General features: G+C 44.1%; 2 protein-coding genes across 2 annotated transcripts; one reads left to right on the top strand and one right to left on the bottom strand.

Annotated features, from left to right (window-relative positions):
* Window positions 1-11,514: 11,514 nt before the first annotated feature.
* On the bottom strand, window positions 11,515-22,932 carry LOC122924983 (gastrula zinc finger protein XlCGF17.1-like). The gene is made up of 2 exons (XM_044276529.1): window positions 22,875-22,932; window positions 11,515-14,126 (listed from the first exon to the last, which is right to left on the bottom strand). Exon 2 carries the CDS (start codon window positions 14,092-14,094, stop codon window positions 13,069-13,071), a length of 1,026 nt encoding a protein of 341 aa, XP_044132464.1. The 5' UTR covers window positions 14,095-14,126; window positions 22,875-22,932; the 3' UTR covers window positions 11,515-13,068.
* Window positions 22,933-40,881: 17,949 nt separating this feature from the next.
* Window positions 40,882-49,837, top strand: LOC122924969 (zinc finger protein 501-like). The gene is made up of 3 exons (XM_044276516.1): window positions 40,882-40,934; window positions 46,965-47,423; window positions 48,685-49,837. The coding sequence occupies exons 2-3, from the start codon at window positions 46,997-46,999 to the stop codon at window positions 49,653-49,655; spliced, it is 1,398 nt and encodes a 465-aa protein (XP_044132451.1). The 5' UTR covers window positions 40,882-40,934; window positions 46,965-46,996; the 3' UTR covers window positions 49,656-49,837.
* Window positions 49,838-52,986: the final 3,149 nt, after the last annotated feature.

The following is a 52,986-nucleotide window of genomic DNA, read 5'->3' as shown; positions in this document are numbered from 1 at the left end:
TACACCAGTTTGATAAATCTCCCACATAGACTTTTATTATGGGCTAAATGTCAAAGAAAAAAATATCTGAAGAAAAAAACCAAAAAGTATCTCCCAAGATTCAAAACTGGAATGTCTACATGCAAAACATGCTAACACACATTACTGGTGTCTATAATTATATATTGTGCCTATGAATAAAGCAGTAATATGTAGATTCACTTTCTGAGGAGATCTCAGTGTGGTGAAGCTATAGTACATAGTGTATATGATATGTAGATGTAGGACACAGCTCTGCCCTCAGTATGCTGATGTCTAGTCCTGTCAATGAAGGGGAGGGAATATGCAAAGCACAGGGGGTGTTACAAAGCAGTGCTCAAAGGATTCAGCCTGCCTCCTGGTGCTCCAAATTGCTAATTTGCATATGAATAAAAAAAACACACAGTCAGGTCCATAAATATTGGGACACTGACCAAATTCTAACATTTTTGGCTCTATACACCACCACAATGGATTTAAAATGAAACTAACAAGATGTGCTTTACCTGCAGAGTGTCAGCTTTAATTTGAGGGTATTTACATCCAAATCAGGTGAACGGTGCAGGAATTACAACAGTTTGCATCTGTGCCTCCCACTTGTTAAGGGACCAAACGTAATGGGACAATTGGCTTCTCAGCTGTTCCATGGCCGGTGTGTGTTATTCCCTCATTATCCCAATTACAATGAGCAGATAAAAGGTCCAGAGTTCATTCCAAGTGTGCTATTTGTATTTGGAATCTGTTGCTGTCTACTCTCAAGATGAGATCAAAAGAGCTGTCACTATCAGTGAAGCAAGCCATCATTAGGCTGAAAAAAAAAAAAAAAAAAAAACATCAGAGAGATAGCAAAAACATTAGGTGTGGCCAAAACAACTGTTTGGAACATTCTTAATAAGAAGGAACGCACCGGGGAACTCATCAACACCAAAAGACCCGGAAGACCACGGAAAACAACTGTGGTGAATGACCGAATAATTATTTTCCTGGTGAAGAAAACACGCTTCACAACAGTTGGCCAGATCAAGAACACTCTCCAGGAGGTAGGTGTATGTGTGTCAAAGTCAACAATCAAGAGAAGACTTCACCAGAGTGAATACAGAGGGTTCACCACAAGATGTAAACCATTGGTGAGCCTCAAAAACAGGAAGGCCAGATTAGAGTTTGCCAAATGACATCTAAAAAAGCCTTCACAGTTCTGGAACAACATCCTATGGACAGCTGAGACCAAGATCAACTTGTACCAGAGTGATGGGAAGAGAAGAGTATGGAGAAGGAAAGGTAACTGCTCATGATCCTAAGCATACCACCTCATCAGTGAAGCATGGTGGTGGTAGTGTCATGGCGTGGGCATGTATGGCTGCCAATGGAACTGCTTCTCTTGTATTTATTGATGATGTGACTGCTGACAAAAGCAGCAGGATGAATTCTGAAGTGTTTTGGGCAATATTATCTGCTCATATTCAGCCAAGTGCTTCAGAACTCATTGGACGGCGCTTCACAGTGCAGATGGACAATGACTCAAAGCATACTGCAAAAGCAACCAAAGAGTTTTTTAAGGGAAAGAAGTGGAATGTTATGCAATGGCCGAGTCAATCACCGGACCTGAATCCGATTGAGCTGCATTTGACTTGCTGAAGACAAAACTGAAGGGAAAATGCCCCAAGAACAAGCAGGAACTGAAGACAGTTGCAGTAGAGGCCTGGCAGAGCATCACCAGGGATGAAACCCAGCGTCTGGTGATGTCTATGCGTTCCAGACTTCAGGCTGTAATTGACTGCAAAAGGATTTACAACCAAGTATTAAAAAGTGAAAGTTTGATTTATGATTATTATTCTGTCCCATTACTTTTGGTTCCTTAACAAGTGGGAGGCACATATGCAAACTGTTGTAATTCCTGCACCGTTCACCTGATGTAAATACCCTCAAATTGAAGCTGACAGTCTGCAGGTAAAGCACATCTTGTTAGTTTCATTTCAAATCCATTGTGGTGGTGTATAGAGCCAAAAATGTTAGGGTTGTGTCGATGTCCCAATATTTATGGACCTGACTGTATATCTCTGCAGCTGTTTAGCATACAGACAAAATAAAGGTTTCGTTTTAATCAGCATGATGAGCCCTACCAGGCAGTGTGTATGGTTTAATAGGGTTAATCATGCTGACAGAACCTCTTTAACTTTATTTCAACCAGCTAGAAGATGGCATAGGTCAGTCTGAACTGATTTGTTCATCCAGTAGTGGGAGTAGCTGATAAACCAGATAAGGCCCTAATGTCCTGCCTTAGTCGTGTAATTAATGTATTCCAACATCACTAAAATATTCACGCTGAGATATGGCCACTCGTTTTTCTTTACTTAGCTGCTTTTTTCTTGCCATAATACAAATTCTAACAGTCTATTCAGTAGGACTATCAGCTGTGTATCCACCTGACTTCTCCACAACGCAACTGATGGTCCCAACCCCATTTATAAGGCAAGAAATCCCACTTATTAAACCTGACAGGGCACACCTGTGAAGTGAAAACCATTTCAGGTGACTACCTCTTGAAGCTCATCAAGAGAATGCCAAGAGTGTGCAAAGCAGTAATCAAAGCAAAAGGTGGCTACTTTGAAGAACCTAGAATATGACATATTTTCAGTTGTTTCACACTTTTTTGTTATGTATATAATTTCACATGTGTTAATTCATAGTTTTGATGCCTTCAGTGTGAATCTACAAGTTTTTATAGTCATGAAAATAAAGGAAACTCTTTGAATGAGAAGGTGTGTCCAAACTTTTGGTCTGTACTGTACATCCATCAGAGCCCAGTTTATTGAGTTTCGTCTCATCCAAATCACTTCCAAATCTTCGAATGTCCACTGTTTAAACTTTTTTGCAAACTTGAGCCGACACTGCTTATGATGATATTGAAGTTGAGGCTTCTTCACATTATTTCAGACCACCATTCCAGACTTGTATAATGCGCGTCGCATGGTGCTTTCATGGACGTCTGTGATCTCACTATTACGAAGCATACTAGCTGCCTCCACTGCCGTGTTTGTGGAACTGATAGACCTTGTGATGAGATGTCTTATTGACTTCAATATTTTGCCTGAACATCCACCTCTTGGCTTTGGAATGGATGGACAGACTTCATTTCGTATTGTTCCAACTGTCATGGTGCTCACATGATGCAGTTTGGCAATTTCCTTGGCTGAGATACCGCTATCGATGAGCTGGATGATGCTGTCTCTCTTTCTTGGGAAATCATTTTCATGGCTGCTCCTAGATTTTAACTAGTGACCTTTTGCTTGGAAATCAACCTAGTAACACACTGAGCTATTAGGGAATGTGAGAACAGGTTGTAATTTGTAGTATACAAGAAAAAAAAGATTGTTCCACCAGGAGCAAAACAGTAACAATGCAGATACATGAGAAGAATCTGCAGAACTAATCATATGCTAAATAGCTGCAAGTTCATTGTATGTATGAGATAGCCGAGATGATTGTCCATAAAATGATGGGAGTCTCAAGTTCAAAGCTGTAGTGGATGGTGAGATATGGAGCCTGAAAGTCAAAAGTTCAAAATATTGTTACCCTTTTGCTCGTCAGTGTATATACCACCAGTATCTTATTTGCTGTAGCCCTTGCCAATGTTTTTGCCACAGGTCAGGTCTGCACATAGACAAGGACGTATTCACACTGTCCCACCTTTGATAACTGAATTTGCAGTCTCTATGATGGGTAAGATGACTTGGAGATATGCCTTTTTGGAACTCTCATAGTTCTAGAATCTATATTAATGTTAACAGTCTTACCCTCAGCCATCTTACAAACCTCATTGAGTACCCTTAGCTCTAACTCTTGCACTGACATTGCTGGAGGGAGTGGTTCTCAATTGACAACATTAGTTTTGGGTAGAGACAGCACATCCTGTCCAAGATGATCCATCTTTTAAGAACCTGGAACCATCTACAAGAAGCTCAAAGTCTGAGTTATTAATTGGATCTTAGTGTACATATAGTATGTATTTCCATTTCTCTAATGTTCTGTGGAGGCAAATACTCTGACGATCCCTTCAATCAAAATGGGTGATCTTTGTTGGTCCCCCCCATTGGTTTTCAAAATAATCTATCTCTTTAACTAACCTCAGATTTTCTTATTATAGTAGAGTTCAGCATAGGACAACATCTAGCAATCAAACTGGAAAGAATGAGGAGGTAGGTGTCATACTTGGAGAGACTTGATATGCTTACTGTGGGTATGTTTGAGGTCATTAAACTTAAAGAAGGGTTTTTGCTATACTCGAGAAGTCTCAGGGCTTGGTTTAGATACAATAGTTAAGAAGAAGACTGGTTCCTACCTAGAACATCATATATCAGTAGAGAAGAGGTATTGGGAATCACCTTTTCTCCTCCCCATTACATCACTTGTCCACACAAAGTGGCCTGGCGAAATGTAGCCTGGTTTCCTAAATCAGTTCTGCTGTTTAACTATACACTGGTCCTAACCAGATGTCTCAACATACAACATTTAACATGTAACATACAGCATACAACAGTACTAATACAAACATAAAACAGACAAGGGGCCATTTATCTTCACACTTTAAAACATGTCTTGGAGCTCCAAACCATAAAAGGAAAATTCAATTAGCTGACCGAGCTTTTTTCTTCCTTTTTTTATCTTTGCCTTCCAAGAGCTATAACTTTTTTATTTTTCCATCTATATAGCTGTATGAGGGCTTGTTTTTGCAGGAAAAGTTGTAGTTTTTATTGGCGCCATTTTGGGGTACACATAACTTTCTTATTAACTTTTATTAACTCTTTCTTGGAGGGAGATGGAAAAAACAATACTGCCACTGCGTTTTTACATTATAAATTTTATGACTTCATTTTTCGATATAAATAACATAATATCTTTATTCTCTGGGTCAGCACGATTACAGGGATGCCAAATAAATATAGTTTTTTTTACGTTTTACAACTTTTTTTTTTTTGCAATAAAACCCCTTTTTTTTACCTTGTTGTCCTTCAGCAGCAGCACCCACGGGGGATTTCTAATCCTCCTGAAACATAGGACAGGAGATGTCAATTCATCAATTAATCTCAGATCCTTTATTACTCCCTAGCTTACAACCTCCTACTGTGTTTTTTTCTGTCCTTTCTGGATGGTCTCCTTCTATGAAGTAATAATAGAAAGGAAGAAAAACAGGACCTTTTCCCGTCGCTGATGCAGAAGACGTGGGACCAGATTAGTAGTGGTAAAACAGTAACAATTCTTTATTCCAGGTCTATGCATTTCAGGGGCGAACAGCCCCCTTCATCAGGACAATAAAACATTTATGAAGGAGGTGGAGATGTTGGGAAGTATAATTTTTTTTATTCCTAACTTCATGTGCCCTTTTTAGAGCTGTTTTGGGGTGATTGGCTCTCAAGTCAATTAAGACGCTTTTTTCCCAGGAGAGATAGTACCCCGTAAATCTATTTGACAACACAGGTCATGTCACGGCCAATTTATGTTTGACCGTGACGCTGTTGCGTGCAGACTGGTTGCCGGGGGCAACGTGTAGTTTTCTGTTTGCACGTACACTTTCCTTTATTTGGTGCTTTCCCAGTTTTGGTTGTCACGGGGTTAATTTAGGTGTGTCTGCTAGGTGTGGTGGGTGTGACCTCAGGCCTCTTTATATGATGGTGTGTTGGAGCCTGTGGTCAGTCTTATTTTGTTGTCTGCCTGAGTAGGAGCTCTGCTCCCTGGCGGTATGTCTTTGTGTCTGTGTGAGTCACCCTTATTTATTATATTGTTTCCTTGCCCTGGCTGTGTGTCCCCTCCGGTGTGTCTCTGTTTTCCTCCCCCACCTAGTGTATGTTGTATTGGTGTGGTTGGTGTATGGAGGTTTTCTGATGGTGTCTTGGCTCCAAAAGGGGCGTGCTTTCCCGGAGGGGTTTAAGCGAAGACAAGACTGTGGGTTACCCAGCCTGGTGCCGCATTCCATCTTGGCTACGGCAGGTAAGTGAGGATTGCATAGTTATGTTGCTGTGTAACTTACCTGCCGTACTGTTTATCCCATGGTCTTGCTTCCTGTCTGCCACTGGGTCTCTGGAGACACCTTTTCATCCGTGGTGTAGGATGAATGTGTGGTCTCTGCCCTGTCATTAGGCCTAGGGCATTGCAGGGATAGTAGGGTCCTAGGTTCATGAGCATGAGCCCCCTTACCATCTGAGGTGGCTCATGCGCTAGGAGTCCAGGGAGAGCTCAGGGTTACTTTAGGTGGTGACCAGCTCCCTGTGCCCTGCTATCTGGAGTTGCAGCCACTGCCATTGCATGGTGGGGGGTTTTCCCCACTCCCCGCCGTAAGAGCTATGGTCCTCAAAGACATAACAAGGAACAGACACAACATTCAATGTAGAAAAGAGATAAAAACATGATCTGGGGACAGACACAAAGAAACGTTTCCAATACATTAAGGCCTCTTTCACACGAGTGTGTCCGGATGCGTTGCGGCAAACCCGCATGAGTAGGTACCCAATTGCAGTCAGTTTTGACTGCGATTGCAATCAGTTGTTCCGTTTTTATTGCGCGGGTGCAATGCGTTTTGCACGCGCGGGATAAAAAACTGAATGTGGTACCCAGACCCGAACTTTTTCACAGTAGTTCAGGTTTGGGTTCAAGGTTGTGTAGATTGTATTATTTTCCCTTATAACATGGTTATAAGGGAAAATAATAGCATTCTGAATACAGAATGCATAGTACAATAGGGCTGGAGGGGTTAAAAAAAAAAAAAAATAATTTAACTCACCTTAATCCACTTGTTCACGCAACCGGCATCTCTTCTGTCTTGTTCTGTGAGGAATAGGACCTTTGATGACACTGGTCCGTCACATGATCCATCACCATGGTAAAAGATCATGTGATGGACCATAAGGTAAAATAATAAAGATCGGGTCCCCATCCCGATCGTCTCCTAGCAACCGTGCGTGAAAATCGCACCGCATCCGCACTTCTATAGGGCCTGCGTTGCGTGAAAAACAAACAAAATAGAGCTTGCTGCGATTTTCACGCAACGCACAAGTGATGCGTGAAAATCACTGCTCATGTGCACAGCCCCATAGAAATGAATGGGTCCGGATTCAGTGCGGGTGCAATGCGTTCACTTCACGCATTTCACCCGCGCGGAAAACTCGCCCATGTGAAAGCGGCCTAACACACACAAGTTCCTTGAATACATAAAAAAAAAGGTATTCCTGGAGCTCCATACACATTATATAAAAACATACAAAACATACCTAAATATAAACTCTCGCCACACACTCAGTATCTCGCTATCAACCGTTCACATTTTGCTTTGGCTACAAACTTCACACACTCAAACAGTCACTGAAAGATTTATGACTGCAACACTTTAGCTACACACTGCATTCTCCCTTTTCAGGGTCATAAATTCACTCTACTCACAGCTACGGCCCCCGCTGTCTCCATTCATACAAGTATCCAGCTTTCCTGTAACTCAACAATCCATTCACACACACAGATATTCAGAGAGAAAGAGACCTATTAAAAACATAATGTCTGGCTAATAACAGATATTCTTCATATCTTCTTTCCTACAAACAGAAAGTTATAACAGATACAAATCAAATTATTGAAGACAAAACTTAAAAAATGCATATAACAGGATAAACAAAATGAATACAATGCCACGTGGACTTACTGATATATACAGTATATAAGGGGTATCCTAAACTACAGTACAGACCAAAAGTTTGGACACACCTTCTCATTCAAAGAGTTTTCTTTATTTTCATGATTATGAAAATTGTAGATTCCCACTGAAGGCATCAAAACTATGAATTAACACATGTGGAATTATATACATAACAAAAAAGTGTGAAACAACTAAAAATATGTCATATTCTAGGTTCTTCAAAGTAGCCACCTTTTGCTTTGATTACTGCTTTGCACACTCTTGGCATTCTCTTGATGAGCTTCAAGAGGTAGTCACCTGAAATGGTCTTCACTTCACAGGTGTGCCCTGTCAGGTTTAATAAGTGGGATTTCTTGCCTTATAAATGGGGTTGGGACCATCAGTTGCGTTGTGGAGAAGTCAGGTGGATACACAGCTGATAGTCCTACTGAATAGACTGTTAGAATTTGTATTATGGCAAGAAAAAAGCAGCTAAGTAAAGAAAAACGAGTGGCCATCATTACTTTAAGAAATGAAGGTCAGTCAGTCTGAAAAATTGGGAAAACTTTAAAAGTGTCCCCAAGTGCAGTCACAAAAACCATCAAGCGCTACAAAGAAACTGGCTCACATGCGGACCGCCCCAGGAAAGGAAGACCAAGAGTCACCTCTGCTGCGGAGGATAAGTTCATCCGAGTCACGAGCCTCAGAAATCGCAGGTTAACAGCAGCTCAGATTAGAGACCAGGTCAATGCCACCCAGAGTTCTAGCAGCAGACACATCTCTAGAACAACTGCTAAGAGGAGACTGTGTGAATCAGGCCTTCATGGTAGAATATCTGCTAGGAAATCACTGCTAAGGACAGGCAACAAGTAGAAGAGACTTGTTTGGGCTAAAGAACACAAGGAATGGACATTAGACCAGTGGAAATCTGTGCTTTGGTCTGATGAGTCCAAATTTGAGATCTTTGGTTCCAAACACCGTGTCTTTGTGCGACGCAGAGAAGGTGAACGGATGGACTCTACATGCCTGGTTCCCACCGTGAAGCATGGAGGAGGAGGTGTGATTGTGTGGGGGTGCTTTGCTGGTGACACTGTTGGGGATTTATTCAAAATTGAAGGCATACTGAACCAGCATGGCTACCACAGCATCTTGCAGGGGCATGCTATTCCATCCGGTTTGCGTTTAGTTGGACCATCATTTATTTTTCAACAGGACAATAACCCCAAACGCACCTCCAGGCTGTGTAAGGGCTAATTGACCATGAAGGAGAGTGATGGGGTGCTGCGCCAGATGACCTGGCCTCCACAGTCACCGGACCTGAACCCAATCGAGATGGTGTGGGGTGAGCTGGACCGCAGAGTGAAGGCAAAAGGGCCAACAAGTGCTAAGCATCTCTGGGAACTCCTTCAAGACTGTTGGAAGACCATTTCAGGTAACTACCTCTTGAAGCTCATCAAGAGAATGCCAAGAGTGTGCAAAGCAGTAATCAAAGCAAAAGGTGGCTACTTTGAAGAACCTAGAATATGACATATTTTCAGTTGTTTCACACTTTTTTGTTATGTATATAATTCCACATGTGATAATTCATAGTTTTGATGCCTTCAGTGTGAATCTACAATTTTCATAGTCATGAAAATAAAGAAAACTCTTTGAATGAGAAGGTGTGTCCAAACTTTTGGTCTGTACTGTATATACAAACAATCATCATTGAAATTACTTATTAGTTCGGTATACATATAAAAGTAGTTTTCTTTTCTTTCTTTACATGCTGCACATTCCCCTTAAAAAAAAATATATGAAATTGTCTGGGAAAGAAATAATTAATCTCCACACTGATTCTTCTTGTTTACAATCTGTAGTAAACAAAATAAAGACAATTCATGACCATCACTTCAAGCCTTAGTTTAATCACTTCATTACTATATATTCCTCTTTTCTATACTCGACTAACTTACATACTTGGACAAAAGTGAATACACTAACACTAAGTCTACTCCACTCTTTAACTAATGGAGTCTCATTTATTGACCTTCTCTTTCCTACTCTCTCTTAATATTTTGTCTGGCAGTATTCCTCTTTTGATCCCGGTATTACCTCATGTGGTCCCGGTGGTCTGTCTCAGCCCAATCCCAGGATTTGGGTCTGGCTCACAAGACAATTTAACACCCCAAATCTTAAATTACATAATTTGCCGGCTGGGCTTCCCCTAGGTTCTCCTCCCTCGAACTATAATCCTTCTGGTACACCTAGTTAAAATTTACTCTAGGTCCTCCTCCCTCAGACAGTCTTTCTGGTACACCTAGTCTAGGTCCTCCTCCCTCAGACAGTCTTTCTGGTACACCTAGTCTAGGTCCTCCTCCCTCAGACAGTCTTTCTGGTACACCTAGTCTAGGTCCTCCTCCCTCGGAAAACAGTCCTTCTGGTACACCTAGTCTAGGTCCTCCTCCCTCAGACAGTCTTTCTGGTACACCTACTCAGGACTTACTCACAGACCACTTTGTGGACCTACCAGGTCTATAATCACCTCAACACGGGGTGTCCCTTTAAATTTTCCAGCCAGAGAAATAAATTATTAGTACCTACAATACTATAGTGACTATCTCTACTTCCTCTATTACTTCTATCCTTCCCTAGATCTTTTCTATATCTTCCTGGGGATGTTTTACAGTCTTCAGAATGTGGTCTTACAGTTTTTCTCTCTGATTGAGAATCCCTCTCTTTAACTAACAGACACTCAGGCCGCACAACTTTCACTCCTATCCTTTCAAATTGTCCCTGACTGCTATGCTGGATCCCCTGGTTTCATTCACTTACTGTATGCGCTACGTGATGAGTCTATGATGTGTTCGGATTAAGTCTCTTCTGAACCCTTCTTTGTGGAAGGTTCCCTTATCAGTTTCCATAGACTTCACCGCATTCCCAGAGTACTTTTTCACCATGTAAATTTCCTACTGGTTATATTTCTCACACACATCCCTCTCCTTCTGTCTCCTTAAGAGAGACAGACTCATCTTGTCACATACAAGACCTCACAGCTACTGGAATCCCTTATCAATCAGGGACATATTCTTTTGTCCCTCACAGATCATTCACACTCTTACACCTTCTCATTCAGGGATTCTCATAAAACAACATGCAGCCTATATCTATTCAAACGGAGATTACCTGACCATATAGATTTCTTTAGTACTATCACACTGCAATCCACTGACAAGATGAAGAATTCCCTACTTATTACTATGTATAGCCCTAACAGATGTCTTACAAAACTTAAAGTAATGTACAAGGCATACAATTGGGTTGTTTATTTTGTTATGAGGCTACAATGCTCGCTGCACTCCGGGAACGCCCAGAGCCCCTTACAAAAATGTAGCCATGAGACACGCAGACCGGTTACTCAAAAGTAAACCCCGGCGTGCGTAAATTGTCTCATGTCCGGACTTAACAATGTTGGTACATAATTGACTGCACTACTCGTTGCACTTGAGGAATTCCCCAAGCCGCTTACCAAAATGCAGTCATGAGACACAATACCAGTTGCCCGTGACAAACCCTGGTCTGTGGAGACTGTCTCAACTCCACATTGGCAGCATAACATTAAACCAACATCATATGAATATCACAGTTCTTTGGACAGGACAATTATAACATGTAAGACTCACTCAGATCTTAGCAGTCAACACAGGGAGGGGCAGTGGGTCATTTTGTAAGAATAGGTTTTTTTACTGTGCAGCTGTGTAAGCCGTGTACTGGGGTGGACTCCCCAGTATACAGCGAAGTCACGAACGATGAAAGCGACACTGACACCAGATTTTTTTAAAACAGGCTCTTTACTGTAACGGGATATCAAACACACTCCCAAATGCAGTGAACATAAAATCAGATAACATACACTCAGCCCAGAGGCTGAGACCCCTGTGTCGCACAGCACAGCGCCGTCCGATGTTAGCTGGAAAACACTTGCGCAATTTACCTACTGCGAGCAGAGCTAACTCTGCCTCGCCATGCCTAGTATTACCCTGAAGAACAGGAACAATCGTGTGTGTGTGAGAGATACAGGTTAGCCCGCAGCTTACAATCTTACCAGACTATCCAGTAATATCCCCCTCCCTTTCCCCAAACTGAAATGTGACACGTGCCTTATATATCTATCACTCCCGATAAACACGCTGGGGTAACTGGAGATTATGGTGAAGTCCTCTCTGATCTCCGGAGCGAACCAAAACTTTAACTGACAAGTCCTTGTGATAAACAAGTAGCAATTATTGGTAGCCTGCCACTCAGCAACACTAACTATTGGCAGGTTTGATCTCAGTCTCTAGTATTTAGGCGCCAATCCTATATTGAGGTGCGTGCACGAGCTGTCTTACTGACCCACGATAATGTTGCTCCTTTCTAAAGGAAGCAGGGACAACTGCGGTCTACTACTTCTGGCCGGATAGTTGATGCTGCTCCTACTCTGGGTCTTTCGTTTGGAATCCCTCCGTAGACCTGACAATTTTGGGCCTCTCAGATAATATTGTGAGCTACCCTGTGTATTAGTATAGTAATCACATATATGCTGTTTTATTTATAATTTCAACAACCCCCAAAAATAAATTTGATTGGAAATGTGTGGAGACAGAAATAAACAGAAACAGATTTAGGTCTAAATTAATTATCAGTCTCAGATAATTTTGTGCCCTACCCTGTGTATTGGTGTAGTAATCACAAATATACTTAATAACCCCCTTTAAAAAAAATGAACACCCTGTGGAAATAGAAATGAAGGGAAATAGATTTAGGCCTAAATTTATTTAAATTGAACAAGTCCTAAAAAAATGTAATTCAAACTATAGAGATACAATAAACAAAAATGGATGATTGAGGGCCAGGCCTGACCCTTAATATCATGCTGTCACTCACAGGCAAATTGTTATCTCTGCACAGAAGAGTTAGTCTGTAGGAGCAATGAAGGTCACAGCACTAGAAGCAAGTATAATATAAGCCAAGAAGACAATGTCTGTCAGTGACAATGGTGACGCTGTCGTGGAGCAAATAGAAGATTTTATTTTATCAGTAAATACTGTTTGGATAAAGATAAAATATTAATATGTCTACATACATTATAAAACTATTACATGGAGTGTCGTTACTTCTCCCCATGTCACTCTGGATTCTCCCGAAGTGTGGATGGAGGTGTGAATACAGTAATAAGAAGCAAGGTCCATGGGGACATTTCATTTTCACTGCTCTGCAAGTAAACAAGGATCTTCTTCTTTTCCTTACACAATACTTTTCCTCCAGTTGATCTCATAGAAATATAATTTGGTTGTGTAGGAGATCAAACATAATTCCACCCCAAAAATATATCTTCTTATTGGCTGTTTAAGGTCCATGAATAACATACGTTATATATGTGGAAATGGTTTCTCTTCTGTGTGAATTCTCTTATGTATAACAAGATATGATTTTTGTGTAAAACCTTTCCCACATTCTGAACATAAATATGGTTTCTCTCCTGTGTGACTTTTCCTATGTATAAGAAGATTTGAATTATCTGTAAAACATTTTCCACATTGTGAACATGAATATGGCTTCTCTCCTGTGTGAGTTCTCTCATGTGTAACAAGGTTTGATTTATCTTTAAAACATTTACCACATTCTGAACATGAATATGGTTTCTCTCCTGTGTGAATTCTCTCATGTATAACAAGAGATGATTTTTGTGTAAAAAATTTCCCACATTCTGAACATGAATATGGCTTCTCTCCTGTGTGAGTTCTCTCATGTGTAACAAGGCATGATTTATCTTTAAAACATTTACCACATTTTGAACATGAATACGGCTTCACTCCTGTGTGAATTCTCTCATGTGTAACGAGATATGATCTCCGTGCAAAACATTTCCCACATTCTGAACACGAATATGGTTTCTCTCCTGTGTGAATTCTCTGATGTGTAAAAAAATTCGATTTATGAGTAAAACATTTCCCACATTCTGAGCAGGAATATGGCTTCTCTCCTGTGTGAATTCTCTCATGTTTAACAAGATATGGTTTCAGTGTAAAACACTTCCCACATTCTGAACATGAATATGGTTTTTTTCCTGAGTGAATTCTCTGATGTGTAAAAAAATTTGATTTATGTGTGAAAAATTTCCCACATTCTGAGCAGGAATGTGGCTTCTCTCCTGTGTGAATTTCTCTGTCTGTAGAAAGGCCTGAGCTTTTTGTGAACTCTTTACCACGGTGAACACTTTCACCTCCTTTCTGACCTATAGTTGTGGTAACAATCTGTGATTGGTCAGGAGAAGGTTCCTCATGATTAGGAAGATTATAGGATATATCTGTTCTGTGAAGTCCTGGGTGTACATTAAGGGTAATGATGTTTTCTTCTGAACGCTGCGTGATATCTTCATCCTTTAGTGATAACATAAAGTTTCTCTCAGAATTCTTACTGGGATTTTCTGTTAAGATAAAATTTAGAAATTGTGTGTTTTTTTTTAAACTAGATACATTTATAACATTCCTATTAGGCTGTAAGTGGATCTAACTGGAAGGAGAAACATAAGCCATTCTCTTCACGTCTGGATTTGTGTAACTAAACCACCAAAACTACACATAAGACTGAAAGAAATGCGAATTAAATTTTTTCGACAGTTACAAGTAATAGACCAATATTTTGACCACCCCTCTCTGCTGTTTCCATCCCTGCAGGCAGTGGTATCTCTGGGATATATGGAGGTGCACTGGATAGCATGCATACCCCGTAGTATCACTGGCACTGCTCCTTTTAATGGAAGTACCATCTGTCCCAAGGAAACACGATTCAATCAAAGAGCAGTGGACATGGCATCTGTCAGTGGCAGGGTACATATATGTTGTACCAGTCAGAAAACAGCAGCTGGATGTGGTAGGAGTACCTCCACCAGCTTTAGCTTCCTTTAAATTGGATTACCACCTGTCCTTGGAGGAGACAACACAGTCCTATGTATAGTGAACTGTATGGGAGATGGAATGCTTACAGTTAGATGATATTACTACCACCACCATCCTGAGCTGCTTTTAATAGGAGATACCACTTGCCCTTGGAGGAAAAAGCAGGGCAATACACCCAGCTATGTATAATATCTTATATAAGAAATGTAATGTTTTCAGCAGGCTATTACAGGACTACCACCACCACCATCCTGAGCTGCTTTCATTGGCACAACTAATAGAGCGCCTGCTTCTCATACAGCGGGTCCTAGGTTTGAGACCCAGCAATATTCCCCTAAGCACCTCCATCCCTTCCACAGGACTCCTTACAGCTCTGCTGAAGGGCCCTTCCCTGAGGAAATCCCCATCCCTATGACGGGACTCCTTACAGTGCAGCAGAGCCGGTGAGGGCGAGGACACGATCAGGTCAGTTACTGAGCCTGCATTTTGGTTTCTATTCTATTTCTATTAATTGCCCAGACCAAACTCCACGTGTGATCCCAGCCTTATACAGCTTTCTATAAGTTCCTGACAGAATCCAGGATTCTTCTCTACACTCGGTCATGACTTATATATAAACGTCCGACCATCTCTGACAACCAGCCCTGCACTCTTCCGACACATTTTACCCTTCAACACCAACTGGACAACACTTTAATTTAACAAGTTTCTGTAAAAGGATCCGTCAGCACATTCCTCAACACAACCTGCATTCATTATTTAACAGATCTTAGCCCTGAGGATGTTGGTGGACTCACTAGAAGAATCCATGTCATAATACACACCTAGAGCTGAATTTACACTGTCTTTTTTAGTGCACCTCCTCCCCTGCTGCTGCTGAGATCTCACACTGTTCAGTACAGGCTGAAGTCTCGCTGGCTCTTTTGTGAGAGAGCGCCCATCTCCAGGAGCAGTTTCAGTGTGGACTTCCATCTGCTGATTTTGTAATACCCCGGAGAGGTATTACCATTTCTGCACTCCGCTAATGTCTCTAATGGCTAACATGAATGTCATCTTCGTATTTATTTCCAGGTCCTTCACATGGTGCCTTCATAATCTTGCTATGTAACTGTTTTGTATATGTAATATGCCTGGTTCACTGGCAGGTGGCAGTGTATCTGGCAGAGAGATCTCTAGATAGAATGGAACCCCTCTTTGGGCAGAAGTGGGCCAGTCCTGCTTCCTATCAGAAGGAGGTGTTGAAGTTCCAGTTTATTCTAGTTTAGACTCGATAGTGGAGCTGAGAAGACATGAAAGATGAAGCAGCAAGGGGAAACTGTTCTCTGGCTGCGGCAGGAGTCTCTCCAAAGGGAAGTAGCTCATAGAGCCCCCTGACTCATTGCTAATTTACTTACTGAGTGTCAGGAGGGGGACAACAGCGAAAGGCACCCCAATCCAGAGATACCAGAACCGACTGAAAGTCCAGTACCCATATCCATGCTGAGTTTAGCATAGCAGAAAGAGAAAGCAGAGTTATCATGTGTACCTGCCAGATTCTGCCAAAGCCTGCTGGAACCAAGAGAAAGCCTGAATATTGTTTGGATGCAAGTTTACCCATGTAAAGATGTTAATCTTTATCAAGGTCTGGACTCGATACTTATTATCCATCTCCTACCTCAACTATCCTCCTTATTGCTTCGGAGCCTAACCCTAGGGATTGGCTGTATCTAGGTAGGAGCACCGTGACACACACAAAAAACTATTGGGGCCGCACTCGCCATTCCTATACACAATCAGCACTTTATTTTACTGCACATTGTACTGAGCATGTGTGAGATATCAGCAGCAGCAGGAGAGGAGGTGCACTGAGAGGAGCTCGTCAGTTAAGCCATAGATGGTCAGAGAATGAGGATAGGTCATGAATACAGGACTCAGGAGCGCTCTTACTTTCTAGATGGTCATAAATGCCCATTTATGATCAGTCATTCTGACACAGAATTTCAAAGTAAGTAAGTACACCGGCCTCATCAGGTCTAAGAGATCTCCTTAATACTACATGTCGCCTGAGATTCTTTTTTTTAACATTACTTTTTTTATTTAAAGTTTTACATCCAACAAATATGTAGCAGCTTCACGTTTGTTACAGCAGTAATAAGTAATAAAGATATAAAATCTTCCATTATCACCTGATTACATTTATATTACACATGTAAACTGCCTGATAGAAACATATAGGAAAAGAAACAAAAATAAAACAAAATGAAAGTAATAAACCTTTCAAGTATCGGATCTGGTCCGAGTCTGTAGGGAGAGTCTTATGTCTCACCTAATTCCGACAACAGTCCGAGAGGGAGAGTCAGAGGGAGTATCTGAGATTTTGGGGGGTGCTTCCTCCATAGGTCCCACAAGGTCTTAAATGCCTCATATCTGTTTAGTTTGATTGCAGCCATTTCCTCCACAGAGATCCTCTATAATATTATGGACAATCTGGTCCTGACCACACAATCCTACATTTACTAAGATCATGCACCATGAGGTGAAGCGCACGTCTCAGGGAGAATTCACGGACATGACAATGCGGTCTGTAAGGTCTAATGGCCGCACAGTCACCAGATCTCGGGTTTATAGACATCTTTTGAGTTTTTTATCTCATGACTTGTATTTCTTGATGGCACCATTTTGGGGCACATGTAATCGGTTTAGGTTTTATTCATTTTATTTGAGGGAACACATAAAGCCCCGCTATTCCTCCAATGTTCCTTGTGGGTTTTTTGCCGTTTATTGCGCAGTAAATACAATGTGTGCCCTTTACTCAATGGGACGGCACGAATGAAGTGACACCAGAGATGGAGATTATTTATAACATTTTGCACAACATAAAAGTGCTTTTTTGGGGGTTTTTCCTTACAAGACACAACTATTTCCTGTTTCCGTCGATGGGCCGGTACGAGGCTCTTATTGTTTTACTGAGTTGTCATTTTTAATGGTTCCATTTTGGGGAACTTATAATTTATTGACTAATAAAAATAATTTTGGGGGGTGGAGAATGGAAAAAATACTGAATCCAGCTTTTTGTTTTTTCACACACTGCTCTGTTCTATATGAATACGTTCTCTTTATTCTAGGGGTCGTTATAAGTGCATCTGAAGCAAATATATAAAACAAATTTTAAGACATTGGGGGTCATTTACGAATAGATATACGCCACTTTTTGGCGCATACCTGTAGCTTATTGAGGCACCAGTTCTAAAAAATGGGGACTGAAATGAGACTGGCCTGCTGGTTCGCCCACGCATCATTTTCTACGCCTGTTTTAGGCATAGAAAATGGTCTCAATCGATGCCAGCAAGGAAGCTGGTGTAGATTAGGACCGGCGATGGATCCGCCAAAGTTATTTAGAGACTAGCGCATCCACTGCTAGCTAAAGCGGCATTAAGACCAGCATCTAAAACGCCGGTCTTAATTAAGGACCGAGGACGTACCGGTACGCCCTATTTCCCGAGTCCTTAAGGACCGAGGACGTACCGGTACGTCCTGACTTAAAATCTGCATTCCGGCGCCGCGGGGGTTAATCGGAACGGGACGCCGGCTGAAATCATTCAGCCGGCATCCCGTAACAATGCAGGGGGGGGTCATTTGACCCCCCCGTGTCGGCGATCGCAGCAAACCGCAGGTCAATTCAGACCTGCGGTTTGCTGCGCTTTTTGCAGTTTCTGATCCCCGCGGTCCCTGACCGCGGGGATCAGAAACTTCAGAGTGCCTAAAATCAATATTGCGCACCCCCCCCTGCACCCCTGCATGATTTGATGGCGGCGGGTGGTGCAGGGGGGGTGTCGCAGGCGGTGGGGGCGGTGCGGGAGGCGGGCGGTGCGGCAGGCGGGATCGCGATCCCCCGCCCGCCTCCCATTGCATAATCGTTGGCGTCTAGTGGGTTATACCAGGGTGCCAGCACATTGCTGGCACCCTGGTATAAACGACTGACATCGGTGATGCGATGTCAGCCGTTTAACCCTTTCCATGCAGCGGTCCGTACGGACCGCTGTATGGAAAAGGTTAACAGCGCAAGGAGCTCCCTCCCTCTCCGATCGGGGGGCTGCTGTGCCTTTGCAGCCCCCCGATGGGAGAGGGAGAGAGCCCCCAGAGAGCCCCCCGAAGCCCCGTCCTCACCCTTCCCCGTCTGCGAAGTTGTGACAGACGGGGAAGGTTCCCATGGCAACAGGACGCCTGCTCAGGCGTCCTGCTGTCCATGGTGCTGAACAGATCTGTGCTGAAAGCATAGATCTGTTCAGTGTAAGTAAAATACAGTGCAGAAACCTATATAGGTTCTGTACTGTATTTTACAGACATCAGACCCACTGGATCTTCAAGAACCAAGTGGGTCTGGGTCCAATTTTTTTTAAAAAAAGTGAAAAAAGTTAAGATAAAATAAAAAAACATTTATCACTGAATAAAAATAAAAATAAAAAAATACACTACACATATTAGGTATCGCCGCGTCCGTAACGACCTGATCTATAAAACGGTCATGTTACTTTCCCCGCACGGTGAACGCCATAAAAATAAAAAAATAAAAACTATGAGAAAATTGAAATTTTGCCCACCTTACTTCCCAAAAAAGGTAATAAAAGTGATCAAAAAAGTCGCATGTACGCCAAAATAGTACCAATAAAACCGTCATCTCATCCCGCAAAAAATGAGACCCTACTCAAGATAATCGCCCAAAAACTGAAAAAACTATGGCTCTTAGACTATGGAAACACTAAAACATGATTTTTTTTGTTTCAAAAATAAAATAATTGTGTAAAACTTTTATAAATAAAAATAAAGTATACATATTAGGTATCGCCGCGTCCGTATCGACCGGCTCTATAAAATTATCACATGACCTAACCCCTCAGGTGACCACCGTAAAAAAAAAAGAAAAAAAAAAGTGTAAAAAAAGCAATTTTTTGCCATCTTACGTCACAAAAAGTGTAATAGCAAGCGATCAAAAAGTCATATGCACCCCAAAATAGTGCCAATCAAACAGTCATCTCATCCCGCAAAAAATTAGACCCTACTCAAGATAATCGCCCAAAAACTGTAAAAACTATGGCTCTTAGACTATGGAGACACTAAACAATTTTTGGGTTTTAAAAATGAAGTTATTGTATAAAACTTACATAAATAAAAAAATTGTATACATATTAGGTATCGCCGCGTCCGTGACAACCTGCTCTATAAAATTACCACATGATCTAACCTGTCAGATGAATGTTGTAAATAACAAAAAAAAAAAGGGCCAAAAAAGCTATTTCTTGTTACCTTGCCGCACAAAAAGTGTAATATAGAGCAACCAAAAATCATATGTACCCTAAACTAGTACCAACAATACTGCCACCCTATTCCGTACTTTCTAAAATGGGGTCACTTTTTTGGAGTTTCTACTCTAGGGGTGCATCAGGGGGGCTTCAAATGGGACATGGTGTCAAAAAAACTGTCCAGCAAAATCTGCCTTCCAAAAACCGTATGGCATTCCTTTCCTTCTGCGCCCTGCCGTGTGCCCGTACAGCAGTTTACGACCACATATGGGGTGTTTCTGTAAACTACAGAATCAGGGCCATAAATAATGAGTTTTGTTTGGCTGTTAACCCTTGCTTTGTAACTGGAAAAAAAATATTAAAATGGAAAATCTGCCAAAAAAGTGAAATTTTGAAATTGTATCTCTATTTTCCATTAAATCTTGTGCAACACCTAAAGGGTTGACAAAGTTTGTAAAATCAGTTTTGAATACCTTGAGGGGTGTAGTTTCTTAGATGGGGTCACTTTTATGGAGTTTCTACTCTAGGGGTGCATCAGGGGGGCTTCAAATGGGACATGGTGTCAAAAAAACTGTCCAGCAAAATCTGGCTTCCAAAAACCAGACGGCGCACCTTTCACTCTACGCCCCGCTGTGTGGCCGTACAGTAGTTTACGGCCACATTTGGGGTGTTTCTGTAAACAGCAGAGTCAGGGCAATAAAGATACAGTCTTGTTTGGCTGTTAACCCTTGCTTTGTTAGTGGAAGAAATGGGTTAAAATGGAAAATTAGGCAAAAAAATTAAATTCTCAAATTTCATCCCAATTTGCCAATAACTCTTGTGCAACACCTAAAGGGTTAACGAAGTTTGTAAAATCAGTTTTGAATACCTTGAGGGGTGTAGTTTCTTAGATGGGGTCACTTTATGGAGTTTCTACTCTAGGGGTGCATCAGGGGGCTTCAAATGGGACATGGTGTCAAAAAAACTGTCCAGCAAAATCTGGCTTCCAAAAACCATACGGCGCACCTTTCACTCTACGCCCCGCTGTGTGGCCGTACAGTAGTTTACGGACACATATTGGGTGTTTCTGTAAACAGCAGAGTCAGGGCAATAAAGATACAGTATTGTTTGGCTGTTAACCCTTGCTTTGTTAGTGGAAAAAATGGGTTAAAATGGAAAATTAGGCAAAAAAATGAAATTCTCAAATTTCATCCCAATTTGCCAATAACTCTTGTGCAACACCTAAAGGGTTAACGGAGTTTGTAAAATCAGTTTTGAATACCTTGAGGGGTGTAGTTTATAGAATGGGGTCATTTTTGGGCGGTTTCTATTATGTAAGCCTCGCAAAGTGACTTCAGAGCTGTAGTGGTCCCTAAAAATTGGGTTTTTGTAAATTTCTGAAAAATTTCAAGATTTGCTTCTAAACTTCTAAGCCTTGTAACATCCCCAAAAAATAAAATATCATTCCCAAAATAATTCAAACATGAAGTAGACATATGGGGAATGTTAAGTCATCACAATTTTTGGGGGTATTACTATGTATTACAGAAGTAGAGAAACTGAAACTTTGAAATTTGCTAATTTTTCCAAATTTTTGGTAAATTAGCTATTTTATTATGCAAAAAAATTTATTTTTTTGACTTTATTTTACCAGTGTCATGAAGTACAATATGTGACGAAAAAACTATCTCAGAATGGCCTGGATAAGTCAAAGTGTTTTAAAGTTATCAGCACTTAAAGTGACACTGGTCAGATTTGCAAAAAATGGCCTGGTCCTTAAGGTGAAAATGAGCCCGGTCCTTAAGGGGTTAATGATCCCTATTATTTTTTCATTGTATACGTTTTTTCCACAGTTTTTTTTTTGGAGGGGGGAGGAGGGAAGAATCCTACATGTCTTTCTTCCTAGGGGACTTGAAGCTGTGATCCTTTTATCACTTGTATAATGCTTTGCAGTTGATAGTTTTCCATAGCATTACTGGCGGTAGTACACTGACCGGCGATCTATTAGGCTGTACCGCTGGGGTCTCCTATTACACAGCAGGTCTGGGGTCTTTGTGAGGCCTCTGGGCGCCATTGTACCTGATTGGAACCCCACAATGACATTTTGGGGTGCCTATGGCCAGACAGATGGAGATCCAGCCTAGTCTCAACCACTTAGATGTTGCTACACATATGATAGACAATTCCATTATGAGTCCAGTGCATTCATCAGATATGGGCTCCCCCCCCCCATACTACTGAGTGACAGTAATAGGGAGAAAGCGGTCAATCAGCGGCAGGTGGGCAGTAAGAGACTCATCTCCGGACTCCTAGCACTCACACTGCACTGCCACCATCAGTGACTTCTGCAGAACTACTGCAGAGTCACACATATGTGATAGACCAGAGCCATCAGCCGGTCACCGCTCAGAGAGGGGGCATAAGGGGGGAAAGGTTCCCTCATAGACCCTTATAGGAGACCCCCAGAAGACATGTTCCCGGAGAGCTGTATAGTGGGCACTAGATTATAGACATCAGCCGGTCACCGCTCAGAGAGGGGGCATAAGGGGGGAAAGGTTCCCTCCATAGACCCTTATAGGAGACCCCCAGAAGACATGTTCCCGGAGAGCTGTATAGTGGGCACTAGATTATAGACATCCGACTGCTGATATCACAGCCTAAGGTTGTTCTATAGGAATATCCTGAAGACAACATGTCCCCCTGTGACTTGTGTGCAGAGTTATCAGGAGACCTTGTGTGTTGTCAGATGTCTCCTCAGTTCTTGCCCCCAGCCTCATATATGAAATATAGAAGTAAGATGAGGAGCTTTCTTCTCCGCTGTTATTATTGGGGGATTTCTTCACTAATTTATTTGATTTAAAAGAAATCACCAAAATGTCAGGATTTATTGTAATATCTGCTGATGAGCCCAAAATGATGCTTAACCCTAGCACAGCAACCGGTGATCAGATTCTCCTCCTGCCCTGAAGGCACCAAGGACAGAACCTAAAGTCACTTTCTCCTTTCATGATTCCATACCTGTGGTGACATCTCCTGGAATGTCCTCCTCCACCTCACTCTGACATGGTGGATCGCCCATCATCCTCTCTTCTTCATCCTCCACTTTAATATCAGTCAGATCTTCCCCCTGATTTGTCACCTGTAACAATTCAGTACAATACAGCAGACAGGTGGGAAATCTAACAGATGCACAGAAGAGACCCCCACAATCTATGACCCATCTCTGACTGCAGGACCCCCGTATATAGATGTGTATAGCTCCATCTACCTGAGGGTTCTCTGGGCCCTTCTCCTCTGGACAGTCCTGGGAATACAGAGGACGGGGACATCTCTCTGGTGGATTTCTCCTCCTGGATCCATCTGTGGAGACACAAGCACACAGTGACTGAATACATGCCCTCCTGTAGATCTGTCTATAGATCAGGCAAAACAACTACTTCCAGTCTCCTCTCCACCAGGCTACAAGGTGTTGGAGAAAGCTCTATATCTGTGCTGTAGACTCCAGGGTCGATCCCAGAAATGTTTGATTTCTTCTTGGAGGAAAACTGGACTTCTTGATGTTTTTAATCCAGCTTCCTCTTCTCCATTGCCCTCACACAATCTGGATGAGATTGTGTCACTATTAGAAAACTTTTCACATACGGAAATAACCAGAATATCCCTTTTCCTTATGTGAGAAGTCATCTCAGAAACCACCTTGGTGAAAACACTTGGTGTCATGAAAGGGCCAAACGGTAATGTCTGGAAGTGAAGGTGATGATTAGTATCTACTATCTGGACGGCCACCTGAGAAACGTCTGATGAGCAGAGTGAATGTGGATATGATAACAGGTGCCTTTGAGGTGTTTGACGGCCATAAAGCAACTGAGTTGTGAAAGCTGATTTGTTGATGTTACAGTTCCCAATTGGAATAAGAGGTTCTTGTTCAGATCCTTTAGCGTTATGACGGTCCTGAAAGAACCATCCAGCTTCCGGACAAGGAATGAGGGGGGGTAAGAACCATTCCCTATCTCTATCATCACCTGGTTTCCTTTTACCTGATCTGGAGGAGGGAGGAAAGAGGATGAAAGGAATCCTGACCTTGGAAACTTTTTCTTCCGATCAGAATCCTTCTCTGACATATCGTCCAGGGCCTGTGCCACTAATTTGACTGCATCTTTCGAGGCACCTACAAAACACCCCACAGCTTTCTGCAGGGTATGAATTGAGGCCGAGATACCTTTTGTTAAGCTGACTCTCCAAATGCTCTAACCATATATTCAAAGATCTGCCTGTCCCTGTCACTGCTATATTTGAATGAAAAGCAGGTACCATCGCCTGCCACGTCCCTCTTAGACATCACTCTGCTTTCTTATAGATAGGGTCTCTCGGACCCCCATATTCTCAAAGGATAAGGAAGACTTCCTTGACGCCTACATCAATCGCTCTTCGGAGGGGAATTGTCTTTTAATTTCTCTGGGAATAAAAGCTTTTGCCAGTTTTTTCCCAACTTTTTGCACATATTGTTGAAAGGGAAAACATCCATGGCGTCCTTCTTTTAGCCCTTCACACACTGTATCTTTAACTGACTTCGCTTCCTCTAAATTCATGGTGGATCTAATCTCTCTCAGCACTTTTTCCGTGTCCTCCACTGGGAAACAAGGACGCCCTCCTGTGTATTCATCTGATTAAGAGGAATGCTCAGAGCGAAAACTCTCCAAAGAGCAACCACCTTCGTCATAGGAATCATCACGAGACACAAGTTGGAAGGTGACTCTGATGTTTACTAGAAGAGCTCATGGAAGTCTTTACTTCAGATCTTATAAGTGACTCTAGGTTTCTGCAGAATGAAGGCGTTTCTTCCTGCACAGTTTTCTCTATACCAGCCTGACATATCTTCCTCTCATGAAGATAGGCTAAGAGACTTCCTTGTTTTTCTTTTTAGATAACACTTTTTTAGGTTTAATCTATAAAATAAACGAAACACAAACCATAAATACATTGTCCCAACATGGCCACTTACCACAGCCATAGTCCAGCTAGTACCATGCCAGGAGCAGGGCTCTCCAATTCTGCTGCACCAGCCCTGTTTTCTTCCCCCATCTCAAAGAGGTACCAGAGACTCCACAGTAACAAATCTTCGCCTTCTATGATTGTACTCCTGGAGGATGGGGCTTAGGGCTAAAAAGAACCTCAATGCTGCCCACTCTTCTCCTTGGGTCTCCTGCACGGCCTGGAAGTCCCACCATGCGATCACAGCTTTCGCCTCTTCACTGGAAGCACAAGAGCAGCTATGCCTTCTTGAATACAGGTCCCATGGTGTTCATCAATACTTGTACCGAATGTGTGTCACTACACTTCAAGCGCACACTGGAAGTACGTCACCGTCGCTCATGCCCGCTTATGTCGATGCATCCAGCTTCCGGGGCCTAGACCTTCGTTACAGAGACCCATCACATGGCATCACTCCACAGGAGGGGCCCATACGTCAACTGCAAAAGGACAAGCAAGACCTTGGCTTCCTAGGGTCCTAAATAAGGCACCACCGTGCAAACACATTGCAGCAGACAACTGCTGATCCACTAGGGATTTCCTAGGGCTTCCAGACCGGCGCTAAGTGGAACCTTCAAATAAAACACTGTAGGTCTCCCACTTCAGAGAAAGGAAACCACTGAGGTGGGGGAAAGGCTCCAAATTTTCATTCTGTAGGTTTCCTGTCCCTGACAGAAGAATCTTCCTCAGTGGTGCTCCCATGGGGTGTAATGGGACAGTAGGTGTGGACCACTGTGTAAAATAACCAGTCTGACTTTAGGCTAAACCTAAGGACGTTGTACTGGCAGTTCCCTGGTATTCACTCTTTAACCCCTGTACAGGAATCTCGACTTTTCCGCAGGGAACAGACTACACGGCTACCTCCTGGAGACGTCCTGGTGAGGATGGCAGCTGACCCAAGGGGTCAGAGACACCAGAAGCATCAATGACTGTTCAAAGTCAGGGCCGGTGGAGTATGTGCATAGTCTAGATGGCGATTTCAAGGTCAGGGTGGGCAGCCAGAAAGAGAATTGGTAAACAGGCAAGGTACAGTACACAGGTAGTCAGACAGTAGATCACACCTTCGCTGGTTACTAGAGACAAGAAAACATCAAAGCTCAGGCGAGGAGGATCCACAGCCCAGATAAATAGGGAGGATGATCAGCACTTAGAGAGCAAAAGGAAATGATTAACTCCTGCAGGGCTGAAAGGAAGATCATTGACCACTAAGCCAAATACACACAGGGAGAGTGGAGGGACACCCGTGTCTATCCGAGATTACAAGACAGCAGCAGATATAGGTCACCAACCTAACATGAGGGAATAGAAAACTGGATTTACTCGGCCGCCTTATATTCAAAAATCATGAGAGTGCCACACACCTGGGGTGGAAGTGCTTGACAACTGCTGCGCAATACTGAGCTGTGGGCATGTGTCACGAGGGTGTCAAGAGCCACGTCTGACTCCGTTATACCCGGGGTCAGCAAGTCACAGCGGGTGGCTGCGCGCTTTATGTCTAAAGATCACGTTGTTTCCTAATGATAGTTTTCTGTGTTTGCCTTACTATCCTTTTTGTCTCACTCAGGGATCCATAGCTTCTCCTCCTCAGCTGTTTCTGGTCTGTCACTCCCAATCTCCTTATATTCTCCTCTCACACTTCTCTAGTTGCCAGATATAGAGCTTCCTGCCTGGACTTCTATACTGACCCACTGGAGCTGTGAATCCAGGTTGTTGTTCCAGAGTGTTACCCTCCGGATCCCTGTTGGGCTTTTTGTTGTCTTCTGTTGTCGCCCACCTGGGATTATATGTTGTCTGTATTGTCTGTCCTCCCCTTGGTGTTTTCCTTTAGAGTTAGTGGTGCGGACTAGTGATCCCACCGCCCAATTCACTATCTAGGGCTCATCTTAGGGAAAGCCAGGGTTTTAGGCACGCGATCGGCGTACGGGTCAGGAACCCGTCTAGGGACGTCAGGGCAGTCAGGTGCCAGCCTCAAGGTGAGATAGGGGTCACCACCTTTCCCTCTCCCTTGGACAGAGCCTTCCCTATTCCCTCCCTTTGTGTCACGTATGTGATAGGCACGCCGGTCGTGATAGCATGCAGCGATAAAGCAGAGCTCAAACACACTACGAGTAGCCGTGCTATAGTAGCAAGACCGAAAAAAGAAACGATAACCTGAATATAGTTCAGATATCAGAGGCGACATAATAACCCACCATCATAACAAAGCTGCTGGACATCTGGTTGGCGACTTGATGTGCAGAGGTAGCAAAGACTCCAGACAAAAAAAAAGGGGCAGAGCAGGATCCAGGACAGGTGAGTAACACAGAACATATGTGCGGAGGGTTTCCTAATATCTCCCTCTGACAGAAGCTCAGACGTCAGGCTCTATAGAGTCATACAGGGGAATTGTACAGGTCCTGAAAACATATTATTAGATATTTAATTTTAAATGCTTAAAGGGATCCTGTCACCGGGATTTGATGTATAGAGCTGAGGACATGAGTTGCTAGATGGCCGCTAGCACATCCGCAATACGTAGTCCCCATAGCTCTGTGTGCTTTTATTGTGTAAAAAAACGATTTGATACATATGCTAATTAACCTGAGATGAGTCCTGTACGTGAGATGAGTCAGGGACAGGACTCATCTCAGGTTAATTTGCATATGTATAAAATAGTTTTTTTTACACAATAAAAGCACACAGAGCTATGGGGACTGGGTATTGCGGTTGTGCTAGCGGCCATCTAGCAACCAATGTCCTCAGCTCTATACACAAAATCCCGGTGACAGGTTCCCTTTAAAGTTGTGATGTTCATTTATTATACCGCAGTGCCATCTGGAGGCAGATGGACAATATTATATTATTTCGTTATTTGTTCTTTACCATATTAGGAGTTGATATGACATCATGGTGTTATTAGCATGCAAGTACACCAACCTTTCCTGATTGGGAATCCCTAATCTAAAGGGGGTGATTCTTAGATAAGGGGGGAATAATTACTCGTGTGCGGGGTAGCAAGAGAACTAGAGAGAGAGGAAAAAAGATCCATATATCCATTGATTCATTCAATCAAAAATAAAAACTTTATCAGAAGAAACTTGAATTATTCTTTTTGGATTACTAGGAAAGTTCTTCAGAACTGGTCCCATCTGTCTACCTTTGACCCGGTAACGTATATTCTGTTTACTACTCATGATATTAATAAGATATTTATCTCGGTATATAGCCAAGAGTCCCCATACTGTGGGAATATATAGTCTTAGGTGCCTCCATAATGCTGATTATTCTCTTAGCAAAGATGCATATTGTTAATGGAAGATCTGACATTATTTGAAAAGAGGACTAAACCCTTGGAAAGTTATTTTCCTTAGTCTGATTGCCGAGCTGAATATTTTATCATATTAATATCATATATTTTTGATTGGTCATAGGAAAACAGAGTCAAGGGATAACAGTTATTTTCCTGTAAATCCGTATTTTATTGCTATAGCCTGTTTGATAACAGAAGATCCTAAGTTTCTCTTGGTATATGAGTCCGTTTGTTAAAAGTATGACACTGGTCGTCACAAATCATTAAATCATACTGTGCTGATCAGATAGGGGTGTGTCAACACCACTGTGTGGTACATTTTGGGTGTTACTTTGTAACTTCATCATTTGTTTTGCAGTTGTATTGTTTTATATTCTTGGTTTTTATAATAAACGATTATATATTTTTGCTTATACAATTGTTCCTTTGTTTCACTGCTTGCACAAATCAAATTAGGATACTTGATAAAAAGAACTTAGATTAGTTTTTTTATGTCCGCCTGAAGGATAATATATTTTTTATATTTTTTTTATCCTCTCTTTTATATGAAGATTCTTTCATATAGAAGATATATGACAGAAGTCAATGGGAGGACCCGAGCATTAAACCAGGCACCCCTTGCTCTGAAGAGGGGAGGGTGCCTGGTTCATATGAAAAGGTCAGAAATTGATGGAAACACCACCGAAATGGGTCGGGGACAGCATGGGGAGGATGTCTGGATGCATCTTGGACTACAATGTCGCTGCTGGTAACGATGTTGCCCGAGTTGTACGCCACTTTTATAGACTGACCATAAAACTCACAAAACCGAAGATAAAAGCGATTTTAGATGAAAAATTGTTAGGAAACATTCTTTCCTGTATATTTACTTTTATATAAAGAGCAAGTTCAGACAAAAATTTTCATGATTTTCGGAACTGGGGAAATAACTAAGAGGGACGGCCGGTGGTTTCGATTGTGTTGACCGGACTTTTGGATGATCAAACTGAACTCATTGGAAGAGGAACGGCCGGTGGCATCCGTATTGTACCTGTAGAGGTAAAATTCTTGTACCGGTGCAAGCCGAACCACAGCCGAAACCTTTGTTGCCACGCACGTTTTCATTAATCAACAACTTAAGTTGGAGGTTCGAAGACAATCCCCGGCAGCGTTGTTCCCATTTCCCGCCGAGCATTTTCTGGGAAACTAAAGTCTTTGGGTTCTGGGGGGAGTATGGTTGCAAAGCTGAAACTTAAACTAATTGATGGAAGGGTACCACCAGGAGTGGAGGCTGCGGCTTAATTTGCGCGGGAAGCCTAATCCGGCCCGGACACAGAAAGGATTGACAGATTGATACCTATTTTGCGATTCTGTGGGTGGTGGTGCATGGCTGTTTTGAGCGTGTGTGGATCGAGTCGATTTGTGTGGTTCATTCCAATAAGCAAAGACACTCCTCCGTCCTCCGTGCTAATTAGTTACGTGACCCCCGGTGATTACGATTGTGTTGACCAGACTATCATCTGATGATAATGAACTTGGAAGAGGAACGGACGTTGAGCTGACCGTGTAAAAGATTGTAGGTGAGGGCCTGCTGATGCTTTGTTAACTCTAGATAACTTCTAAGCTGATCGCACGTCCCCGTGATGTTGACGATCTATTCGGATGTCTGCTCTATCAACTTTCGATGTTCTTTTTTGCGCCTACCATGGTGACCACGGGTAATGGGGAATCAGGGTTAGCTTCCGGAGAGGGAGCCTGAGGGATGGCCACGGCTACCACTTCCAAGAAAGGCAGACGGGGGCGCCCAAATTTCCCAGTACCGACCCAGGGAGGTAGTGACGATAAATAACAATACAGGACTCTTAAGAGAGCCTGTCATTGGAACAAGTACAAAAAAATTACAGGGAATGTCATAGGTATTTAGGATGAGGAAACGTTATATAGGAGAGGTAAAGTATGATTGATGGCCTGCTGGTAACCAACTAAAACATTAGGGGTGAGGGTCTTCAGCTGAGCTGACCATCTAAAACATTATGGGTGAGGGCCTGCTGGTGAGCTGACTATCTAAAACATTATGGGTGAGGGCCTGCTGGTGAGCTGACCATCCGAAAAATTATATGAGAAGGCATATACATGATGGACGAGGAGGAGGAGGAGTATGAGAAAAGGAAGATTCAACCATATACCCTTTTTTGTGGTGGAAGGGATGCATGGGAATACAGAGTATTCAGTACATTCTAAACAACACATTTAAAGTGCCTTTATGTTCAGTCGTGGCTTTCCTCTGGTGGAGTGGAGAAGTCAGGGGCAATCCGGGCCTTGTTCATTTTTATAAGAGTCAACCTGTCAGCATTTTCAGTTGACAGCCATATTCGCTTATCTGTTATAATGCCACCAGCAGCACTAAATACCCGCTGAGACAAAACGCTGGCGGCAGGGCAGGCAAGCACCTCCAAGGCGTAGAGCGCCAGTTCGTGCCATGTGTCCAGCTTGGACACTCAGTAGTTGTAAGGCACTGAGGGATCACTGAGGACGCTGACACGGTCTGCTATGTACTCCTTTACCATCTTCCAAAACTTTTCCCTCCTTGTGACACCATGACGTGCATCATGTTGAGGGTGCTGACGGGGTGTCATAAAACTGTCCCAGGCCTTGGAGAGTGTTGCCCTGCCTTTGCTGGAAGTGATGTGTGTTCCCCTTGTCTCCCCACCTCGGTTGCCCAAGGAAGTACGGACTCTGCTGCCAGCGTTGTCAGATGGAAATTTTTGCAGCAATCTGTCAACAAGGACCTTCTGGTATTGCACCATTTTGCTCGTCCTCTCCACCGGGGGTCCAGAAGGGTGAACACCCAGTAATCCCTGTTATCTAAAATGTGTATAACACAAGCGTCACGGGAAAGGCAGCCTAACATGAAGTCAGCCATGTGTGCCAGAGTACCAGTGGGCAAGACTTCGCTGTCGTCATCAGGAGGATGACTGTCCATCTCCTCATCCTCTTCTGTCCACCCACGCTGAACAGATGGAATTAAAGTTCCATGACTAGTACCCTGTATAGCAGAGGCAACCGTCCCCTGCTCCTCCTCCAATACGCGCTGAGAAGACAAACTGAGGGTGTTCTGGCTATCACCCAGGGTCATGTCTTCTTCCCCCATTTCCAACTCTTCCCCACGAACAGCGTCGGCCTTAATTGTGAGCAGCGAGCTTTTGAGTAGACACAGAAGTGGGATGGTTACACTGACAATAGCGTTATCGCCGCTCACCATCTGTGTCGATTCCTCAAAGTTTCTTAACACCTCACAGAGGTCAGACATCCTTGCCCACTCCTCGCTTGTGAAGAGCGGAAGCTGACTGGAAAGGCGACGACCGTGCTGCAGCTGGTATTCTACTACTGCCCTTTACTGCTCACAAAGCCTGCCCAACATGTGTAACGTGGAGTTCCAGCGTGTGCTCACGTCGCACAACAGCCGGTGAGCTGGCAATTTCAAGCGCTGCTGCAACGTCAACAGACCGGCTGAAGCTGTTGATGACTTGCGGAAATGTGCAGACACGCGGCGCACCTTCGCCAGTAGCTCGGGCAAATTAGGGTCGGTTTTCAGAAACCGCTGAACAACTAAGTTAAAGACGTGGGCTAGGCATGGGATGTGTGTGAGCTTGCCGAGATTCAAAGCCGTCACCAAGTTACGCCCATTATCACACACAACCATGCCTGGTTGCAGGTTGAGTGGCGAGAGCCACAGCTCAGTCCGGTCTCTTATCCCCTGCCACAGCTCTGCGGCGGTGTGCTGTTTATCCGCTAAGCATATCATCTTCAGCACGGCTGATTGACACATCCCCACAGCAGTGCTACACTGCTTCCAGCTACCGACTGATGGCTGACTGGTGCTGCACGCGGAGAATTCGTAGGTGGAAGTGGAGAAGGAGCCACTTACATAGGTTCTGGCGGTAACCCTGATGGAAGTAGGGCCTGCAATCCTGGGCGTCAGTAGGACCTGTGCCATCCCAGGGTACAAGTCGCTCCCAGCCTCCACTACGTTCACCCAGTGTGCCGTCAGGGAAATGTAGCCTCCCTGGCCACAAGCCCTTGTCCATGAGTCAGTCGTTAGGTGGACCTTAGCAGTAACTGCGTTGGTCAGGGTATGGGTGATGTTAGCAGACACATGCTGGTGTAAGGCGGGGACGGCACACCGGGAAAAATAGTGGCGGCTGGGGACTGAGTACCGAGGGACGGCCGCCGACAACAGGCCGTGAAAGGCTTGGTGTCCACAAGCCTAAATGGCAACATTTCAACCGCCAGTAACTTAGAAAGTTGGGCGGTTAGTGCCATGGCCTGTGGGTGGGTGGCTGGGCTTTTGTGCTTGCATTCAAATGCCTGGGGTAAAGACATTTGGAGGCTGCGCTGGGACAGGGAAGTGGATGTGGTCGCTGATGGTGCTTGCGACGGTACAGGTGCAGCGCGGGAGGCATCCGGGCCTGCGCCTTCGACAGGCGATTAGTCGTCACCCAACATAGGGGAAGAAGAGGCAGTGGTGTGACCCGCGGACACAGATTGTGAACCCAGGCGTTCCTTCCACTTATTGCGGTGCTTGGCTGCCATGTGGCAGATCATGCTGGTGGTGGTGAGGTTGCTATTGTTCACACCTCGGCTCATTTTGGTGTGGCAAAGGTTGCAAACTACTACTCTTCTGTAGTCTGCACTTTCCGCAAAAAAGAGCCATACTGCGGAACACCTACCCCTTGGCAAGGGAGATTTCCGCAAGGGGATGCTCCGTGGAACACTTGCGGGCCTGTTTGGCATGGCCCACCTTCTCCCTGTTGCCACCACACTGCCTCTTCCAGCCTGTTGCGGTGCTGCAGATCGCTCCCCCTCGGGACTGCTGTCCTCACTCGCGTTTCCGCCTTCTAATGTTGGCTCAGTGACCTCATCGTCCACCAAGTCCTCTTCAACTTCCCCACTCCGATCATCCTCCTCATTTGCTGACCCCAACACAACTTCAGTGATTGACAACGGTATATCATCCTCTTCATCAACCTCTGCAGACAGTAATTGTGGTTGACTTGATGGCAACTGTGTCTCGTCATCATCCACCTCCTTAAACACATTATTTTGTGAGTGTGAAGGCTCTAGAGGTTGAGAATCAGGGCACAAGATCTCATGTCCCACTTCAAGAGTACTTGGGGAGAGGGACAAATTAAGTGATGGGGGTGAAAATAGCTCCTCGGAACATCAGAGTACCGGATCGCTTGTTTGGCCAGACTCTACATGGTGGGAGGAAGGATGATCAGGGTGAGGATTGTGTTGCTGGCCAGACTGTTGGCTACTGAGACTGGACTTGGTGGAAGACAGGGTGGTGCTTAACCCAGTGGAAGCATTATCTGCTGCAATCCAACCGACCACCTGGTCGCACTGGTCTGACTTCAAGAGTGTTGTTTTGTGACGCCCTGCAAACTGGGACATGAAGCTAGGTATCGTGGATGACTGTTTTTCTTGTGCTCTGGCAGCAGGCACAGTTTCAACGCACCCTGAGCCACGGCCTCTGCGTGAACCATCAGAATCACGTCCACTTCCCTGTCCCTTAATACTCGCCTTCTTCATATTAACACTGGATGTCACTGCTATTTGGATTAAATATAGGCCTCACACACTGTTTCGAAATAAGTGTAGATTTGCTTTTCACTGGTCACAGCAAGCAGAGTTTGAACAATACAGAATCTGACTGTAACTGCTATTTGGATTAAATATGAGCCTCACACGGCCTAGATATCAGTGCTGATTTGCTTCTCACTGGTCACAGCAAGCAGCGTTTGTAGAATGAAGAAAATGACTTTTGGGTCTCTGAAAGGTTTGAGATAAAATTCGCTCTACACTCGCTCTGTCCCTTCCTAACAGCAGCTCTCCCTGACTCGCAATGAGCAGAACCCACGTGACCGGGTGCTATATAGCTGCTGATGATGTGTTCCGGCCAGCCAATCACTGTAATGCCAGTAGAAAACATGTCTAATGGCATTACAGTGATGGCAGTACAAACCAGCATATTTATTGGCTGCTTAGAAGGCGCCAAACGTCCGGGGAGGAGACTCGAGCATGGTGCTCGAGCATATGTGCTACTCGGCAGAGCGCTCGGATCTGCCGAGCATAGCGATCCTCAAGCTAAACCGGTACTCGGCCGAGCATGCTCGATCATCACTACACATGACAGCTCTTACCTTGTGATATAAGAGGCTGGTGCTCCTCCATTACATGTCACTGCACACACGTGTATACACTGCACATGACGGCTCTTATCTTGTGATATAAGAGGCTGGTGCTCCTCCATTACATGTCACTGCACACACGTGTATACACTGCACATGACGGCTCTTACCCTGTGATATAAGAGGCTGGTGCTCCTCCATTACATGTCACTGCACACACCTGTATACACTGCACATGACGGCTCTTACCCTGTGATATAAGAGGCTGGTGCTCCTCCATTACAGGTCACTGCACACACGTGTATACACTGCACATACACTGCACATGACGGGTCTTACCTTGTGATATAAGAAGCTGGTGCTCCTCCATTACATGTCACTGCACACACGTGTACACACTGCACATGACGGCTCTTGTCTTGTGATACAAGAGGCTGGTGCTCCTCCATTACATGTCACTGCACACACGTTTATACACTGCACATGACGGCTCTTACCCTGTGATATAAGAGGCTAGTGCTCCTCCATTACATGTTACTGCACACACGTGTATACACTGCACATGACGGCTCTTACCCAGTGATATAAGAGGCTGGTGCTCCTCCATTACACGTCACTGCACACACGTTTATACACTGCACATGGCGGCTCTTACCCTGTGATATAAGAGGCTGGTGCTCCTCCATTACATGTCACTGCACACATGTGTATACACTGCTCATGACGGCTCTTACCTTGTGATATAAGAGGCTGGTGCTCCTCCATTACATGTCACTGCACACACGTGTATACACTGCACATGACGGCTCTTACCTTGTGATATAAGAGGCTGGTGCTCCTCCATTACATGTCACTGCACACACGTGTATACACTGCACATGACGGCTCTTACCTTGTGATATGAGAGGCTGGTGCTCCTCCATTACATGTCACTGCACACACGTGTATACACTGCACATGACGGCTCTTACCCTGTGATATAAGAGGCTGGTGCTCCTCCATTACATGTCACTGCACACACGTGTACACACTGCACATGACGGCTCTTACCTTGTGATATAAGAGGCTGGTGCTCCTCCATCATGGCCTCCTTGTACAGGTCCTTGTGTCCTTCTATATACTCCCACTCCTCCATGGAAAAATAGACAGTGACGTTCTGACACCTTATAGGAACCTGACAACACAATGACACCGTCATCACCCAGACCCCTCCAGTGCTGTTACTGGAGAATTTCCCAGCATTCCCAGCAGTGTCACCTCTCCAGTCAGCAGCTCCATCATCTTGTGGGTGAGTTCTAGGATCTTCTGCTCATGTATCAGGGGGTGAGGGGGAGGCTCTGTGATGGGGTGAGGGGTCCTGCTCCGCCCTCCTGACTCCTGGAGATGGATGATAGGAGTCACACAGTCCCCCGATGTCTTCTTCACTATTGTGTACTCCTGTGGATGGAGAGAGACACTTAGGGAATAAACCCTTCAGGGGCCATGTGCTCTCCTCCGGCCCTCTCCTCCTGGTACAACGTGCCTACTTACCTCCTCATGGCTCCTACAACATGACTATTGGTCACTGGTCACATGACACATCACTCACCATATTGGGGGCTGATCTTCAAGTTCTCCATCTCTTGGAAGGTCTGGAGGCCGTTCTCCAGGACCCTGGACTCTTCCTATCACTTCCTATGATGGATTCTCCTTCCCGATGTCTGACTTGTTACAGAATACAATAAAGAGGAGAGAACTCTAGAAAAGTTTACCTCTCCGCTCAGCAGGGAGATGATCTCCAAGGTGAGGTCTAATATTCTTCTGCTGATCTCCTTCCTGTCCATCCTTGGTGGTCATTCAGGAGAAGAGGAGAGAACTGGAGGAGCTGGAGGCTTCTAGTACTGCAGGCGCCTTTATGAGAAGAGGAGAGGAAATCCTCCAGGGGACAAGACCAGATGTCACCTCCAGAACCGCACTTCCTGAGCCTGAAGGGGCCCCGCTTCTCAGAGCCCCAACCACATGGATTCCAGGGGCCCCAACATGGAGATCTCTGGTGGCTCCACAGGAGATAAATGTCTAATAGATGCAGGTCCCACCTCTGGGCTGTGCTCAGCTGTGTCCAGAACTCCTAGAGAAGAGACTGGAGAGAACTGAGCTCAGGCCGGGCCCCGCTCCATTCATTCTCCTCCTGGAGGCAGGGGCCCCTCACCAAGACAGTCAGGGGCCAGCGAATGACAACTGTGCATCCCCCACACTCTGAAACTCACTACCCCAACATATCAAACTCTCACCTACAGTGTAATCCTTCAAGAGAAACCTGAAAACCCACCTTTTCAGACAAGCCTACAACCCGTGACCCTGCTGCCTCTATACCGCCATGACCAGCTTCACCCTCTCCTACTGTGTCCTTCTCCCATACCATGTAGATTGTAAGCCTCACGGGCAGGGCCCTCTCTCCTTCTGTACCAGTTTGTAACTCGTCTTCTTTATGATTAGTGCAATTGTCTGTATTATGTATGTGCACCGCTTATCATATGTACAGCGCTATGGAATGAATGGCGCTTTAATAATAAATAATAATAATAACCCCCACTATCCCCACTACTACTCCCCCATCATACTAAGCTGTGGAGCGGAGAAGGATTCCTTGTGTGTAATGGAAGAGAATCTCCAGAGGGGACATGTCTGAGCTCTCCACCACACTGTCTCCTCACAGCTCATCTTACCTGCAAGCTGGAGGAATGGCTGATACCAGAGAGAACAAGAGCCCTGACTACCGACCAGGACCTGCCCAGTATCTGCTGCACTGCCAGAGCTGAAGGACCTGGGGTGACGTCACCGTCATGTGATCAGTGCAGGGGGCGGGGCTCAACAGTGAAGAGGAGAAGAGGTGGGGGTAGGACCTCTGATGATGTCACCGTCATGTGATCCGTGCAGGGGGTGGAGCTGAACTTTAACAAAGATCACATGATGATGACATCACCCCAGGTCCTAGAAATACCTGAAGCCTCCAGCAACTCCAGTTCTCTCCTCTTCTCCTGACCGACCACCAAGGATGGACAGGAAGGAGATCAGCAGAAGAATATTAGACCTCACCTTGGAGATCATCTCCCTGCTGAGCGGAGAGGTAAACTTTTCTAGATTTCTCTCCTCTGTATTGTATTCTGTAACAAGTCAGACATCGGGAAGGAGAATCCATCATAGGAAGTGATAGGAAGAGTCCAGGGTCCTGGAGAACGGCCTCCAGACCTTCCTAGTGATGGAGAACCTGAAGATCAGCCCCCAATATGGTGAGTGATGTGTCATGTGACCAGTGACCAATAGTTATGTTGTAGGAGCCATGAGAAGGTAAGTAGGGACGTTGTACCAGGAGGAGAGGGCCGGAGGAGAGCACATGGCCCCTGAACGGTTTATTCCCTCAGTGTCTCTCTCCATCCACAGGAGTACACAATAGTGAAGAAGACATCGGGGGACTGTGTGACTCCCATCATCCATCTCCAGGAGTCAGGAGGGCGGAGCAGGACCCCTCACCCCATCACAGAACCTCCCCCTCACCCCCTGATACATGAGCAGAAGATCCTAGATCTCACCCACAAGATGATGGAGCTGCTGACTGGAGAGGTGACACTGCTGGGAATGCTGGGAATTCTCCAGTAACAGCACTGGAGGGGTCTGGGTGATGACGGTGTCATTGTGTTGTCAGGTTCCTGTAAGGTGTCAGGACGTCACTGTCTATTTCTCCATGGAGGAGTGGGAGTATATAGAAGGACACAAGGATCTGTACAAGGAGGCCATGATGGAGGAGCACCAGCCTCTTATATCACAAGGTAAGACCCGCCATGTGCAGTGTATACACGTGTGTGCAGTGACATGTAATGGAGGACATCAGCCTCTTATATCACAAGGTAAGAGCCGTCATGTGCAGTGTATACTTGTGTGTGCAGTGACATGTAATGGAGGAGCACCAGCCTCTTATATCACAAGGTAAGACCCGTCATGTGCAGTGTATACACGTGTGTGCAGTGACATGTAATAGAGGAGCACCAGCCTCTTATATCACAAGGTAAGACCCGTCATGTGCAGTGTATACACGTGTGTGCAGTGACATGTAATGGAGGAGCACCAGCCTCTTATATCACAAGGTAAGACCCGTCATGTGCAGTGTATACACGTGTGTGCAGTGACATGTAATGGAGGAGCACCAGCCTCTTATATCACAAGGTAAGACCCGCCATGTGCAGTGTATACACGTGTGTGCAGTGACATGTAATGGAGGACATCAGCCTCTTATATCACAAGGTAAGAGCCGTCATGTGCAGTGTGTGCAGTGACATGTAATGGAGGAGCACCAGCCTCTTATATCACAAGGTAAGACCCGTCATGTGCAGTGTATACACGTGTGTGCAGTGACATGTAATGGAGGAGCACCAGCCTCTTATATCACAGGGTAAGAGCCGTCATGTGCAGTGTATACACGTGTGTGCAGTGACATGTAATGGAGGAGCACCAGCCTCTTATATCACAAGGTAAGAGCCGTCATGTGCAGTGTATACACGTGTGTGCAGTGACATGTAATGGAGGAGCACCAGCCTCTTATATCGCAGGGTAAGAGCCGTCATGTGCAGTGTATACACGTGTGTGCAGTGACATGTAATGGAGGAGCACCAGCCTCTTATATCACAGGGTAAGAGCCGTCATGCGCAGTGTATACACGTGTGTGCAGTGACGTGTAATGGAGGAGCTCCAGCCTCTTATATCGCAGGGTAAGAGCCGTCATGTGCAGTGTATACACGTGTGTGCAGTGACATGTAATGGAGGAGCACCAGCCTCTTATATCGCAGGTTAAGAGCCGTCATGTGCAGTGTATACACGTGTGTGCAGTGACATGTAATGGAGGAGCACCAGCCTCTTATATCACAAGGTAAGACCCGCCATGTGCAGTGTATACACGTGTGTGCAGTGACATGTAATGGAGGACATCAGCCTCTTATATCACAAGGTAAGAGCCGTCATGTGCAGTGTGTGCAGTGACATGTAATGGAGGAGCACCAGCCTCTTATATCACAAGGTAAGACCCGTCATGTGCAGTGTATACACGTGTGTGCAGTGACATGTAATGGAGGAGCACCAGCCTCTTATATCACAGGGTAAGAGCCGTCATGTGCAGTGTATACACGTGTGTGCAGTGACATGTAATGGAGGAGCACCAGCCTCTTATATCACAAGGTAAGAGCCGTCATGTGCAGTGTATACACGTGTGTGCAGTGACATGTAATGGAGGAGCACCAGCCTCTTATATCGCAGGGTAAGAGCCGTCATGTGCAGTGTATACACGTGTGTGCAGTGACATGTAATGGAGGAGCACCAGCCTCTTATATCACAGGGTAAGAGCCGTCATGCGCAGTGTATACACGTGTGTGCAGTGACGTGTAATGGAGGAGCTCCAGCCTCTTATATCGCAGGGTAAGAGCCGTCATGTGCAGTGTATACACGTGTGTGCAGTGACATGTAATGGAGGAGCACCAGCCTCTTATATCGCAGGTTAAGAGCCGTCATGTGCAGTGTATACACGTGTGTGCAGTGACATGTAATGGAGGAGCACCAGCCTCTTATATCACAGGGTAAGAGCCGTCATGTGCAGTGTATACACGTGTGTGCAGTGACATGTAATGGAGGAGCACCAGCCTCTTATATCACAAGGTAAGAGCCGTCATGTGCAGTGTATACACGTGTGTGCAGTGACATGTAATGGAGGAGCACCAGCCTCTTATATCACAGGGTAAGAGCCGTCATGTGCAGTGTATACACGTGTGTGCAGTGACATGTAATGGAGGAGCACCAGCCTCTTATATCACAAGGTAAGACCCGTCATGTGCAGTGTATACACGTGTGTGCAGTGACATGTACAGGAGGAGTCTCACAATTTTTTCTCTTCTTAAATGACATCCTATCCTATTTACAACAAGGCACATGAGGGCACCTGCCTATGGTGTCATGAAGGGGGGGGGGCAGCAGTTTACAGCAAAAATAAATGATTTATGTTAATTATTTTTGGTAGTTTGTAGACGAATCATCACACTTTCTCATGTTCCTCATTCCTGGACAGGGAAACGAAACCTGGAGGAGGATATAGATGTAGATCTTTCTCCGACACCTCGGAGCCTGGTGGAGAGGACACTGGGAGTAGTTGTTTTGCCTGATCTATAGACAGATCTACAGGAGGCCGTGTATTCAGTCACTGTGTGCTTGTGTCTCCACAGATGGATCCAGGAGGAGAAATCCACCAGAGAGATGTCACCGTCCTCTGTATTCCCAGGACTGTCCAGAGGAGAAGGTCCCAGAGAACCATCAGGTAGATGGAGCTGAGCCCTGTACACATCTATATAGGGGGTTCCTGCAGCCATAGAGGGGTCATAGATTGTGGGGGTCTCTTCTGTGGATCTGTTAGATCTCCCACCTGTCTGCTGTATTGTCCTGAATTGTTACAGATGACAAATCAGGGGGAAGATCTGACTGATATTAAAGTGGAGGATGAAGAAGAGAGGATGATGGGCGATCCCCCGTGTAAGAGTGAGGTGGAGGAGGACATTCCAGGAGATGTCACCACAGGTATGGAATCATGAATGGAGAAACTGAATGCCAAGGTTTATTTTGGTCACATTCTGCTTGAGGACACATCACCACTAAGGCCATTCTTTGGCTATAGAGGTGCGTGTGACCCCGTCTGCCTGAGTTTATGGGGTGGTGACCAGAAAGCCACTGAAGGGAGACATAACAGAGGGCCTGGAGCAGTTGAGCGTGAGTTTTTTTTCCAACTGATACAACAGGCTAGGGCTGACGGTCAGAAAAGTCTAAAAAGCTGCACATCCCCTTTAGATTAGTTACATTAGTTGCGGCCAGGATCGCCAGGGCATCGCAGTATAGAGGTGATTTATACAAATAAGTGGGGTCGCAATGCGAGTCATGTATGTGCTGTGACTGCGACCCCTGAATCCCCCAAAAATCTGTTGGATTTTCTTTAAATTTAGGGATTGCAGACATCTGAGTCTGCTGGAGACAGGCCTTTAACAGGTATATTCCAATGCAGGCCTGCAGGTGGCAGTACATTGGAATATACTGAATTTTCAGTTTAGCAATGTACCAATTTTTTTCCGTCGCTTCACCTCCCAACAACAATTAAATAAAAAGTGATCAAAAAAGTCATACACGCCCCAGAATTGTATCAAAAAGTGCTACAGATTGCCCCTAAAAAAAAATGATCCCAAACACAGCTCCATAGACATAACTCTAAAGAAGTTATTGAGGTCAGTAAATGACAATCAAAATATAAAAAAGTTACGGCTCCGGGAATGCAGGGAGTAAAAAACAAAAATGTAAAATCACAAGGTTTTATGCGGGAGTTTATTTTTTATTGCCACTATTTTGGCTACCTCTACTGTATTGTATCATTTTTAAACATTTTTGGGGATCCTGCTGTGGAGCAACACACTATTCCAACTGCTGGTGTGATATCTGAGGAGCCATCGCATACGATAGTCGGTCACCCCTAATAGCGATACGAGGACACTAACAGCTCAGTGATATGTGCAGGACATCCTGCCACCACATGTGTTCCTCTCATGGCTGGGCTGACAACTGTTGGTGCGATGATCGGGGGAGCCATCGCCTACTCAGTCACCCCTAGTAGTGATATGAGGACACTAACAGCTCAATGATATCTTGTATCCAGGTTAGAGGCCGTATCTCATCTTGTATCCAGGCCAGAAGCCGTATCTCATTGTGTATCCTAGCTATAGGCAGTATCTCTTCGTGTTTCAAGGCTAGAAGCTGTATCTAATCTTTTATTCAGGCAAGAGGCCGTATCTCATCTTGTATCCAGGCAAGAGGCCGTATCTCATCTTGTATCCAGGCAAGAGGTCGTATCTCATCTTGTATCCAGGCAAGAGGCCGTATCTCATCTTGTATCCAGGCTAGGGGCTGTATCTCATCTTGTATCCAGGCTAGGGGCCGTATCTCATCTTGTATCCAGGCAAGAGGCCGTATCTCATCTTGTATCCAGGCTAGAGGCTGTATCTCATCTTGTATCTAGGCTAGAGGCCGTATCTCATCTTGTATCCAGGCTAGAGGCCGTATCTCATCTTGTATCCAGGCTAGAGGCCGTATCTCATCTTGTATCCAGGCTAGAGGCCGTATCTCATCTTGTATCCAGGCTAGAGGCCGTATCTCATCTTGTATCCAGGCTAGAGGCCGTATCTCATCTTGTATCCAGGCTAGAGGCCGTATCTCATCTTGTATCCAGGCTAGAGGCCGTATCTCATCTTGTATCCAGGCTAGAGGCCGTATCTCATCTTGTATCCAGGCTAGAGGCCGTATCTCATCTTGTATCCAGGCTAGAGGCCGTATCTCATCTTGTATCCAGGCTAGAGGCCGTATCTCATCTTGTATCCAGGCTAGAGGCCGTATCTCATCTTGTATCCAGGCTAGAGGCCGTATCTCATCTTGTATCCAGGCTAGAGGCCGTATCTCATCTTGTATCCAGGCTAGAGGCCGTATCTCATCTTGTATCCAGGCTAGAGGCCGTATCTCATCTTGTATCCAGGCTAGAGGCCGTATCTCATCTTGTATCCAGGCTAGAGGCCGTATCTCATCTTGTATCCAGGCTAGAGGCCGTATCTCATCTTGTATCCAGGCTAGAGGCCGTATCTCATCTTGTATCCAGGCTAGAGGCCGTATCTCATCTTGTATCCAGGCTAGAGGCCGTATCTCATCTTTTACATTTCTGGCTAAATGTTTTTAGTGTTTTTTTCTTAAGCCAAGTGACCATTCTGCTGGTGATTAGCATGAATCATGACCAATGCCTAGAGTGGCTAAACGGACAGGCCCAGCTTTCCTACTCCCTAACTGCTCTTTCTACGAATTGGGGTGCATCCACATCACCGTTTAGCTTTCAGTTCTTCTGATCGGTCAGAAGAAGAGAGAGAGAAAAAAAAACTGGTTCCTGTAAAAAAACAAAAAACATCCTGTTGCATCAGTTATGCATAGGATTGCATAGGATCCGTTTTTTTACAGGATACAGTGAAAACAGATCCTGTTGCCTCAGTTGTCATTATTTTGAGCTATTTCCATCTGATCCTTTTTTTTTAGATGGAAACGAAGTGTGTAAAAAGAAAAGAAAAATGGCTCAGACGGTTGACAACTGATGCAACAGGATCCTTTTTTTTTGTTTTTTGTTTTTTCTGTCTCTCTTCTGACCGATCAGAAGAACGGAAAGCTGAGCGGTGATGTGAATGCACCCTAAGACAGATATCTGGGTGAAATATAGACTCCCTCAAACCTTTTTCCCCTGGTCCTGTCACAGCAGATATACACTTTCTAGATATACAGTCGTGGCCAAAAGTTTTGAGAATGACACAAATATTAGTTTTCACAAAGTTTGTTGCTAAACTGCTTTTAGATCTTTGTTTCAGTTGTTCCTGTGATGTAGTGAAATATAATTACACGCACTTCATAAGTTTCAGAGGCTTTTATCGACAATTACATGACATTTATACAAAGAGTCAGTATTTGCAGTGTTGGCCCTTCTTTTTTAGGACCTCTGCAATGCGACTGCGCATGCTCTCAATCAACTTCTGGGCCAATTCCTGACTGATAGCAACCCATTCTTTCATAATCACTTCTTGGAGTTTGTCAGAATTAGTGGGTTTTTGTTTGTCCACCCGCCTCTTGAGGATTAATCACAAGTTCTCAATGGGATTAAGATCTGGGGAGTTTCCAGGCCACGGACCCAAAATGTCAACGTTTTGGTCCCCGAGCCACTTAGTTATCACTTTTGCCTTATGGCACGGTGCTCTATCGTGCTGGAAAATGCATTGTTCTTCACCAAACTGTTGTTGGATTGTTGGAAGAAGTTGCTGTTGGAGGGTGTTTTGGTGCCATTCTTTATTCATGGCTGTGTTTTGGGGCAAAATTGTGAGTGAGCCCACTCCCTTGGATGAGAAGCGACCCCACACATGAATGGTCTCAGGATGCTTTACTGTTGGCATGACACAGGACTGATGGTAGCGCTCACCTTTTCTTCTCCGGACAAACCTTTTTCCTGATGCCCCAAACAATCGGAAAGAGGCTTCAACGGAGAATATGACTTTGCCCCAGTCCTCAGCAGTCCATTCACCATATTTTCTGCAGAAGATCAATCTGTCCCTGATGTTTTTTTTGGAGAGAAGTGGCTTCTTTGCTGCCCTTCTTGACACCAGGCCATCTTCCAAAAGTCTTCACCTCACTGTGTGTGCAGATGCGCTCACACCTGCCTGCTGCCATTCCTGAGCAAGCTCTGCACTGGTGGCACTCCGATCCCACAGCTGAATCCTCTTTAGGAGTCGATCCTGGCGCTTGCTGGACTTTCTTGGACGCCCTGAAGCCTTCTTAACAAGAATTGAACCTCTTTCCTTGAAGTTCTTGATGATCCTATAAATTGTTGATTGAGGTGCAATCTTAGTAGCCACAATATCCTTGCCTGTGAAGCCATTTTTATGCAACGCAATGATGGCTGCACGCGTTTCTTTGCAGGTTACATGGTTAACAATGGAAGAACAATGATTTCAAGCATCACCCTCCTTTTAACAGGTCAAGTCTGCCATTTTAACCCAATCAGCCTGACATAATGATCTCCAGCCTTGTGCTCGTCAACATTCTCACCTGAGTTAACAAGACGATTACTGAAATGATCTCAGCAGGTCCTTTAATGACCGCAATGAAATGCACTGGAAAGGGTTTTTTGGGATTAAGTTAATTTTCATGGCAAAGAAGGACTATACAATTCATCTGATCCCTCTTCATAACATTCTGGAGTATATGCAAATTGCTTTTATAAAAACTTAAGCAGCGACTTTTCCAATTACCAATATTTATGTAATTCTCTAAACTTTTGGCCACGACTGTATTTTGTGGTTACTATTGTTAGGTCCCTCTTAGGCTGTGTTTACGTCTCTGGTAGGCAGCTCGAGACCCGTTTTATTTTATAAAAGCATTATCTAAAAGATAGGCAATCCTCACCTTATACATCATATTATGGCAAATTCTTGCCAGTCATCATAAACTGTAAATATTACATGTACGTATATTAGTTACATGATTGAATTGAAAATGGATCCCTACATGGCTTAAATCCTGCTCCTAGACCCCACCACGGACTGGTATTAACTGACTTAATCCACCTTTTTGCTGGACAGAATAAACTCAAGTAACCCTTTCTGGTACAATAGAAACACTTCCTGGCTTAAAAAGTACTATCACAATATGATCGGCTTCTTCATGGTAATAGGAACACAGTGCAGGGATGGGGGAGCCACCTTTATTTCATGCAGAGGCAGTTAAATAGTCATGTCCATGATTACACCTCCGACAAGTGCTTTAGCTCGTGGCACATAAGGGCCCAGTTCACACTGCACAATTTGTGTGTAGACAACGGGCCAAAACTACAGTGGCAGCTGCGAGGTGTCTGCCTCTCATTCTTTTCAGTTTGCAAGGCTGGCTGTTTTAAAGCTACGACCATGCCATGAAGGCGGATGCTGCTTGAACCTGCGGTGGATGTCCCCTCGCAGCTAAGCCGAGAGTGGGTCTGTGGCTTTTGAAATGAAAAACAGTGGCAGAATCCACAGCAGTTTCTGCCATGGAGTACGCAGCGGAGCATCAAAATTCTCAGTGTGGACATACCCTAACTGTACACTGTGGCCATGATCAGATTGTACAAAGCACCATTAAAGTGGATCTCTCACTACATTTAACAATAAAAACTGCGTGTCGTATTAAATAGATCTCTTAGACCTGATGAGGCCAGTGTACTTGCATTGAAACTTCATGTCAGAATGGCTGATATTAAAATGAGTATTTTAGATTGGCATAGTCCAGCTCGGAAGTGAGAGCACGGTGTCCTGTATTCATGAGCTATACTCCTTCCCTTTCCAACGATGGCTTAATTGACGAGGTCCTTTCAGTGTACCTTCTCAGCTGCTGCTATCTCAAACATACTTCGTACAAACTGCAGTAAAATAAAGCAGCAGAAGGAATTCCGCACTGACACTACTGCTGGAAGACTGGCACTCCCTCACTAAATAGCCAGAGAGACTTCAGCTTGTACTGAGCCGTCTGACATATGTGCAGCAACAGGGTAGGAGGTGCTCTGTGAATTAAGCTCTAGGTGGACATTATGACATGGATTCTTCTAGTGAGTACACTAACGTCAACAGATCTAAGATTTATTTAGTGATGAATCACGTTTTGATTGCGGAATGTGGTGACCGATCCTTTTACGTGAACTTGTATTAAAGTTATGTCCAACTGATGTAGAAGGACAAAATGTGTTGTCAGAATACAGGACTAGCTGTCAGACATGGTTGGACTTTTCAAATTTTTGAGTTTTATCAAGTTTTGATTTACTGTATGGAGTTTTGTCAGGAAGTTATGGGAAGCTTTATAAGGATGGAATCGCACATGCAATTTTTTTAGACAAACCCAAGAATGGATTTAAAATGAATGTCTTATGCTTCTCCTTCCTGCTGGATCTACTCCTAGTCTAATAGCAATGTTATGTTTGTCTGCTCTGTAGTTTGGGAAAAACAATTTAAATTTTTATCTTAACAGGAAATTCCAGTAAGAATTCTGAGGGAAACTTCATGTTATTACTAGATTATAAAGTAGAAGCTGAAGATATCACGCAGTGCTCCTCAGGAGAAAACCTCATTAACTTTAATGGACATCCAGGATTTCTCAGTACAGTTCTATCCTATAATCCCCCTGATCATGAGGAACCTTCTCCTAACAAATCACAGATTGTTATCACAAGTACCGGGCAGAAAGGGGATGAAAGGTTTGAATGTGGTAAAGAGTTGCCAAAAGGCTCAGGTCTTTCTACGCACAGAAGAATTCCAACAGGGGAGAAGCCATACTCCTGTTCACAATGTGGAAAATATTTTACATATAAATCCCAGCTTGTTAGACATGAAAGAAGGCACACAGGAGAGAAGCCATTTTCCTGTTCAGATTGTGGGAAGTGTTTTACAAGGAAATCAATTCTTGATGCACATGAGAGAAGCCACACAGGTGAGAAGCTGTTTTCATGTCACGACTGTGGAAAATGTTTTACACGGAAATCGTATCTTGTTGCACATAAGAAAAGTCACACAGGGGAAAAACCATATTCATGTCCAGAATGTGGAAAATATTTTGCACAAAGATCAAGTCTTTTTAAGCATCAGAGATTTCACACAGGGCAGAAACCATATTCATGTTCAGAATGTGGAAAATGTTTTACAGAAAAATACAATCTTGTTACACATGAGAGAATTCACACTGGAGAGAAGCTATATTCATGTTCGGAATGTGGGAAATGTTTTACACAAAAATCAAATCTTCTTACACATCAGAGAATTCACAAAGGAAAGACGCTGTTTTCATGTTCTGAATGTATGAAATGTTTTACGCAAAAATCAGATCTTGTTACACATGAAAGAATTCATACAGAAGAGAAGCCGTATTCATGTTCAGAATGTGGAAAATGTTTTCTATTTAAATCTCATCTTCTTATACATGAGAGGCGTCACACAGGAGAGAAGCCATATTCATGTTCACAATGTGGGAAATGTTTTACAAGGAAATCATATCTTGTTACACATGAGAGAAGTCACAAAGGAGAGAAGCCATACTTCTGTTCAGAATGTGGGAAAGGTTTTCTATTTAAATCTCAGCTTGTTATACATCACTGAGAGAAATCGGGATGCTGTGAATGCAGCTGAAAGTAAAGACAGGTTTTACCCGCAATTAATCCCGACTCGATTTCTAACAATGATTTCTCCTCTGTTGCTTGGACTTTAGCTGCCATTTTGGTCTCCATTTAGGAGATATCAGCATCTAAAGCAGCCCTCCCTCCTTCAGTTAGCTACTTTTCCCACTGCCCGAGCTGGACTCAGGCAAAACAGGTGGTTAACCTGAGGTACAATGTGTGATGAGGAATATGGTGATGGATCCTTTTATTTGAACTTGTATTAAAGTAATTCCTAATTGATGTTGAATGGCAAAATATGTTGACATAGTGTAGGACTGGTTGCTAGACATGGTCAGGCTTTTCCATTTTTTAAAAATTTTAGTCATAATTTACTGTATGTTATATAAATCATAACCTGCACTGTCAGGAAATTATTTTAAAAAAGCTGTATACGGCTGGAATCATATGTGCAAAGCCAGGAATGGACTCAGAATGAATGTCTGCTGAATGTCCACTTCTAGTCTAATAGGAATGTTGTGCGATTGTTTGCTGTGTAGTTAAGATAAAAATTGGAATTTGTTATTTATTTTTTCCAAACAGAAAATTCCAGTAAGAATTCTGAGGGAAACTTCAAGTTACCACTAGATTATAAAGTTAAAGATGAAGCTATCATGCATCGCCCTTCAGGAGAAAACCTTAATGTATGTCCTGGACTTCACAGTACAGATCTATCATATAATCCTCCTAATCGTGAGGAACCTTCTCCTGACCAATCGCAGATTGTTACCACAAGTATAAGTCAGAAAGGGTGTGAAAAGGTTCACTGTGGTAAAGAGTCCACAAAAAGATCAGGTCTTTCCACACACAGAGGAATTCACACAAGGGAAAAGCCATTCTCCTGTTCAGAATGTGGGAAGTGCTTTACAGTGAAGTCAAACCTTGTTGCACATAAGAGAGTTCACAGAGGAGAGAAGCCGCATTCATGTTCAGAATGTGGGAAACGTTTTACACAAAAATCGAATCTTGTTAAACATCAGAGAATTCACACAGGAGAGAATCTGTATCCATGTTCACAATGTGGGAAGTGCTTTACAGGAAAATCAAAACTTGTAATTCATGAGAGAAGTCACACAGGAGAGAAGCCATATTCATGTTCAGAATGTGGAAAATGTTTTACACAACAATCATATCTTGTTATACATGAGAGACTTCACACAGGAGAGAAGCCATATTCATGTTTAGAATGTGGGAAATGTTTTATACGGAAATCATATCTTGTTAAACATCAGAGTGTTCACACAGGGGAAAAACCGTATTCGTGTCCAGAATGTGGTAAATGTTTTAGACAAAAATCTGACCTTGTTACACATGAGAGACATCACACAGGAGAGAAGCCATTTTCATGTTCAGAATGTGAGAAATGTTTTACACGGAAATCATATCTTGTAAAACATCAGAGAAGTCATACAGGAGAGAAGCCATATTGTTGTTCAGAATGTGGGAAGTGCTTTTCAGATACATTAAAACTTGTTAAACATTTTAGAATTCACACAGGTGAGAAACCAATTTAACATATTAGGTTTAGAGATGAGTAAATATCTCAAAATTCCTTTTGAGCTGATCAGAATTAGATTTGGGTCCAAATAAATTCTACCTGCAACTAAAGTGCTCTGATTGCCTGGAAAAGTCTCTTTTTCTGTGTGTGTCTGTCTCTCTTCTCCTTGATTGTTCCAAATTAACTGACAAAGTTCGAATTCATTACAGACAGAGGTTTTGGTAACATTCAAGATGAACTTCTGAATTTTAGAATTAATAAGCTTATGTCTAATGAGATTAATTATGGACCTTAAACAGCCAATAAGAGGGTTTATTTTCGGGTGGAATTATTCTGGATCTCCCAGACAACTAATTTATATTTCTCTGAGGTCAACTGTGGAAGGAGGAAGAAAAGAAGAGCCTTGTTTAGTTCTGTCAGGGAAATCATCCTGATGCCGTTGGGAAATAATTTAGGTTGAGGTTCAGGCCTCCCAGTCTGCCAGATGGTTCCCAGTTAGATGCAGCGTGCTGACTACTTGAGGAACAGACACTGTGTGATGTTCAAACGTGCCTAATAAACGCTCATAGAAAACATCTGTGACAGATACCACACCTCATGCCCGTTTGACGTAACCTACGTCGAGCTCACGAGATGCAGTATGATCATTTGTTACCAAAGCATGGCGTTACGCCCTCCAGAGGAGCAGGTAAGGTCAGCTTGGTACAATTTACACAGACACCTCCTGTCCACGCGGGCACAGAGAGGCAATAAGCTGAGGGACCCTTTTTTTTTATTTTTATTACTGCCGCCGTGAAACAGCACCTTCTCAGCCCGCGGGAAATCTGCCACCAGCTTCTCGTTTGATATAAGTCCGGGCCGCTAACGGGATTATATAGGGTGAGAAACCAACCCGCGGTAGCTTATAACTAGGCCGAAACACAGACGTGGGGATTTGTGATCGAGATACAAGACAGCACAAGATTAAATTATATATTTAATCGCCTTAAGGGTGCACTAGATATAACACTATACATACAGAGTATATACAGCGGTCTGAGGTTACAGATACAGGTGATATAGGTATAACAGGGTTAAGCAGAGCAAAAGTCAGTTACCAGGTAGATTAAAGTTCCTTTGGGTTATGAGGGTGGAATAGTCCTTGGCTGCAGTCACGTGGGGGCAGTGATGACCGCTGGTTCCTGGTCTCTCCAAACACATTGGCACGATGTGACCCTCTTCAGAAAAGACACTGCCCGCTGGCTTGCATGGGCTTCTGACCTGTAGCCAGCCACTCCCCTCCCCGTCTATGGGTAGGGTCCACTCCTCCTTCTCTGGTGCTAGCAGAAAATGACCCATAAAACCGATTAGGGCTCCTAGCCCCAGACCAGAATGTTGCAGGAAGATGGTTCCGTGCCCAATTGATTCGCCTGGGTTCCGGTTACAACTAGAGTCCAAGCATGGTACCATTATTTGGTTTCTGTGGGGAGATATGTATATCTCCCTTCCCAGGCATCCTAGCATCAAGCCAGGACCAAATGTATGTTTGGCTTTGCCCCAGGATTGCAAAAGGATAACTGAATTATGTCTGGGATGAATGGACGATTCATAATTCCTTATGAAATGTAAGTGCCAACATGTCTGGGAGGTATCATTGATCCTGGGAAAGGGCTGAGACCTCCTGCTGGGGGTTTTCCTGCAGGATTAGCTTGCTTCCAACCTGGCTGGTTGAGGTGTGACTTTATCCACCTGGGGCCTCCTTGAAGCCTGGACCCCTGGGGCTTCCTCCGTTGCTAGCTAACAGCAGATGGCTGGGGGTTGAGAACATATTTTGCATGTACACTGACTGTGTACATGCCAAAAGGTGAATCAAATGACAATCAGGGCTGCCAGTATTGATAATCCATATTCCTGACAACATCCTAGCAGAATACTGAGTTACTGAGCCAATCATCAGTCTTACAAAAAGGACCTATAGAAGCATATGGCACAAAACACATTATGACTTCAGCTTCTTAGAAAAGTGCAAGCTTCTACTTTTTGTGATGAGACTTGACCATCAGAACTGCTTGCCTCAGCCAAAACTTTAAGTTCCATAAGCTGCTTTAACTACCACAGAGGTACAAAATGTATACAAAATGGGGGATGAGAACAGAGAATTTAGCCAAATTGACCTCACCTCAACACTTTCAAAGTAGTGAAGATGAATTGTCCCCATGAACCTTGCTTCTTATCACTATTCACACTTCCACCCACACGGCAGGAGAGTCCAGAGTTACATGGGGAGAAGTAACGAAGCTCCATGTAATAGTTTTATAATGTACAGTACAGACCAAAATTTTGGACACACCTTCTCATTCAAAGAGTTTTCTTTATTTTCATGACTTTGAAAATTGTAGATTCACACTGAAGGCATCAAAACTATGAATTAACACATGTGGAATTATATACATAACCAAAAAGTGTGAAACAACTGAAAATATGTCATATTCTCGGTTCTTCAAAGTAGCCACCTTTTGCTTTGATTACTGCTTTGCACACTCTTGGCATTCTCTTGATGAGCTTCAAGAGGTAGTCACCTGAAATGGTCTTCACTTCACAGGTGTGCCCTGTCAGGTTTAATAAGTGGGATTTCTTGCCTTATAAATGGGGTTGGGACCATCAGTTGCGTTGTGGAGAAGTCAGGTGGATACACAGCTGATAGTCCTACTGAATAGACTGTTAGAATTTGTATTATGGCAAGAAAAAAGCAGCTAAGTAAAGAAAAACGAGTGGCCATCATTACTTTAAGAAATGAAGGTCAGTCAGTCCGAAAAATTGGGAAAACTTTAAAAGTGTCCCCAAGTGCAGTCACAAAAAACATCAAGCACTGCAAAGAAACTGGCTCACATGTGGACCGCCCCAGGAAAGGAAGACCAAGAGTCACCTCTGCTGCGGAGGATAAATTCATCCGAGTCACCCGCCTCAGAAATCGCAGGTTAACAGCAGCTCAGATTAGAGACCAGGTCAATGCCACACAGAGTTCTAGCAGCAGACACATCTCTAGAACAACTGTTAAGAGAAGACTGTGTGAATCAGGCCTTCATGGTAGAATATCTGCTAGGAAACCACTGCTAAGGACAGGCAACAAGCAGAAGAGACTTGTTTGGGCTAAAGAACACTAATAGCCTGCATACCACATCAGTGCAAGCTATTCGCGGAGCGAGCACAGGCCAGTAGCCTCCATAGCACATCGCTCCTTACAGCGTCCAGTGCGGCCGCGGGGAATTCCGGACTCCCTTACACAGCAGTATACAGGAGTATGGATTCCTAAGTGCAATAGGCACCTGAAATTCAGGTAAAAGTAAAAAATAAAATAACGTACCTTA

This window comes from Bufo gargarizans, chromosome 1, assembly GCF_014858855.1.
Source record: "Bufo gargarizans isolate SCDJY-AF-19 chromosome 1, ASM1485885v1, whole genome shotgun sequence".
Lineage (NCBI taxonomy): Eukaryota > Metazoa > Chordata > Amphibia > Anura > Bufonidae > Bufo > Bufo gargarizans.
Note: the sequence above shows the minus strand (reverse complement) of the source record. Positions and strands in the feature narration are given on the sequence as shown.

What these genes read in the sequence shown, in the direction of transcription:
- LOC122924983 (XM_044276529.1), bottom strand. Translation starts at nt 14,094, where the DNA reads ATGTTATCACTAAAGGATGAAGATATCACGCAGCGTTCAGAAGAAAAC.
- LOC122924969 (XM_044276516.1), top strand. Translation starts at nt 46,997, where the DNA reads ATGTTATTACTAGATTATAAAGTAGAAGCTGAAGATATCACGCAGTGC. An exon ending in ACATGAGAGAAGCCACACAG is followed by an intron (nt 47,424 to 48,684) that starts GTGAGAAGCTGT and finishes TTTTCCAAACAG; the next exon opens with AAAATTCCAGTAAGAATTCT.